This window comes from Mastigoproctus giganteus, chromosome 9 (genome assembly GCF_048544385.1).
Source record: "Mastigoproctus giganteus isolate SK-2022 chromosome 9, ASM4854438v1, whole genome shotgun sequence".
NCBI lineage: Eukaryota > Metazoa > Arthropoda > Arachnida > Uropygi > Thelyphonidae > Mastigoproctus > Mastigoproctus giganteus.
Genome location: NC_143583.1, coordinates 56587857 through 56659945, shown reverse-complemented (window position 1 = coordinate 56659945; position 72089 = coordinate 56587857). Strand labels below are relative to the sequence as shown.

At 40.7% G+C, this 72089-nt stretch overlaps 1 long non-coding RNA gene across 1 annotated transcript; it reads left to right on the top strand.

The window, feature by feature from the left end:
• The first annotated feature begins 18293 nt into the window (after positions 1 to 18293).
• On the top strand, positions 18294 to 66547 carry LOC150080261 (uncharacterized). Its single transcript, XR_016547400.1, has 3 exons — positions 18294 to 18389; positions 20454 to 20540; positions 66321 to 66547. It is a non-coding gene; the product is annotated as an uncharacterized LOC150080261 (long non-coding RNA).
• Positions 66548 to 72089: the final 5542 nt, after the last annotated feature.

Sequence of the window (72089 nt, the reverse complement as noted above, 5' to 3'; positions counted from 1 at the left end):
TTGGCAGGGTTGTTAATGACAGTAATGGCAGTGTGCTACTGCAACAGGATCTAGAAAATTTGGGCAGATGGGCTAAGAAGTGGCAACTGAAGTTAAACCATGACAAATGAAAAGTACTGCATATGGGTAGAAGTAACCCCAGAGAAAGTACCAACTGTGGTACGTTTTTCTACCACCTTAAGTGTGGTACTACACTTAAGGTGGTAGAAAATGAAAAAGATCTGGGAGTAATTGTGCAGTCACATATGAAGTTTTCTGAGCAATGCAAACAGGTTGCCAGGGCTGGTCATGGAGTTTTGTCAATGATATATAGGAATTTTGCTAGTAGGGAAAAGGAGGTGATTGTTCCTCTGTATAAGGCAATGGTCAGGCCACGCCTTGAGTAGTGCGTACAGGTCTAGAGGTCTCATTTTAGGAATGATGTAGATTTGCTTGAGCGTGTACAGAGAAGGGCAACAAAATTGGTGAGGGGAATGAACGGATCCTCTTACCAATAGAGGCTTAAGTTCTGCAAATTGCAGTGGCTGGAGACTAGGCACCTGCGCGGTGATCTGATTGAAGTGTATAAGGCCTTGAATGGGTAGAGCACACTGAATTGTGATGGGATTCTTCCACTTGTCCAGATTACGAACCTAAGGGGGCATAATTTCAAATTAGGGAAAGACAGATGTAGAATAGATGTGCGGAAATTTGCCTTTAGCCAGCGGGTGGTTAATTGCTGGAACAAACTTCCATCTGTCTTTGTGGAAGTTGATAGCTTAAATAAATTTAAGGAGGAACTGGACAAACATTTAGAGGGAATGTTTTTTTTTTTTTTTTTTGGCTGATGTTGCATAAGCCCGTACACTTGCTTTCTTACATCACATGCCACCAGCACTATTACTACTACTACTACTAGTCTGGCTTCTAAATACTGGAGTCTGGCTGGTACCTCAATATTGAAATCAATTTCATAGTTGGCTCATCAGTTCATATCGATCGCATACGACTATACGAGATATTCTCCACTCGTAGAGAACTTCGATCTTCTATCTAAAGGGTCACAGGACAGCGTCCACTCACTTGTACAAGCGTAATAAAATTATTTCTCCATATTTTCTCCGATTTTTTCAAACGTCATTCAAAGAAAATTCAATATTTTTTAAAAAAACTGAAAGCAAAAAAAAAAAAATGTTTCGAAAACAAATTGAAGGCAAAAACAAGTTATGGGCTTCCATGATGTCTACACAGGGTAGTTTCTCGATGAAGATGGGGCTTTCAAGACATCCAGGTGTATGCATTTTTACTATTTTATAAAGTGCCATAACAAATTTGCCATAGCTCTTTTTGGACTGGTGCGCCAAAAATGAAAACACATTCCCATTTTTGGGACCGAACCCTAAACTCAGCTTCTTTGTATTTCTGACCAATTATACTGTAGGTCATTACGCCCTCCCCGTCTAACAAAAACTTAAATTTATTTAAAATTATTAGAAATATCCAAATTATTATAGAATTATTAACATTCAAACCCAAAACTGCTGCATAAAATAGTTGAATGATGTTGAAGTGATTTCTTTACTTCGCTTGCATTTGGGTTAGTGTAAACATGTAAATATGTTATCATTCTGTAAATAGGCTGTTATTTGTTGATGGTTCTACTGGGGAAAGGTCATGCCAATTACTGCTCAATAGATAACTTTAGGTATTAGTAACAGTTTACGATTCTTTATTACATTCTTAATTTTATTATTTTTGATTCTTTAATATTATCTTTTATGATATTTATTTTTGATTCTTTAATATTATCTTTTATGATATTTATTTTTGGTTCTTGATCACACCTTATTGACTGCTAGACAGTGTGGCTACTCATTGGGCTGCCATTATGAAAAGTTTTCATTTCTTTCTGGCTGCTGAGCGAGTGAAGGTCACTTTTAGAAGTGTCTAGCTAGATAAGTTTTTTTTTTTTTTTTTTTATATCTGGTATATACCCGTTGGTCTCCGTGTCCCTATCACAGTTTTCTGTTTTTACTCTTAATTAAAATGGTATCTCCATAAATTACTATTCAACCGCTAATACCAGAATTAACAAAAACCCTCAAAAACTGCAATTTTTGCCTCATTAGCTACTATATAACTTATCAGATATTAAAACTGATTTTGTAATGAGACGGGTATGCATGAGCTATTTATTTTGTTTCGACATGTGTTCATTCAAAGTCCTCGTCCAGTTGGGAACGAATATCCTTATAAGATGAATTGTTTTATTATTATTATTATTATAGTTTCATTCTGTACATTGTTATATCGATATCTGGGTTGATCATTTCGTAGTAATTCTCATAATGGACGTATTCATTTCGATGCTCCATTTCATGCGTTGGTTTTCTTGTTCCTTCCTCGATGGGTGACTAGCGCAGTTGCTCAGGAAGTAGTTCCAGTTGGTCTGGCTGGGTGGTCTTTCCCTTCCCTTGTGGCAGCCATACGAGGAACAGCACCATTTCCTCCACTGGCTTTCGTCGCGAGACTGTCTCCGACTGTTCGAACTCACCCTTCTACCTGAGGGTGGACGCGAATGACTTTTCCTGGGCCACTCCATGCAGTATGTTCAATGTTTCTACTTCTCGTCTTCTTCAGTTATGGAAGTGGACCTGTTTAGCTTTGAAATCCAGTGGTTGGTGGTAGTTGTTGGGAGCGACACCAGATAGCGACACTCTATGCCTCAGTCATCACTTCGACCTTGAGTCCGATGAAGCAATTTTTGCAATTTTCTTTTCTCTTCGAAAGATTTTTTTTTTTTTTTTCGCTGAGGGATTCGAACAGGGGCCCATCACATTGGTTTATTACTATTATTTTTTATTTATTTTTTCCATATCACGACGGATACTGGTACTAAGTGCGTGGGGTGATTGCTATGTACGGTTACTGTTTTAGTCGAGGAACTTTCTGACTGTCTTACTGGTGTTTTGTTCAGGATCGCGGATTTTTGGAGTTCCTTCTTAGTGTTGTCTGGAAGGCCTATTGCTGCTAGGATCTTATGGAGGTTCTTTCGAACCATGCCGGTAGTTGACACGGCGATTAGGATGGTCATTACTTGTTCCATGTGCCACATTTCTTCAGCATCCTGTCTTATGTCTGTGTACTTTCTGATCTTTTCCTGGTAGATTTTCAGGAGATTGCTAGTTTTGGCACCTCTATGTCAATCATAGGTAGCCCTTTTTTGCTTGTGTGCTTATGGTTATGTTAAAATACATAAAAACAATATATTTTAAACATAAGATAGAAATTTTTTTCTTCTTTTTCTTTTTCTATTCTGACTTCAATTTTTCTGTTCTTTTCCTGCCACTATAAGGTCATCCATTATCTGTATGCTCTACATATAATTATAATTTTTTTTTTGCATACCTTATTCAGCACTTTTGTTGTTGCAAAATTCAAAATCACTAAATCCCACGCGTGAGCATACAGACCATGTCGGAAACAGAGGCCTGCATATCGCCTTCTTTCACATATTTCAATGGCTGACCTCTGACGAAGACCTTGAAATAATGAGTTACACTGCGATATATTATCGTATTTTATTTCATTTTATTTTGCCTCATTTCATATTCTTTCCTTTTCATTTTTTTATTTTATTTTACCTCATTTCACACTCACTTCTGTTAGTTCTTCATATTTTATTAATTTCTCGTATATACAATAGTACAGGCTTCTACTATACACTTTCAATAAATATATGTAGAGTGTGAAACTAGCTCGTAACATCTTATTGCCTAAAGTTTGAAATTTCGGAATTTTTATTAAAAAGAAGCATTAACTTTTTCTCAATAGGATCGACTATTCCTATCCTACTGAGAACACTCAAATGCTAATTTTATGAATATTTAAATGCAGATAAAACTTCTGATATGTCATCCGACAAATATTTTTTTGAACAACTAAAGCACTTTACTGCGATTCATTCTGCTGTTCTGATGACTGCATTTCTCTGCACAGTTTTAAACTGTTTCCGCTTGTATACGTCTCGCTCGCAAAGTTTCCTGCAATGGGACTGTGTTAGAAGACTTTTTGAACGATAGTGTATATGTATAAGCTAGCTTGTAACAGCTCACAAAATTTTTATTTTCCTCTTTTTATAGAGAATTCTGTAATGGTATTAGTAATCTTTAGCATCATAATTGTAATTAATATAAATATATTAATGTTTATATCTTTAACATTTCAGATTCTTATTTGAAAATAAGTTTTTTCTCTATCAGAATGAAGGCGATTATTATCTTCATGATTGCGATATTGGCATTGGGTTCCTTAGGTAAAACACCATAACTGGTTTAATATATGTATAATTTAACTGTTTTTTGTCAAATTTATTCCTTTATCATAATGGAACTAAAAATATAGATTTATTTTATTTCTCACGAAGTTTTTGTTTCAGCATAATTAACAAGAATATTTCGACGCTTTTTCCAGCCAAGAGAAAGGCTGTCATACATTTCTATGCCTTCGTTTCCTGAAATGCAAAACAGCCAGACTTCTGACAAAGCCCTTTGTTTACCACCACGAGGGAGGAGCAATGGCTGCCTCCATAGCTACATAATATAGGACACAAAATTTACAGTTGGGCACAATTTTAATCCAAAGAGAAGACTCTGAACCACTTTGAAGACAAAATATCAGAGCACAAAATATTGGTCAGTTGCATATAAATTCATGCAACTGACCAATACTTGGTCAGCGCCACCTCTCCTGTTGTCAAGGTAGTACATTTGTTCGTAGTATGAGTGTAAAGAATGCATTTGATGTTGAAAAAGGACGATGATCAAAAGCTTGCTAACAGAATTCGCGAACAACCTTCTCTGGCATCCACTGTAAACGTGTTTCACCATGGTTGTAGTGGATCCAGGTAAAATCTTCAGTGATTATTCTGCCTAAAAATCATTTTTTGATGTCAACTCTTAAAACCTACTTTGTTCACAAGGAAGACTTCAAGGAAGCCAAAATAAAGAAAAAAGCAAGTCATTCCCAATTGTTGTTTCAGAATGCTATTTTGCGCCCCATAACTAATAGACAAGGTTTCTGAAAATTTTCTAACTTAATTCGTTTGTCTTCAAGGAGGAGGAGAACAGATGCTATATCAACAATTGCATCAGTTATTGATGGCGATGGATATTCTGGTATAGATTAAGTTTTGTGCTGTTTTCCATTTTTTGAAATTCTTATGCCACCTATAGGCGCTTTGAAAAGTTTTAATATTTGTGTCGCCGTTTTCATGATCCATTATTACACATTGGCTTCTTTTCGTTCCTTAATTTTTTGAAGATACGAAGTGTTAGCCCGAGAGTTTTCACTTTCCCTGGAATTATAACCAATCCATACTAATACTCAGTAATCAATATTGTAATGGAGCAACATCAAGCCCGAGTTGTGTAACTTGTGGGTATCTATTCCCAGCTCAAAGAATAGAGAGAATATTCCCATTGTAGCTAGACAAAGTTTGTATCCCAGGGAACGTGAAAACCTCTCCCTCTAACTAAGTTACACGAATTTTCTCTCCATATCTAATAAGGCAAAGTCCCTCTAGTCTCTACAAGATCTAGAAATGAATTAATGAAATGAAAAGGAATGCAGGAGCCTAGCTTCTCACAATACATAGGAGTTTTTACGACCGGGGTAATACAACGGAAATCGTGGGAGGTTGGCAAGAAGGGGAGCCAGCGTGAGAAAAAGAGTAGGTGGGCATTTTATTAATATCTCCGACACTAGGACGCCAAGCAAAACACCCAGTGATGAGAGGATCCATTTGTGGGCGCGAGTCATCCCTGCGTTTGCTCTCAAAGACAATGGAGAGCACAAAGAATAAAAGGACCCAAAATGAGACCAAAGGGTTGTCTCCGTTGCCACCACCAAAGGCCCTGCTGGGTCTGGTCTACAATGTTCCTGTGCTCCCCGAAGATTCTTCACCAGCATCAACGGAGTTACCCGCAGTTCACCGCTGTCGGCAAAGTCGCCACCGGCTTCCCACCCGAGCTCCCTCAGTACGGCTGCACCACCCTTTCTAGCAAGAGAGATAGAATTGTGAGGACCAGAGAGGACCGATGCCAACGTCTCTACAGAAGGAAGCCTTGCATCAAGCCCCGGGACAAACACACCTAAATTGGTAAGAAAGAAACCATCCTTATGTATAAATGAACATGTGTGAAACAGCCAAATATACTTTAAACTCAGTGCTTCATTTTTCTCTTTATGTGCGGAATCTAGAATTAAGTGAATAACGTATATCATAATTTATATTCTAGTATTGTTTATAGGAAGTTAGAAGTAAAGGACAGAATTTGTTCAGAAAGATAAATTGTACAATCGCATTAAGTCGCGAGAACATTGAATGAAACTATGTCCTACTGTTAGCATATCGTTGCACTTAGAATTGATGCACACTTTACTCATTGTTTTATTATTGTGTGAAAGCAGATTGTGTACATGACTTTGTTGTTTATAATAAAGGTTGTTAAGTGTTATTTGCATGTCGCATTTTCTCTGTCAACATCTTAAACCACGCCAGGGTAAACAAACTAAGAAAATGGATTTTGCGGGATGGAAAGATGTTAAGCGATCTTTCCATTAAAAACACAACGCGATTATTTGGGCTCAGATTATTTGTCCTAACTAATTGTATAAAGCGAAGCAGGATAGACGTCACAAGCATACCACTGAAGAGAGAAAGGGGGGGTTAACAAAATGGTTAACAGAAGATATATAATTAGTATCAAACACGAGCACTTGCTCGAGTTTGATACTAATTATCAGAAAATATCATGGACCGGCTGAAACAAAAATACACCGATGAGCAAAAACATTATGACTACCTACCTAATATGATGTTGGTCCTCCACGTGCAACCAAAACAGCTCGTACCCAGTGAGGCACGAACGCTATAAGATTTCTAAATTTGTCTTGTGGTATCTGGTACCAACATGTAACTAGCAGATCTTTTAACTTCTGTAAGGTCTGTGGTTGAGACGCCGCAGATCGGATTTGCTGTTCCAAAACAAACCGCAGATGCTCCATGGCATTGATGTCTGGGTAATTTGGCTCGACGGCAATACCTGGAAGTCTTCCTCATTTTCCGCGAACCAGTCTCGAACAATCCGGGCGGTGTGGCATGGCGCATTATCCTGCTGAAAGACGGCTCCGCCAGAGGGTAAGACCGTTGCATGAAAGGGTGTACCTGATCAGCAATGATGTTTAGGTGGGTGGTAAACGTCAGAGTGCCCGGCACAAGGACCCAGGGCATCCCAGCAGAACATTGCCCAAAGCATAACACCGCCGCCACCGGCTTGTTTTCACCCCATGGTGCACGCGGGCGCCACACTTCCCCAGGTAAACAACGCACACGTAACCGGCCGTCCGCATGGTGCAACTGGAAACGTGATTCATCGGACCAGATGACTTCTTCCAATCACTCAAGGTCCAGTTCGATGCTCACGTGTCCATTGTAGGCGCTATCGCCGGTGAACTGTGGTTAGCATGGGCATTCGGAGCAGCTTGCAGTTACGCAGCCCCGTTTTCAACAGAGTTCGGTGTAGTGTGTGTTGTGACACATTACTCCCATCACCAGCATTCCAATTACCGGAATTTGCGCCACAGTCGCCCTTCTGTTGCCACGTACCATCCGGGAGAGCCCTCGCTCACCTCGAGCATCGATGACCTGTGGTCGTCCAACACCTCGCCGGCGGTTCGTGGGTTTTCCCTACTCTGATCACTTTCGGTAGGTACTAAGCACGGCTGACCGTGAGCGTCCCACCAGGACAGAGCATGGCCGTTTTGGATATGCTCTGAGCCAGTTGTCTGGCCATTACAATTTGGCCTTTGTCAAACTCGCTTAAGTCCGCTGCCTTTCCCATCTGAAGAATAAGAGTAACACTGATTAACGGAGCTCAGTATCAGGTGTATTTTATACCGTGCCCTGACCCCTGCGCACGCGACGTAGTTCACCTGCAGTTGCTTCGATTTGCATAACGACTCGCTGGTCATAACGTTTTGGCTCATCGGTGTATATATTAGAAATATCTGTTAAGTTTAATTTCATTTGTTTGTAATATTAGTCTGAATGTTTTTTGATCACCCCTTTCTATTTGAAGATGAGAGACATCTGATTTCCGACAATCTATGGATAAACTTCGGAATGAAAATTTTAACCATAAATGGAAAGAAAGAAAGAAAGAAATGAAAAAACTTCCAAAATGGAAAGTCAATGGGTTTATTTAGTTGATTGTTCAAAAATGATGGTATTTTTAGCATTATATTTGTGTGAGTTGAATTTCGAAACCACTTGGTACTGCTCTCCAGAAAAGAGTGATAGAAAGAATATTTCTAAGGCTTTTTTTCAAGCGGATGGGATAACGTTTGTCGAATAAAGGTATACTTTTATTACATTTTCTTACAGCTTCTTTGATTTCATTTAATAAAACTTATGAACAAACCATAAAGTGCATGGCGTTACAACCTGCATTCTATGGAGCGCATCATAATTATTGCTCACAGGAAGCATTCCATACACTGATCCTTCACGGACTTTAGGCAGCACAAAGTTAGATCTCATAGAAGATTTGTGTGCGCGTGTGTTAAGTGCCAATTAAACTTAGTAATTATGAGTATATTTCTCTCGATCGCTTGTTTTAAAGATGAATAACCCAAATTTTCTGGAGATGAAAACCCATGGTTTTTGACACATTTATCAAAAACAAAGCTTCAATTTGTTGAAACTTGTATTGGTAACTTGACCACTTTGTTCACAAGAATGAGAAAAAATTTTAACGATATATTTATGGCTTTACTAACATTACTTAAATAAATTTATGGAGAAAGCAAATTTAAAATGAATGTTTCTGCATTTGAATTTATTTGTCACTAATGCACCTTTCCTTTGATTTTTTGTCAATTGTTTCTTTTTTAGTTTCTCTTGCTGATGCCGCTCATGGTTGTCCCGTTCAAATATTGTGCAAGGTACATTGCCAGATGAAAAGCAAGACAGATGGAAAATGCGGCGGATTTCTTAAATTTAGCTGTACCTGTAAAGAACCACAAAAGAGCGATTTTTCTCAAAATGGTTTTTTGTTGAATTGGTTTTACGGGAAGAATTAACATTATATTTCTTAGAAATGTAAGAGAAAATATTACATTAAATGTCTTCTGAATAAAATACATACTAGCCATACGAGTTTTATTTCCCTACGGTGCACTTTCTTGTGTTAGAATGATCAATTATCAAAATTTCAGTCTTTCATAATCGTAAATTTCTCACAGAGAAATATTCTCCACTGGGTCACATTAAGTTTTACTTCAAATTACTCCATTGAGACACCATCTTTATTCCGAACGGACTTCAGTGTGCACCAATATTCTTGCAAAGTTTTATTAATTAAGGTTTTGGAATGATAATGGATTTGTGCGACATCGCTCAGGTAAACAAATGGTTCTGCTCAAAGCATTCAATGGATCCAGTTAAAACCATGAAAAACAGTCCCAAGTCCAGCTGAGAGAGAACTATGTGGAGGACTGTATCGACCAGCAAAACCGCATTGTCGGGATGATACAATCCTTCAGATAGTTATCTCTCAGCGCTGTCGCCCATGCACGACTGTCTCTCTCTCTCTCTCAGCAATGTCACCCATGCACGACTAATAACTCTCTCTCAGCACTGTCACTCATGCACGAATGTCAAACTAGTAATCAAGTACCATGACTCTTTACTCCAAAGCAGTTTTTAAATGTTTTTGTTTATACTTCGCCACGACCATCAGGTCAGTGGAGATTACAATAAATCATCAATAATAAATGTTAATCGTATTTAGCAGTCACGGAATTGAACCCCTGCTGCCCTCGCGCTTTTCCACTGGCCTACGGAGAACGGCGGGCCTTATTGGGACGTGATCAAAACGGCGTCTTGGAGTAAGGGCTACTAATCACTCCGATTAATTACCCCTTGAATTAATTTACTTTTAATTCGAGACGCCACGGATTAATTCCAGACGGCGTCTGGCATTAATCGTTCTGCACAACCATTTTAACCCATATCATGCGCCATCCTGCACATTGTACTAATGCAGCGTGGCCAAAAACGTCAGGACACGTATTGACCTTGGTCTGAAATGGGACGAAAACCTAAACTTCACACCCCATTTCGGACATGTAAAGAAGAAAACTTATGCAGCACTATGGACCTCCAGACAGGAACTAGTAGGTATCAGGAACCCTGACCTTGTAAAACAATATATTTTAAGATGCGTCATCCCCATCCCTCTCTACGCATCTCAGATTTGGTCTTCTGCCCCAGATGCTACCATCAAGGCTTTCCTGGGTTTAGAGTATTGGATGCAGAGATGGTTAAACAGGATCACTACGCAGCCATTTACAATCTCAAAAGTCATTTTATATGCCAACTTGGATGTCACGCCTTGGTCTCACATAATTGTCACCAAGAACATTCTCACGCTTGCAAAACTGCTGACCGGGAGACTCGACGCGCCGAAAACTGACTACCTGCTGACTCGGCCCCGCATGATGCAAAGGTGGGCGAATAGAACACCATCCCCTCCACTCAGTAGCGCGCTCACACAGCTGGAAGCCTTCAGCGATTTTTTTCCTTTTAACACCATTAAGATCTACAACGATCTTCAAGCAGACCCAGAAAATCTTTGCACAGAGAAGAAGTACAGGACGGAAATGTTTCAAAATGCATTACTCCACCTATAAATGTTGTGTGAAGCCAACAGAAGAAAACAAAACAGAATGCAGGAAATGAAGAATGAACTGGTCGGGACTGTTTATGCTCCTGTTATGTTTACATTATACGTCTTATCGTTCTGTGAACTCGCTGTAAATAGTGGTGTAGATGTGAACATTCTCTAATTCCTAATAAAATTACAAATTATGCTTGTGCTCCCTTTCTATCTGCCCACCATGTAAAATAAGGCAATGATATATATAATATAATTAATTAGACAATGTATATTTTGTATAATTTATTAAGACAACGATATGTATAAATTATAAATGGATAATTATGTATATAACTTATATTTGTATATATGAATGTGCACCCCCTTAATAGCAGTAAGCGGGTGTCTCTTAGGAGAAAAGAAAGATAATAATGATAATAATAAAAATATATGTTCCAATCATCTCACTGAGGAGCTGTGTATGCTGCGACAAAGTCTACCTGTGTTCCTAGCGGACGATTCCTAGCAGGGCTCTTCTCTCACATTCCGTCAGCTTCAAAGGTTTTCTTGGCCCTTATGTGGCGGTTTCAGCATCAATCCGCTTTCATTTGCAGATCATATCTCCAACCTTCGACGGGAATCTTCAATGCCGCTTAAATGTCACGTACAGACCGATTGCTTGTTTGGCCTATTATCTTTTCGTGTCGGAAGCCTGTTAACTTCATCGATAAAACTGTTTTGAATTTACAATCGTACTGCTGTCTCCTCGAAGGCTTAAGAGCATATTTTTAGTTGTGTCTGACTAGTGGGGCTGGACGTGACCAATTTATCAACGGAATGTATCTCGATATTAACAGTAAGTCAGTATAAATATCTATTATAAATATACTGTATCTCTGTGTTATATTTATATTATATATATATTTCTTTTATAAATGATCGAAAGCGTGATTTTTTATTAAACGTGCAAATTTTAACTAGATCCTAAATCACAGAAAGAAATGGGTGCTTGTCTGTTTAACAGAATTCAAAAATTTGGGAAGGTTCAAGCTAAAATTGTATTTGTATAATTAGGTCTAATGGTTATAACAATAGTACTGGATTTCATTTCAATTTAATTTTAAAATTCAAAGAAATCTGTCCCCTAAACTGAGTGGTCAAGGGCGAGGGTACAAAGGTACACGCGTGATGAATGATTGTGGTTCACTTCTACATGAAGAAGAACTCTTTGTTGTATACAGAAGGCACATTGTTGTACATAACACCCCTCACTACTAGAAACAGGGGTTTACATAAAAGGAATAACAGAAAATAATAAACAAAGATGAGAAGGATGAAAGAACAAAACTGCATTATGACGAAAGAAAGGTTTGAACACTGGAGTGATGGATATATGGCAGTGACGGATAGGTTTTCGGGAGTAGGTTCTAATATACTGTGACGTGGTCCTGAGAAGAAAGTCGATGGAGCACGTTCTGTCTAAATTTCTTATCGACTGTCAAATTGTAGAGGTCGCCGTACAAGGAGTGTATGTACGGCAGCATTTACACAGGTAAGACCCGATCGGATAACTTTAGCAGGTTTGGAGTGGCCTGAAGGATTGGATTGGCCCTAAGGCTTTTGACCGGGATCCTTTATCCCCAGTTAGCCCAAAAATCTGGTTCGGAAATAATGGCAACCATCATTTTGACGGCAAAGACGAGTCTTCTCTCGTGAATGATGGCAGGAAGACGTCTGATTCTGAGAGCTTTCACCATCTGGGTGGTCCATGGTGCAGGGGGGATGCCGAAATTTCCATATAGTCCATTTCAATAGCCAGAATTCCCCTGCGAAAATCCGCCTAAGGTTCCTCGTAGCAGTTGAAGTCCAGACTTCGGCGCCATAGAGTAAGACCGTGTATACACGTCTTAATGTATCTGGACCCAATATCCTGGTCATGGACGTGCATAAGTTATTGCTTAAGCATCCACCGGAGTCGACAGAACTTCATTTGCAGGTGGTCTATGTGCGGTAGAAACGAGAATTTTTGGTCAAAAATAACACCCAGATTGGTATGTTGTTGGACAGCAGAAATCGCGGATCCTCTTAAAATGGGTTGCACTATTGTTGGGTTCCATTTGAGCAAGAAAGTTAACTGTTTCAACTTCTCAAGATTGATGTGAAGACCGAAACCGGAGAGGAAGGCCTCAAAGTTCCGGATTTTCTGAAGGATTAAGGCATTGATGTAGCCCAGTGATGGCGAAACTTTTAGGCTCGGCGTGTCAAAAATTCGGAAAATGCCTAACTTGACTCTGTTGGCGTGTCACCTCCCCCCGGAACAAAAAAGAAACAATTCTTTGCATATTAATTTATTTAAAAAAAATACAGTCCAATCATATGTGGTGTTATGTATTATAAATTGAAATATCAAATAATTACAAAAATGAAATACGATAAAACAAACTGAGACACATGAAAAATAATAATAATGAAAAAACAGATTCATTATTAAAACAGATTCATTATTAAAAACAGTTTCATACATCACATTAATCAAACAGGAGGAAAACCGCAATTATGCAGAAATATAAGGTGAGAAAAAGTAAAAGAAAAAATTAGTGATTTACAATAGAGAAAACGATATGCACACTGGTAATTGGGCTTAAAACAGTGCACTAAAAATTATCCTACTTTTAATAGTAATTTTGAATTGAACTGAAAAAAAATATATATATGGAGCACATTGCGTTTGATTTGATTAACATCAATTAATGACTTTTTTGTTTTTGAATCTTAATGAATAAGTCTGAAATTGAAGGTAGGTACTACCTTCAATTTCAGACTTGTAGGACATCCATTGAAATCATCCTGCAGGCACGTAGCATACAAAGCATCATTGAACACTGAAGAGAGTACAGTTTTAACACGCTCAAGCCACATAGCAGGACCATACCAAAAATTGGTAGAAACACAGCTTTGTAATACAGCAAGATTGTCTTTCTTCCAAGTACCCCAGTCATATTTCGAGATGCTCACTATAGCCATAGTAAATTTCTTGCTCTCCAAAAGATCTGATAAGCCATGTATTTAAAACAAAGGGGCCAGGACAGATCATTGAGGGCATCCATGCAAGAGAGATCTAGTAACCATCTCATTTTTTTTTTTTGGATGATACTTGGATAAATCTGTCTCTGAAGTAATCCCGGATGACCAGACAAAGCTGCATCGAAACATCGCAGAACGCAAAGCTTCGAATACTCTTTCCCACCACAGAGAATCGAACGCATCCCTAAAATCAATGAAAATAGCTAAATGGTATTTCGAGTTTGAGTTCTTAAGATGTTTCTTTAGTTTTAATAAAGCGTCCTCACATTTTCCCTTTATATAATCCGAATTGGCGAGTTGAAAATGATTCCTGATCATGTAATAAATCTGCAATTTTATGATCAAGCATACGCTCATGTAACTTGCCTAAGTTTGGAAGAAGAGAAACAGGATGGAACGATTTTGGATATATAAGAGGCTTACCCAGCTTTTTGATGAACTTTACTAGGCCGTTTTCCCCCAAACGCGGAAAGACACCATATAACAGATTTTTGTTAAACAAATTTATCAGAACATTAGGGAACAGTTTACCAAACTTATTTATACCAGCGTTTTCGATTAAATCCACTCCAGGACACTTGAATAAACTGAGTTTTTTCAGTGCTGCTTGCAACTCAGATAATGAAAAAACGTTTCCAGGCTGGTTGAATATTCAAAGTTAATTTTTCGAACAGATGACTGAAAGTGAGTATTAGACGAAGAGTTGTCGACAGGAAATAAGCATCAGGAATACCATTAACAGTGTCAGTCCAAGTCAAAGTTTCCGAGTTATCACATATTACAGAGTTATAGACCTCATTTGTAACCAATTTATCTCTAGAGAATTTATATAGAAGACCGAACCCACGAGTCTGAATTTCCCTTTGTATCAACAAACGCTTGCCACGTTAGAACCTTTTGCTCTTTGTTTGCTTTATGATATTCCTGTTTCAGTGCACGATAATCCTTCTTTAGTCTGGTAAAAACAGTCTCCGGTCACGAGCGATAGCGTTGAAACAGTCTCCTGACACAATGTACTCTTTTTCTCAGGTCAGATAGGTGAGAGTTCCATCAGGATACAGAAAATGCCCGAATTTTATTCCTTTTAGTTGATGCAGCAGTAGCACGAAGATAAAAAGCGTACTCGTTTGGATTCATTTGATTCAGAGAGGCAAGGCTGTCCTCGTTGAAGTTTAATCGTAAAGAAACATTGAAGAGTGGCCATTTTATAAATTTGATCGAATATCTACGAGGATTCTGTGCTGGCAGATGAACAACATTTTGGTTTTTAGAGATGGTAAAGGAGATCGCTCTATGGTCGCTACACGTGCGACCTTCACGGACCGTCCAATCATCTTTGTATTAAACAATTCCTGATATCCATAAAGACAAGTCGATATTCGATTCACACAAAGAGAAGAAAATACTGGAATGGTATGGTTTGTTTAAGATATATAAGGGTTCATTTTATTGCTGCTCCAAACAGGGGATCTGGAGTTGGCATCTGTTGTTAAGATAATTGTTGCAGAGGACAATTTGTCGAGGGCTATATCCAGATAATTCAGAGCCAGTTGGATGTAGTCAGAAGGAGGACAATATGATATAAAATGTATGGCTGATAGAGGAGACACATACACTCAGCAGAGGGAGTTTATAACAATGATATCAAGATTCGGGTTGAAAATGATGATTTCTCTTTTTGGAGAGTCCACCGAGAGGAGATTACCCTTAACGTAGTAGGAAAACCCATAATTTTAGAATGCTGCCTCTCATGATGCTGTACAAAACAAGGTTCCTGTAAGCACAACAAAGAAAAAAAAAATAACAAAGAATTTTCACAAACTATTAATATTATCTCATCGGCTACTGATCGAGAAATGGCATCACCAGACATAGTTGACCGTTGACGTCAGAACAACTCACACGTGTGCGAGTCCTTCACCAGTGTTTTTTTTTTTTCCCTTGGCCCTGGGTGAGTGGGTTCCCCAAGTGACGGTTTCCAACCTTCGTTTCCTCCCTACCTCCCTCATCTGGCGGACACCTTCTTTCTTCCTTCCCACTTTAACTTGCTCCTCTTTAGCAATCCCCCACCTTTTCTCTCTTTCTTCCTTTTTTTTTTTTTTTTTTTTTTTGTCTCTATCAGGAAGTTCAGGCGACCCTGGTAGAGACTAGTCAGAAACAATGGACTGCCTGGCTACATCCCAGTGGTGGTGGCGGACAACGTAGGGTCTCACTAGGCACACTGCTGCCGAAAGCCAGAAGAACAACCGCCATAACAACACACTACGCACCCTTCGGGCATTTTCAGAGTTCTGTTTACTTCGCATGAGTACAAATGGCGTAGTTGTGGGAAACCACCGGTGGCTGGCACTCGTCCCTAAACATCATGCCACTATGTAATAATAGAAGCTCATTATCTGCCTAGATCACATTGCCCAATCGCCCTGCCCTCGTGTCTTCCTTCCACTATATTGCGTATACTATTACTATTGCTATCAAAGGGTATGACTGCCTCTAGGGGGTCATCAGTGATAATTTTTACATTTTCTGTGAGAAGATTCGTTAACAAACGCTGCAGCACCACAACGCGTTAAACGTATCGTTTAACGTTCATATTTGAGATAAATTCATAAAACTCCTGCACTGTATATTCCCTCAAAACTAGTGATGCATCTATGTGACAAGGTATACCAAACGGATTCAACACTAATAATGGCTACAGTCATTTATAAATTGCTTCACCTTTTATAGTAGCCTGTCTAAGGATCATTAGAACAATTAATTAGCTGGATATAAAATCCATAAGGGAAAGAAATTGAAAACAACTATAAAACGTGGGCAAAGGCTGAAGGTAATTTACATTCTAGCCAGTGCAGGACCAAGATATTTTCGCGCCCCGGGCAGAAAGATTTTTCAGCGCCCCCTTTACTAAGGATATATATATATATTTTTTTTTTTTTAATATTTTTTATTATTATTATTATTTTTTTCATGATTTGTAAAAAAATGGCGCTTCGGGCAAGGGCCCTGATAGCCCGTGCTTTAATCCGGCACTGACTCTAGCTTATTCTTCATTTCGTCAAATGATGAATTATTCTTAGTTCAATCTGTTGAGTTTATTGTACGATTATTTTTAGAAAAGTAGAAATATTTTTCAGTTTCCAAAGAACTATCAAAAGAATAATCAGTGCATTGGTTCTCATCGGTGCATGCTAAAAACTTCACGCGACAGAATTCCATTCTATTTTAGTGCATAGTGTTAGGGTCAGATGCGGCGAAGATGTGGGAAACCACCTGTGGTTTCCCACATCTTCGCCGTATGTACTCTGTGAAGAAATACAGAACACTGTAAATGTCAGAAAAGTGTTGTTTGTTGGGTTCTGTTGTGTTTCCTGGCATTTGTTCTACACTGGTGTGCAAAACTTAAGGACCAACACTATTTCTAAAGGTTACAACCACAAAATCTTTACCTAGGATACTCTTTACTGATGAGAGTAGATTCAGTATCAGCAGCGATTCTGGACGTCAGGTAATCTGCCGAGAGGTTGGCACTCGATATCAGCGAGCAAACATCACTGAAAGGGATCGATATGGCGGTCGAGGTGTTCTCGTCTGAGGAGGCGTTATCTTGGATGGACATACACAACTCCAGATACTGGAAGGTGGTACTGTAATCGGTGCACGCTACTGTACTGAGGTAATCCTTCCCCGTGTGCGTCTGTTCCGAGGTACCATTGGCCCCGAGTTCGTGTTTATGGATGATAACGCCACACCCCATCGCACTGCAGCTGCTTATATGCTTTTTGGAAAGTGAGGGTATTGCTCGTATGGATTGGCCTGCCCGTTCCTTCGACCGATCTAAATCCCATCGAACTCATATGGGACGCTCTGGGGAGACGCCTAGCGGCACGTTCATACCCACCAGAAAATGTTCACCAGCTGAAGATGGCGCTGACAGAGGAATGGACGATGTTACCGCAAGAACTTATCAGCAACATTGTTCTAAGTATGGACAGACGGTGAAAGCCTGCATCGACATTAGGGGTGGGCATATCTCCTACTGAGGAACACCTCTTCTCTTTGTTCCATCTTTGGCAGTGATGCATCTGTATCATGGCAGCCAGTGCTATGTTGCCATTTTTGAATAAAGTCCCTCTGTACCGTTTTCTTTCCGTAGTTGTGTCGGTGTTGTTTTCTTCATCATTTTTGTACCTCACGAGGTTCCTTTGGTATGCTTTTCCCATACCCAGGCCTCTCCTATGAGAAGCTATAGGTGAAAACCTTACTAGTCCTTAAATTTTGCACACCAGTGTATTTTAGTGTGCAACATTGAATTTCTTAGGAAGTACAAGCAGCAGAAATTTAGAGGTCAAATCATTTAATTATACGCACAGTTATTCACAGCTGCGAAATCCAAAACAATTTCAAAATATGTAGGAACTATTTGAAACAAGAAACACTCCGCGAATCTGAAAGTAAGAGATAAAGTCTCATCTGTATTTTACACTGAGTCACTCTGATAAAGCGAAACCATTATTTCCTTCCATAAATTCTGTTTATAAAATATGGGTATAAAATAGGAAGTGTGACAGTCCTCGAGAAGAAAAATCCATTCACTTTATTCAGGTAAGATTCTGACTATTTACATTTCTTCCTTGGTCAACTAGTAACTTTACTTTGAGATTTACATTTCGAATTGCCCTTATCCGATTAATATTATGCGCGTGTTTGCTGATAGTAACGGGCCAAGTTACTCGGAAACCTCGAAGAGGGATCCGGCTTCCCGGGTGATATGTCTTTGTCTGTAAGAGCACCTGTTCAGAGGTCAATTTGAATGTTACGCCGGATGAAACACCCAACACACTCAAAAAAGGGGAAACGTATTACAACAGTCCACTGTGAAAAGGCCTGTGTGAGAAATTTGCCAGCCGCATTTGAATTTCAATAAAATCAATATGCTACCTTGGACAGCTAGTTTATTAACTAACAGTATATATATTGTGTGTATAGCCCTTTCGTATATATTGTATAATCATCGTCTTCCCAAACCGGGCGATGAACGCCAGAATTCTAATCCCATCGATAACAAAACCAAACCAAACTGTTTATTAGGGTCACTCAGCATGTTAATTCAATTATCCATGCGTACTGTGTCTGTAAATTGCATGTGTTCTCTTGTCGATTTTCCTGTTCTGCTGGACGAAAAGCCCCAATTTCTGGAGGAAAAAACCTTGCTGTCTATGCCTGAGACCGACTAACTCAGCCACGGAGAGAAAAAAAACCCATAAATTCCCCTCGTCATCGACGGGATTCGAACACCCGGGCCCTTCTCTCCGGTGTGTGGAGGACGGTGACGATACCACTATGGTACACGCGCAGACTCCCATCGATTACAGTAATAATTAATTTTTAATGGAGTCTTTTCACAGTCACACAGTCTGTCTCAGCAAAGAGTTGCATTTCTTTCCAGGAAACGCCGGTTTTAAGTCAGGAAAAACAGGAAAAACGAGCGAAGAATACACGAGGTTGCAGGCAATATACACTGAGTGATCACCGAATTATGACCACCTACCTAATACTGTTACATAATTTTAATTTTATTAGCATCTGGAAAGAGTATTTTATTCTAAGATTAATATTTTAACATATGGAGGATTTTTTAAAATTCAGTTCATAATTTTGATGAAAATAGGAATTATTTTTCGGTTATCTTATTTCGTAAATACGAAATAAGAAATATGAAATTTCTTAAATACAAAATAGGGATAACAAAAACTCTTATAATACCATTTTTTATTTTTATTATATTTTTTAATAAAATTTTTAATTAAAACTATTTTAATAATTTAAATATTTTTTTACTGCTTTTCTTTATTCTCCTGAAATGTATACACTCATTCCTGGACATCAGGATTGCTACAGGATGCACGTTGCTGTAAATATGTATTTGTATGACTAACACCCGCCTACTTCATATTATGCAGTTAAACGAAGGTTAACAAAAATAGAGCAAGTGTTCTCGATTAAAATGTTACAAAGGAAAAAGTATCAGGTTAATGAGAAGTCGATTTTCTGCAAGAGACCTGAAACAGACCTTAGAGAATATCAACTCGGAACGGTATCCCAATTCTTTGATTCGTGTACGCCTCCATGGTCATGCAACCGTACACCTGACAGAAAGAATCCTCATCCTGCTTCATGATAATGCACACAGCCATGTCAATCTGATTTGGCCATTGGTTCAAAAGATGCAATAGGAGGAATTGCCACATCCCGTGTACAGTTCAGATTTGTCATGATGTTGCTATTGTTTTTGGTCCGCTAAAGACATCATTGCACTCTCGACACTGAAGTCAAAACACCTGTCGAAGAATGGTTTCGTAAGCAGCAAAAAAAAAAAAAAAAAAAAAGAAAAGAGGAGTATAGAGACTAGTGAAGCAACAGGACGTATGTCTAGATATTAAAGAGTGATATTTTAATGATTTTGTTTAAAAGACATGGTAATTATGCATCACGATGCCGACTGTGGTTTCTGCAATGCAGAGGACTGTTGGAATGAAAGGGTAGATTCCTTTTTCCTGTCTTAGTTGCTAATTTCACCAGTTTGGCACTAATATTTTTCAATAATGTTAACATTTCAACTTTTTACTTATTAGCAATAAAGAATTTGTTTATTTATTTTTTTTTCAGATTTTTTATAAGTGAGGAAACGTCGTTCAATCAGAATGAAGGCAGTCGCCATAATCATGATTGTTGTAATCGCACTGGCTTTCTTCGGTAAGGCCGAATTACCATTTTACTTATTGCATGATCTAATACAATTCAATTGTGGACTTTATTTGTAAAAACATCAGTAAATTTTTAAAACGATTAATAATGATTAATAATTAAAATGATTAATAATTCAATATAACAAATAAATGAAAATAAATAAAATAAAATGCTTCCATTTTCATAGAGGGTTTTTATAATGTCTTTTTCCACTTTTAAAAAATTAACTGGTTTATAAAATGGAATAACATACACCTAACATAAGTTATGTGTCCACTCAGGTGTCTCTTCTGATTTATCACTTGGTTGCACTTTTTTTTTTTTTTTTTTTTAATGTGAACCCCAAACACGAGAGGTATTAGAACCTATAGTACTTAGTACCGTGCTTGGGTTGGAGGTTGAGAAGACGAAAGAAGATATTTGTTGACATTGGACTTGAACTTCTGTAAACTGTAATTTTCAGGAAATACGTATGAAGGAAGGTTGTTCCAGGAAACGGCAGCTGAATGAATAAACGAGGAAGATGAAAAGTTGGTTCAGTGAGTTTGTTGTTGTTGGAGTGGGATTTATTGGCTCAAGGGCTGCTATGACCATATTGCGCCTATACCGTTACCAGTGAGTTTGAAGTTGGACAGTAAATGGATGTTGGCTGGTGGCGGCACGTATTCGGACTGTTTTGAAAGAGAGAGCGGGAATTATAGAAGCAATTTCAGAAGAACAGTGCCCATGGAAGTATCTGTAGAAGAGGCATGCAGCAGAAACAGTACGTCTATGAGAAAGAGAGTAGAGAGATTCTGTTAGAGATGAATCATTAATTAACCTAACTGCCCTCTTCTGAATGGAATCAAGAAGCCTGAGAGAGGTTTTGGGGGCGCCACCCCAGATGTGGGAACAATATTCTATGGCAGGGCGGATATGCGATTTATACAGAGTGAGCAGCTGTTTGGAAGAAAAGTAACGCCGAGAGCGAAAGAGAAAACCAAGTTCTTTAGATGCAGAGGAGCAATATTTCTAATGTGCTTGTGCCAAGAAAGATTAGAAGTCGGGGTAATCCCCAAAAGAGATATATCATTTTGCCTAGAAATCGGAGTGTCACTAAAGATAAGTATAGGAGCAGAAGAATCCTTTTTGCGAGATATAAGACAAGACTGAGTTTTAGAAGGGTTGAAATCAACTAAGGTGTCTTTGCCCCACTGGAGAATTACCTGAAGAACGGCATTTAAGGAATTGGTAGCAGAGTTTCGAGAAGTTGAAGCTGATTAAGCAGGACAAGGTTTCACAAAATGGAGAGTGGAATGCAATGTGTTATCATCAGCAAAACTATGGATAGGATTTCCAGTCAATGGAAGAAGGTCATTAATATACAAGAGGAAAAGAGTCGGGGAAAGAACTGAACTTTGGGGTACACCAGCATTAATGGAGAAGTTAGAAGACAGAGAGCCATCTACCATCACCCTTAGTGAGCGATCAGAGAGAAAACTGGATAACCAATTACTAAAAACAGTTGGCAAACCATAAGATGGAAGCTTGTTTAGATGACCATTATGCCAAACACGATCAAAAGGCTTTGAGATGTCAAGAGCAACTACTTGTGTTTCACCGAACCTTTCCATTGAATTAGTCCATAAATGGGTAACATAAGCCAGAATATCACCAGTGGATCGACACTGACGGAATCCATACTGGCGATCATTGATCAGACGGAAGGTTTCTATGTAGTTTAAGAGTTGGCGGTTTATTGATTTCTCCATTACTTTAGAAAGAGTAGAAGAAATTGCAATGGGACGATAATTGGATGGGAGGGATTTGTCACCCTTTTTTAGGAACTGGCTGGATATGAGCAAATTTCCAAGCAGAAGGAAAAACACCTTTGGAATAAGAAAGTGAAAAAAGGCGGCAAAGAATAGGAGTAAGTTCAGGAGCACAGGTTTTGAGAACAAGTGGAGAAATACCATCAGGACCTGGAGCTTTCTTAGCATCAAGATTCATCAAAATCCTTCTGATATCCATTTGACGGAAGACCACAGGAGGCATTGAATGGACCGTGTTGGGAATGGTGGGAGGTGTTTTACCAAGATCATTAATACACGAGCTGGAAGAAAAATGGAATGCTTGCAGGTCAGCTTTATCCTTGGCTGAAGTGACAACAGAACCATCTGGTTTGGACAGAGGTGGGAGCAGAGATGGGCAAAAGTTGCAGCCAATAGCTTTGGCAAGAGACCAGAATGCTCGGCTACCATTAGGGCAAGAAGCAAGTTTTCTATTCTTAGCCTGTTCAAACTCTAGTTTGGACTGATTAATAACTGCTTTACAATTTTTGCGAGCTTTGGTATAGGCAGAAAATGAAACTGAAGAATTAGACACAAGCCAATTACGATATGCAACATTCTTCTCTTAAACAGCCTTAGCACATTTATTGGAAAACCAAGGTTTAGATAAAGGACGAGATTTTAAAGTGGAGTGTGGGATAAAGGATTCCATTCCTGCAAGAATAATTTCACTGACACGATCTGAGCAAACGTTGACATCAGAAGTTTTGTAACAGTAATCCGACCAAGGAAAAGAAGAAAAGAAGTCTGGCAGATCATCCCATTTTGTTTTCCTGTAATGACAAACAACAACAGGTTGGGAATAGTCATGAGATAAAGGTTCCATTGGAGAAGAGACAATCACCAAGTCGTGATCTGAAGTGCCTAAAGGACCTTTCCCTTCGACCATGTACTTAGAAGAGTTGTTTGTGAGAAAAAGATCAAGCGTATTGGCTGTATGATTAGGATTGTCCGGTATTCTTGTAGGTAAATGAACAATCTGTGCTAGGTCATTAGTAATTAGCATTAGCATTTTAGCATTAGTAGAGGCATCTGATGCAAGAAAGCAAGCTTATGCAGCATCAGCCAAAAAAAAAAAAAAAAAAAAAAACCACTCCCACTTCACCCCTCTGTTCGTTCAAAATACCTGTCCAGCTGAGCCTTAAACTTATTTAGGCTATCAGCTTCAACGACAAGGGATGGAAGTCTGTTCCACCAACCAACCACTCGCTGGCTAAAGGCAAATTTCCGCACGTCTATCCTACATCTGTCTTTCCTCAATTTGAATTTATGCCCTCTCAGGTGATTATTCTGAGCGAGAGGAAGATTCCCATCAGCATTGAGCATGCTCAAACCATTCAATGCTTTATACACCTCTATCAGATCACCTCGCTGGTGCCTAGTCTCCAGACACTGCAATTTGCAAATCTTAAGCCTTTCTTCGTAAGAGCACCCCCTTGTTCCATTCACCAATCTTGTTGCCCTTCTCTGTACTCGTTCCAGCAGCTCTACATCCTTCTTGAAATGAGGCCTCCAGGCCTGTATACAGTACTCTAGGTGTGGCCTGACCATTGCCTTATACAAGGGAATAATCACCTCCTTATCCCTGCTAGAAAAATTCCTATATATCATTGACAATACACCATGAGCTACTCTTGCAGCCCGTCTGCACTGCTCAGAGAACTTCATATCTGCCTGCACAACCACCCCCAGGTCCCTTTCATTCTCTACCACTGTCAGTGCAATACCACAGAGTTGATACGTTGCTCTGGGGTTGCTGTTTCCTTTGTGTAGTACTTTACATTTGTCAATGTTAAACTTCATCTGCCACCTCTCAGCCCATCTGCTCAACCTTTCCAGATCCTGTTGCAGCAGCATAGTGTCAGTAGTGTCCTTGACAACCCTGCCTACCTTTGTATCGTCTGCAAACTTGGACATTAAGCTTGATATACCATCATCAATATCATTTATGAATACAGAAAACAATAATGGACCCAACACTGAGCCCTGAGGGACTCCACTAATAACATTAGTCCACGACGAGCAGTGTCCATTGATTACCACTCTCTGTCTTCTCCCCCTCAGCCACCCCTTTACCCACAGCAGCAATTTGCCTCCAATGTTACACTGCTCCAATTTGTGCAGTAGTCTTCCATGTGCAACAGTATCAAAAGCCTTTCTAAGATCCAAGTATATAATATCAAAGTTATTCCTGCATCCAGTTCCTTTGTGACTGCATCATAGTATCCAATCAAATTGGTCAGGCAAGACTTCCCCTTAACAAAACCATGCTGTGTCCGAGCTATAACTGAAGTCTTGTCTAAATGATCCTGCAGTGCTTCTTTAACTAGTGCCTCCATTAATTTTCCTGGAACAGAAGTTAAACTCACAGGTCTATAACTGCTTGTGTCAGCTTTTGATCCTCCTTTGTGAATTGGGGTCACATTTGCACATCTCCAGTGTATGAGTACCTCCCCTGAGTCCAAGGAAGCTCTCATATTTATGGCTAAGGGTTTGCTTACTTCCTTTGCTGCCTCCTTTAATATAACTGGATAGATCCCATCCACCCCGGGTGCCTTTCTTGTGTTATCTTCAACAATTTCTCTTCCACTTTACTCTCAGTTATTACAAGATTCTCTAGCTGACTGCTAGAGTTGAATACACCTTTGGCTTTCCCCTCGCTAAATAACTCCTCATGTGTGAATGTCGATGCAAAATATTCATTTAGTTTGTTAGCTACCTGAGCAGGATCATCAACAGTTGACCCATCGATATCAAGTGGACCAATCTGATTCATCCCCTTCCTTCTAGAGTTTACATAAGTAAAGAACTCTTTGCTGTTTCTCTTTGCATCCCTTGCCAAAGATTTCTCGTAATCTGCCTTCGCCTGCCTAACCTCCTTTGTAACTTGGTTACAGATCAACTTGTATCTATCATAGGCTTCTGTGTCATGTGTTAATTTGTATGTATCCCATGCATGTTTCTTCTCTGCCATATGCCTCATCAGTTCATCTGACATCCATTTAGGCCTAAACCTTGAACAATATTTCTTAGTTGGTATGTAAAGTCTAGTAGCTTCCAAGATATTGGAAAAGCCTCAGCATCTCGACCTGCTGGGTCGATGTGACTAGAAAACGGAAGCCAGCTGGAGTTGTGCACATTAAAATCACCAAGGACAATAACCTCACTGTTAGGAAAGTTGGACTGGAGAAAGTCAAGTTGCAAAGAGAGGAAGTCAAAGAGCTCCAAGTGATTAGTGGAGTTGGGAGAACGGTAGAGACAACAGATGAATTTGACACAATGAGGTAGAGAGATTTTAAGCCAGAGAAGATTAAAGAGAGGAGATTCCAAATTGCCAAGTCTCTGACAGGGAATATCAGAACGGACATATGCGCCAGTACCACCTTTGAGGCGAAAGGAATCATACAGCGAATAATTTGGGCATCTGAGATTATCAGTGGTTGAATCAACCGATAACTGAGATTCTGTCAGGAAAAGTACATGGAGTTTGGCAGACTGCAAGTGGAAATGGACATCATTGAGATTAGAATTGAGAGCACGTATATTTGTGAAATGAATTAGGAAGTGCTTGGGAGGTTTAGATCTTTTCGCAGATAAGCTTGCTCTATTAGTTTGATAATTCATGGTGTATTCAATAGTAAGAAAGTCGGTGGGACATGCTGTATGAAGTAATGAAATTTTGGGATGTGCCGTACACTGTGAATTACTGTGATTTAGAGTTTAAAGTTTATTTCCAGAATTCCAGAATGATTTTGTTATTTTTGTTTGTTGTTTCATTATATTATACACTGAGTGGTCACTGAATTATGACCACCTACCTAATACTTCGTAGGTCCTCCTTTGCCCTCAGTATACAGAAGCTATCCAACGTGGCATTGATTCAACAAGATGTCGGAGGCGTTTGGGAGGTATGCCCAACCAAGCTGTGTGTAATGCGCCCTGCAATGCAGGTATGGAGGTGATTGGTGTATTCAGACGCCTGAAATGGCTTTCCACAATGTCCCTCAAATGCTCTACGGGATTGATATAGGGAAGTATAGTCTAAAGTGTAAAGTGTGTTTGGGGTCAAACGGCACCAGGGGTTTCCCCCATCTCCGCGTAGTTTACATTGTCGTGTGATACAGTACACTGTAAAGGCCAGAGATTTAAAAGTGTATGGATATTGTAGATGAGTAGTGTTGTGTACCGTTGTTCTTCTGGCCATTTAGCCGCCAGGCCTCTGCTGAGGCCAGACGTTGCCCACACTTTGCCCCGTGGAGGCAGACCAGGTACACCAATATTTTAAATAAGTACTCTGGCAGGTCCTGCCACCTAGTTTCCTGAGATTTCAGTGGCTAGGACCTAAAAAAAAAAAAAAAAATAAAAAAAAAATAATAATAATAAATAAAAAAAATAATAATAATAATAAAAAAAAATAAATAAAATAAAATAAATAAAATAATAAAATAAATAAATAAAAAAAAAAAATTGAGAGGTTATCGCGTGGTGGTTGTGCTAGGATTGTGAGGCCGAAAATTGTGGGCGAATCAAATTTGGCTGTAATTAAGTTTGGATGTGTGGGGCTTTCGCTTGCGTGCAGGTAGAGTGGGAGGGAGACTGAAGGCTGGGGGGGCGACAGACAGAAGAATGGAGTCGATAGGGAGGGTGACTCCAAAATTTGGTGGGGCATGCCCATGCCCCACCAGAAGAGAAAGTGTGGGTGGCAAGGAGAGGTATGAGGTATGAGGTATTGAGGGTCTAGCGGCTCCTGGGATTTCTCCCATCTCCGCGAATGTTCTATGTATCGGTGACAGTACCCTGTCAAAGCCAGAGATTTAGAAGTGTGTGGGTCATGAGTAGTGTTATATGTTGTGCCCATTGTTTCTCCGGCTTATTGGCCGCCAGGCCCCTAATGGGACCAGACGTTGCCCATACCTCGCCACGTGGAGGCTAGCCGGGTGTTACCATTGAGTCAATTGTACTCTGGCGGGTCCTGCCACTTACTTTCCTGGGATTTTAGTGGCTAGGACCTAAAATAAAATTGGAACGACCGCGGTTGATTTTAAATCACTTACATTAAAGCACTAATATGGGGTTTGACGCTGAAAGCCTGTTTCTAAAGTGCCTAAAAGGTTGGGCGAAAATTTTTGGTGTATTTTAAATTTGGACGTGTAGGGCTATACGCTGTGCAAGAAAAAGTGCTGGGAGGGGAGAGTGAAGGCTGGGGGGTGAAATAGGAAGAAGAGGGTCGATAGGGTAGGTGACCCCCAATTTTTCAGTGAGGCATGCCCATGCCCCACCAGAGGGAAGAAATGGTGTGGCAGGGAAGAGAGGCGACAGCAAGCCGTCACCTCCCCCCCCCTGCCGGGAGTGGGAGTAAAAGAATTGCACTGCACAAGAGAGTGCAGAGCATAGAGCCAATATGGCTCCGTTGAGGCAGCAACTTGGAGTTTCTCTATCTTCGTTGGTCTTCTCTGTCATTGATAGCCATATTTTTCCTCAGCTAGGAACACTGGTCAGGTCCATTGTTGGTCTGTTAGCTATGGCTGTGGTTCTCTTCACCATGGAAAGATCCGCAGCTCCATGGGGTTATTCTTGCGATCGCTGGTTTTAGATGATTAGTAGTAAGCAGGTTCCTGGGCGAGGTTCTCCTTGAGTCATCTCCACGCGTGTTCTGTGTCTCCTTTTTTTTTTTTTTTTTTTTTTATCTTCTTCTGTAGATGGCTATCAGTGTTTTACGCCTACCAAATAGTTTTTGGGCATATTCCTTTAGCTCCCTGTATTCCTCAAGTGAGTCCAATAGATGTGATTCCAAGTTCTTGGGGAGGTAGTGTATTGCGGTGATCAGTCTGCACCTGAGGTCCTCATAATGGGTGCAATCATACATAATGTGCTCCCAGAACTCAAGCTCCCCACAGGCACATCTCGGATCCACCTCAATCCCCAGCGCTGCCAGCTTGGCTTTAAAGGCCCCGTGACCAGTCAATAAATAGGTGGTATATAAGCCAGGTTGAAACCAAGTTGGGTGACTGGGGTACATCCTGTCGATGTTCGGAATGAATTTCCTGGTGATATTTCCCTTATTTGAGTTGGCCCAACGCTCTGCCAAACTTGCATCAGGTGTTTTTGCAGCCTTGTCTTTTCATTTTTTTGTGGTGCATTAACGTCCACAGTATAGCCATGGTATGTACAAGGTATTCCTTTCTCTATGTGGTAGTTCATTCCCCTACGCATGATCTCTAAGTCAAGGGGAAGAGCTCCGGCCAAGACCTGCAGCGCGTGGGTACTGGTTGTCCTACAAGCACGTGTAACTGTCAGTAGGATTGTTCTTTGCGTTGCATCAAGGATGCGTCGGTTTACTACAGTTCCTGTTTTGGAAAACCATATTGCTGAGGCGTAAGTGATGATCGGTAGGAAGGTTGTTTTATAAAACAATGACAGGGTGCGTTGGTTTAACCCCCAGTCCCGCCTGACGATCCTAGCCACCAATCCAGAGGTGATTGGTGGCTAGGATCAGAGCCAAAATCTCTTGATTTTGGCTCTGATATAAGTTAGATGGTGTTTAAAGGTAAGATTACCATCCAGTATAACTCCTAAATATTTTAACTGGGTCACTAATTTTATTGTGGTAGGTCCCACCTTTATTTGTGGCGGTCTACGTATATCAAGCTTGCCTTTTAGCAGGACGGAGGACGTCTTTGTTGTTGATATCGTCAGGCAGTGGGTTCTGGTCCAGTTTTGCAATATCAGCATTGCCTGATTGGCCTTTTCCTCTAGCTGGGCCCGGCTATCTGCAGCAATGGTGAGGACCAAATCATCAGCAAAGGCCTGGGAGCGCACATCACCGAGGTGCAAAGCCAAGAACCCATCCAAAACCATATTCCACAGGAGCGGTCCCAGAACAGAACCCTGGGGACATCCCCTGTGGACATCACGATTCACTCTACCATAAGGTGCTTCCACGATGATGCGTCTCTCGGAGAGATATGACCTAATTATGGAGTATAAGTTGATCGGAACTTGTGCCAGCCTTAGTCTTGCCAGTACGCTCGGCCACCAAATGGTGTCTAACGCCCCAGCGAAGTCAACGGAGATGGCTAGAAGATATTTATTATTGCAGTTTGCTGCTAATTCCGATAGGCTACGCAAGGCTTCCACAGTAGACGAACCCTTCTTGAATCCGTATTGCGATGTCTCTGTGAGTTTCGCTGCCTGGTAATGCTGATGTATCCTTGTGCAGAGTAGTCTTTCAAGCAGTTTGCTTGCAACCGGCAGTAGGGCTATTGGCCGATAAGAGTTTGGCAGGTGGGGTGGTTTGTTCGAATTTTTGGCGATTAATTTTACCTTTGCTGTCTTCCAATTTTTGGGGAAGATGCCCTTAGCCAAGCAGCTGTTATATAGGTGTAAGAGGAGGTCTGGAACGATCTCCACGGTCTTCTTAATAATTTCGGGTTCTAAGTAGTCCAGGCCTGGACATTTATTATTTCTTATCAGGGTTGCCATTTGTTGTAGTTCATCCCGTGTGAAGGGTGGCTCCTGAGTGTCTGTTGAATAAACTTCATTATCTTGACAGATGATAAGTTGCTCTGGCAGTGTTGGCTCTATTGGTTTCGGGAAGATGGCATCCAATATATTGCTTATAGATTGTTGCCACGTGGTGGTATAATCACCTTGTGGTGTCTGGGTGGTTGAAATGACTTCCCCCCTGGGAAGTTTATTCGTCACTATCTTGTATACCACACCCCAGGGTTCAGTGTTCCCTGTTGTGCTAACAAAGGTCTCCCAGGCCTTGCGTTTGCTCTTGACGATCGCATTTGTGTAGCTGTTTCTGGCTTCTCTATATCTTTCCCTTAAAGCTTCAACCTCATGGGCCAGCCATGTGCGCCTTGCCCGTTGGAATTGTTTTCTTCTTTTAATTGTTTCTCGTCTGAGCTGTTGAATTTCCAGGGTCCACCACGGGACAGCCCCCCGGATCAGGCTTCTTCTTTTTATTGCTGCATTGCTGGCTTCTGTTATTATCTTGGTTACTTTAGTTTGGGTTTTATTGGGTTCCTCGAGCTGATTTGTCTCAGTTAGATAGCCGTTGCTGGTATTAGGATTTCCTTAAAACGTTCCCAATTTGCTTTGCGAATGGCATAGCGGCTTTGTATTTGCTTGGATATTGGGGCTCTGTCAAGTGACCTTGCTATCTGATAGGTAATCACTCTGTGATCGGACGTTGTCCACGAATCCCGAACAAGCCAATCCTTTATATAGACTGCGACGTTCCTAGTGGACAGCGTGACGTCGATCGTGGCCTCCCACAGTGTGTTACAGAACGTGGGCAGTTGGTGCGGTTGGGTGGCAAGGAGGGAAGGAGATAGAGGGACCATCACCTCCCCCCCGGCCAGGGAAAGGGGAGAAAAGTGGACCAGGCAAGGGCGCCAGGTCAGATCGCCAATAAGGCTAGTGTGCAGAGAGGCTCTGCAGTTTCTTCAGTCGGTGGAATGTCATTTTTGGGACATTGTCCCATCCGAGGTTTACAAAGTCCAGTTTATTTTGTAGCCATTCATTGGTTAAGATCCCATCCGAGGTTATTTAGTCCAGTCAGCTTGGATGTGCATTTGCGATTTCATTTTGTTTCTTCTGTTATGAAGTCGGATCCCTGGGGGTTTGATTTGTTCTGGTGGTCCTTAGTGGTGTCGAATTGTTTTTCTGATTATGGGCAGCTTTTATGGGTACTTGCATTCTCTTCATTGCAGTGGTTGCGGCTGGGGGAAGGTCCGTCTTCTGCTGGAAGTATGCTGGAAGTCAGAACTGTGTTCCTCAAACCATTCCTGCACAAGTGCCCGATGGCTCGGCGCATTGTCGTCTTGGAAGGCACCATCGCCATTCTGAAAAAAGTGTAACATAGCATGGTGTACACAGTCAGCAAGCAGTTGACGATAGCAGAGACCACTGATACAGTGTTCCACATGCACCAGGAGTTCAAGTTCCAGCCAGTGAAACACGTCTCGCACAATACAATAGTGCAGGCCGCAGGCCGCCTCCACCGGCCTGCACTTTTGAAACCATGTATGATGGATCAAGAACCTCATGTTGTTGACAACAAATCCGTACACGACCATCCACGGTGTGGAGTAAATAACGTGATTCATCCGAACAGCACACCTTCTTCCAGTTTTCTAAGGTCCAACTTGCATGCTATTTGCACCAGGCGAGTCTTTCACGCCGATGAACCTTGCTTAGGAGAGAATGCCGTAGGGGTCGTCTGCTAGTATATACGTCCCAGCGTGCGACGCATAGTCATGCCATATATTATTCCGGGTTGGCTCATGTTGTATTGGGTAGTGAACTCTTCAACAGTGTTGCGCGTGTTCGCCTGTACGAGTCGTCGGACCCGGCGCTCCCCTATAACATCACCATTTTGCTGACCTTTGCAGTTTTTGCGTCGGGATCGGGTCGTTGTTTGAACATTTTGACGTCAGTCCTGGTACACTTTAACAACGGCGGCTCTGGGAACCCCACCAGTTCAGCCGTTTGGGAAATCGAGACACCGGCTCGTCAAGCACGCACAATCTGTCCTTTATCAAAGTCCGATAAATCCTTCCTTTTACCCATCACGCTCGGAATTTTACTACCTACTGAACAACTGGCACCTTATCTATGCTACGTAGGTCGACTAACTGTGCACTCTCCTATCTCACGTGGTCAAGGGGTCGTATTCAGTTTTCATAGTAGTGGTTATAATTCAGTGATCACTCAGTGTATGTGAGATATGTTGTAATTCTTTTCTGTTTCAATAAATTAACAATAATTATTTTTAAGTTTTATTTTATTTTTTAATCGAAATATTTTGGGACGTCAAATTGGATTCCTCTTAGGGTCACAGAGGCTCTGCTTACAACTTTCGGATTAGTATTGTTTAATGCAAAATTATGCGAGAATACAATGAAGAAAGAAACCTCTGAAGGTCCTACATAGGAGAATATATCAAGATTTATTAAACACAAATTTATAATTCTCACAATATTAATCGAGGTGGACCTTACCTCCATTTATCATCACTATGGTGTCTTTAAAAAAAAAATTGGTTCTTCATTAAAATTAATATTAAACAGGGATACAAATATATCCGACACTTTTAAACCAACAAAAAGAAAAATAAATAATGATAACAAAATAAGCAAATAATAACTTGCCATTCCATGAGGAAAACTTTCAACTTTATTTTTATTAATTTACAAAATGAGGGATTCACCCGAAAGGCTTCTCCCTTCATGATTCTAGATCTTATGTTTATTTTACTTGGCCTTCGAATCGAGGCTAAGACTTCAGTATGGGCTTCCTTGCGAGCCGACGATTTCAGTATGGGCTTCCTTGCGAGCCGACGATTTCAGTATGGGCTTCTTTGCGAGCCGACGCTTTGAGTAGGGCCTTCGATTCGAGGCCAAGACTTCAGTAAGGGCTTCCTTGCGAGACGACGATTTGAGTAGGGCCTTCGATTCGGGGCGAAGATTTCAGAGGGCCTTCGATGCGAGGACAAGACTTCAGTATGGGCTTCCTTGCGAGCCGACGATTTCAGCATGGCTTCTTTGCAAGCCGACGATTTGAGTAGGGTCTTCGATTCGAGGCGAAGATTTCAATATGGACTTCTTTGCGAGCCTACGATTTGAGTAGGGCCTTCGATTCGAAGCGAAGATTTCAGTAGGGCCTTCGATGTGAGGCCAAGACTTCAGTATGGACTTCTTTGCGAGCCTACGATTTGAGTAGGGCCTTCGATGCGAGGCCAAGACTTCAGTAAGGGCTTCTTTGCGAGCCTACGATTTGAGTAGGGCCTTCGATGCGAGGCCAAGACTTCAGTAAGGGCTTCTTTGCGAGCCTACGATTTGAGTAGAGCCTTCGATGCGAGGCCAAGACTTCAGTAAGGGCTTCCTTGCGAGCCGACGATTTGAGTAGAGCCTTCGATTCGAGGCCAAGACTTCAGTAAGGGCTTCCTTGCGAGCCGACGATTTCAGCATGGCTTCTTTGCAAGCCGACAATTTGAGTAGGGCCTTCGATTCGAGGCGAAGATTTCAGTAGGGTCTTCGATTCGAGGCGAAGATTTCAGTAGGGCCTTCGTTTCGAGGCCAAGAATTCAGTAAGGGCTTCCTTGCGACCGACGATTTGAGTAAGGCTTTTGATTCGAGGCCAAGACTTCAGTATGGACTTCTTTGCGAGCCTACGATTTGGGTAGAGCCTTCGATTCGAGGCCAAGAATTCAGTAAGGGCTTCCTTGCGAGTCGACGATTTGAGTAGAGCCTTCGATTCGAGGCCAAGACTTCAGTAAGGGCTTCCTTGCGAGCCGACGATTTCAGCATGGCTTCTTTGCAAGCCGACAATTTGAGTAGGGTCTTCGATTCGAGGCGAAGATTTCAGTAGGGCCTTCGATGCGAGGCCAAGACTTCAGTATGGACTTCTTTGCGAGCCTACGATTTGAGTAGGGCCTTCGATGCGAGGCCAAGACTTCAGTATGGGTTTCTTTGCGAGACGACGATTTGAGTAGGGTCTTCCATTCGAGGCCAAGATTTCAGTAGGGCCTTCGATTCGAGGCGAAGATTTCAGTAGGGCCTTCGATGTGAGGCCAAGACTTCAGTATGGACTTCTTTGCGAGCCTACGATTTGAGTAGGGCCTTCGATGCGAGGCCAAGACTTCAGTATGGCTTCCTTGCGAGCCGACGATTTTAGTAGGGCCTTCGATTCGCGGCCAAGATTTCCGAGCCGACGATTTCAGTATGGGCCTTCGATGATAGCTGCGTGTTTCAGTAGGGACCTTCGGGGAGCAGGTGGAGCAGTTATGTTCTATGTGAGGAGTGCCGTAGATATTATAAAGCAGACGATCTTTTATATCTTATGCTTCTGTCAGCGTTGTCAATCCAGTTGGTTCCAACAGATCGTTCACCATTTGGTTTTTTGAAGTTTGTCGCAAGCACCTCGCAATCATATTTGATATTCTCTTCGAATAATACACTTTCTTTAATCAGATCTTTTTGTGCCTTGTAACTGGTCAAAGTGCAGTAGAGTTGCGGTTGAACGGAAGTTAATAGATGCGATTTAGAAAACCATACATATGTTGAAGAGCTCCTTCGTCTGTTTAAGAATTGAGACGTGACTATATACAGGGCCAACGTGTCAGGATGTCCAAAATAACAAATGCGAGCCACAGTAGGTGTACTCATTGATAAAAACAATTTAGGTGTGTGCACTCGCTGTCCAAACGATGAAACAAAACCTAACTAATAACTATAAATTACATAAGTAATAACATAAACTTGTACTAGTTATTCTGTCTTTTCTGGAATTTAGATTGGAGAATATATACAAGTTTCTCCAACTTCGAATTTGATAAGAAACTTGGCGAGCCCGCAGTAAAAGATGCTCCTTCGTATAAAAAGAATTTAAGTGTGTGCGGGCTGGCAACCAGAAATGGAATAGTGAGCAGTTTAGGTTCTCCACCTTCTGATCCTGATGGAATAAACTAACCTTTCCCAGAGTGAAGCGGATTGTTTGTTCTTGAGGCCATCCCTTGTGACGATGCATTGTCGATAGTTTGCCACTTTCGGCATTCTTTTTCCAGTAAAGTATAAATGCGTATCCGCCATCTTTGCTTTTAGTTCCCTTCTCTTTTGTCTTTCCTTCTCCAACAGTTGAAATATTTCCAACTCCCGTTCTTCATAACTGAAATATAAATTGCGCATTATTAAATTCTTCTTCAAAGACAGGATAAGAGTATGTTGGTGAACTTTCCAAAGATAAAAAGTAAAGGATTTTTAGAAATGTATATAGTTTAAAATAATTAACACATTGGCAGTAGCTTAGAAGTTGTAATGAGCATCCTTCACCCCGGGGGGTGGGTCGGTCGTATCCCGTTATTGAATATTTACGCAACATATCTTTATATTAATTATAATAAACGCTGCTGATAAATGTTAATGATAATTATAATAAATATTAATAATCAAATTAAATTAAAATATGTCACGAATTAAAATATTTTCGTTTAATTATTAATAATTACTATTTTTCTTATGTGTTAAGTAATCATTTTATTAATATATATAAACATAATATAAATAAGTAGAACAAATATATTGTTCTACTTATTTATATTATGAAACAACACAAAGAAACAAAAGAAACAACCAAATCCAGATTTGAATACTTACTCGAAGAAGCGCACAGAGGCGAGTCCTTCTGCAAAACTTACAGATCTTATGGGAGGAAGAGCAAGAGGTATACCTGGATTATTCTCTATTTGCTGCGCATCTTGTTGCATATTCAGAGGAACCTCATTAGCTATTTCAGGTACTACGGGATTGATTTCAACTATTTCATCATTAGCTTGGTTTTCAGCATCTGGTTGGGGATCTGAAGCATCTATATTAGGATTTGCATTAATTGCATCACCTACTTCTAGATCCGGATCAATTTCGGAAACTGCCATTTCATCATTAGGAATTTCTTTACCATCTACAGATTTGGCCTCATTTTCTTTCATATTCTTTACAGTTTTAGCCTCGCTGGCACTTTCAGTAGCTATTAATTGAGTCTCATTTCCTTCCAAAATTTGCTCAGAGGTAAAACCATCGTCTATTTTATTGACAACTGGTAAAGCAATGTCCTCAATGGCCTTTTCCTGTGCTTCTCCTGAAAAGTTTCTCTGATCACAATTGTCTCTGTCGTCTTCAATATTTCCGTTGTTTTCAGGAGAAAGATGAATGAAGGGATCACATTCTGAAGGGAGAGGTAAATTTGCTTTTTCCTCTTCTCGAAATGAAAACACTGAATCCGTATTAGATTCCCTCTTTAAACAGGGACATAATGCTGTAAGAAACAGTAGTAGAAATATCGTTAGAGAACGAGTTTCATTGGCATTAGTTATATAACAGACTGCAAATATTACGAAAAGCCGAAGTAGTGAAACATTTTAAAATATAACGATAAAACTAATCTCGTTTGAACTCACGGAAACCGGATTAGTTAAATGGAATGGAACGATTACTGTGTTCTTAACATTTACCAATCCTGGATTCGACACACAATTTCTATTGACAATATTTCCCTCTTAGGAGCTTCTTTATAGGTGCCATCTCACTGCTAAATTTTAACTGCTCTGGAATTGTCTTGCGGATGTTATTCACTTTCAACTGTATATTATTAGAACTTTGAGTATCTTCTGCTTATTTAACTAAACTGCTTGGTGGAAACGTAGTGAAAAACTGCGATTGTTATGGGAATTGAACAAAGGAATTACAATAATGAACGAAGATTGGTAAATTGAGAACTCATCCTCAAATGAATGTGTTCTTCGTAACAATGCGAGTTACAATATCAGAACGGAACAACAATCCTTTGTCGTTATCTAAAGTGAAAACAGAGAATTGACGAAATACAAATATTTCATAACCTCAGAAAAGATGATTGTTTTTTTTCTTTTACCACTACGTAGAGCATGTCATTTTTGAGAAGAGTGTGTGCTCAAGAAAAGGTTTTCATTGTGTACGGTAAACGCGAATGTACTCATCAATAAAAAATTTAATAACAATAAATTATTAATTACGGGCGCGATTGTTTCCGTGGTTACGATTTTGGAAGAGTAATGTGATGTATCCGAGCTTGGATCAGGCTACGGATAAAAACAAATAATTAAATTAAAGTTAATCTTATTACTATTAAAATTAAATTAATTACGCATACCTACTACAAGATCGAAGTGATGGCTAAGGCAGAAGCCTTAGCCGCCACTTCGATCGATAATTAATCGATTCCACCTTAGCAGCTGGATGATGATAACAAAGAGGAATCTGAGACTGTATCTTGTTTGTTGCAGAATCAAGTCATTCCCATTTTGGTATCAGGGACAGGGGTCAACAACAACGTATATTCTATAATGTTTTCTGAGCTAAAGCTCATCAACATAAGTGTAAAGTGTGTTTGGTGTCAAGTGGCACCAGGGGTTTCCCCCATCTCAGCGTTGCTTGCATTGTGATGGGTGTGCCAGTTTACTGGAAATGCCAGAGATTCAAAAGCGTATGGATATTGTACATGTATAGTGTCGTGTAACATAGTAAACTTCTTTTTCTTAACACTTTCTTGGACCACCTAGCCCCCTCCACCAGCTAACACAGTTAGCCATTGTGATAGGGGTTTCCGCCCTACTGCGTGGAGGTGGGTCCGCTACTATCTAACCTTTACACATTTCGACATATATAAATATAAAATGACTATTTACACATTAAAAATCAAGCCATAAAGCCAATAAAACCATAATAAAATTTGTACATCACACTTTGCTTTATAAATACATTTAAAACTCTATATCATCATTAAATACTATCAACTATACACTTCTAATTCTGAAGGCTTCAGCAACAAATTCTATAAACGCCTTATAATACACCAAGTCCCGAAAAATCTCGTGCGTGTCAATGGTTCCACCCATCTTACATCTTAGCACATTTCTTGGTCCATCATATAATGGACATCTCAAAACCAGGTGATCACTATCCTCAGGAGCTCCACATGCACATAACTCATTTTCACTCAACCCAAACTGCCTCAAGCGAACGCTGAGGCCATGGCCTGTTACCACCATTGTTTGCAGCAAACCCAACATTGGCCACAACTCCTGCGTACCACGTGTGGCAACACCTGGAAGAAACTTATACGTAACTCGCCCCGCCTCGGAATGTGTCCAGCGAGACTGCCAGATCTGGGCTATTTCTTCGTTAAGTCTTTGCTCTTCCCTTTTAACATCCACTCTGCTATACTCATGCGTCACATCTGGACATGATTTTAATCCAAAGAGCTCGACTGACTGGTTATTTTTTGTCCTGTACAATAGATAACGTTTAGCCACCATCAGATCTATAGGAACTTTCCCTGATAACACCTGCAGGGCATCGCTCGACACTGTTCTACATGCCCTAGATAGGGCTAAGATTGCCAATCTCTGGGCTGCGTTTAAGTGCCTCCGCACAAAACAATGTGACACAGCTCCACCCCATGCACCACAGCCATAGGTTTATATTGGCTCGAACACGCAATGGTATAAAAGCCTGACAGCTTTACCTCTCAGTCCCCACTCGTGTCGAACCACTCTTCCTATTCTTCAGTACATTTTTTTAAACCTTTTCCCTAATGTATGTGGCATGTGGCACAAAGCTGAGTCTTTAATCGAGCACAACTCCTAAATATTTCACTGTGTCTGGTACCTCAGGGTACTATCCCTCAACCTCACAACAGGATTTCTATTAGCACCAGTCTTCCCTTTAACAGCATTAATACCGTCTTGCTTGTTGAGATACTCAACTTTTGGCTGTCCGCCCACACACTTAACTTCTCTACTGCTCTTTCTGCTTTATTTTCCAGCTCCAGTCTGGAATCTCCTTGCACCATTATGAGCACATCATCTGCGTATGCTAAAATACCTGTGTCTTCTCAATCATCATTAAGGATCTCATCAAGAACTATATTCCACACCACAGGGCCAAAAATTGAACCCTGCGGTGCTCCTCGTAGCACCTCTCTTTCAACAGAAGCATATCTGTTCCTGACTAGAACCTTTCTGCCGGTAAAATAGCTCTGCATCAGTTTGTAGAGGTTCTGCGGACAGCCCATCCTTCTCAATCTTGCCAATATACTCTCCCACCAGAGAGAGTCGAAGCCCCCCTAAAGTCCACAAACACACCTAGTACATATTTGCTCGTACTCTGTCGTGCTCTTTCTATGGACTCTGAGATGGCATCTTCTGTAGACATCCCTTTTTTAAAGCCATACTGTCTCGGCGAGGCAAGTCCCAAGGCCGTATACCTGCTCTGGATTCGATATACAATCAGCCTCTCTAATATCTTACATAATACCGATAGCAGTGCAATAGGCCTATACGACCTTGGATTCGTCACATCTTTATGTTTTATCAGGATCCACAAGAGAGCAGTTTTACAGCAATCTGGGAATACTCCCTCATATAAACATGAGTTATAGACTGCCAACAAGACCTGACTATGGTGTTTAAAAAACACCTTTACTGCTTCTGCAAAGATTTCATCTGTACCTGGTGCTCTTTTGTTCTTGGCCTCCTTGACAGCCATTCCCAAACTCTTCCATAGTGAACGCTCCTTCGGCATCATGACCATCATATATACTATTTTCTTCCCGAACTTGAACCTGGTAAGCGGTATCACTGAGCTTGTCATCTAAGGGGAACAAGGAATCCAATATTGCGCTTATTGACTGTTCCCATGTTTTTGTCATCGCGTCAGCAACGCATACGGAGAACGTAACCGTTTCTATCTTCAATCGTTCCATGACTATTTTGTAGGGAAGACCCCAGGGGTCTCGTTGTCCTTCAACTTTCACAGTCTTCCCAAGACTTCTTTTTACTCTCCCTGATTTTCCCTACATATCTATTCTTAATAGCCTTATAAAACCTTTCATAGAACGGCTCGTCCCCATATCCATATCTTTTAGCCCTGCTCCACTTATGTCTGGATGCATTTACCTGTCGCCTCAAACGACTTAGCTCCTCACTCCACCAGGGTACCAATCGGCCACATTTCCTTTTCCTGGTCATTGACCCACACGAGGCTCCTCTCAAGACATTTGTTAATGCATAAGCCTTAATTCTAGCATCACCATTTAAAAGCGCTTCTTTCCCTTCCTGTAATCGTTCGTGGATACAAGTTTGAAATCGTCGCCCGTTCACCGACCCTCGTACTAACCTGCTGGGTGCTTCCATAATCAATCTCTGGGATTTCACCACTACATTGAATGTTATTGCTCGGTGATCGCTTGTCGTCCACCCTTCCCTTACACACCACTCCTTAACTGTATCTATGGCAGAAGAACTACATATGGTAATATATATGTTTGACTCTCCACTTACAGTGGAGAAGGTGCTTGTGTTGCGTGGACGATTTGCAACTTCCAGGCCATTACTCATCAAACATTCTTCAAATTGAGCTGCTTTTGGATCAGTTTCAGAGCTGTACCACAATTTGGAATTTGCATTGGAATCCACACCCAGCAAAACAGGTCTTCCTCCAAGCTCGTTGGCGACTGTATCTACATATCGTAGGTACAATTCCAAGGTCTCGCTGAACTGGCAATACATACTTCCTATGTATAACCGCCCAATAGGGCCGATTACTTCAACACACACTCTGTGCGTGGACAAACTTTGTATCTTTGTTATTACAAGATCAGGGTTGCACACTATTACTGCTGCCTTACAATTCTCATGTTGCGCTATCCGGTAATTAATAGGGTAGCCTTTCACTACTCCATCAACAGTATAGGGCTCCTGCACAAGGAGAAGATCATAATTCTCCTCTCGTGTCCTTTGGGCAAGTTGCAACGCCCTTGATACGAGCGCCGACCATTAATCTGCAAAACTTTTATTTTTGCAAAAATAGGATTTATGAACTTACTGTCCATTAATCCGCTTTTTCTTTAGATTTTCAATATACTTTTTATATTCGGGGCAATCTCTGCTCCTAATAGAATGGTCAGCACTCATATTCTTTCTTTACAATTTGCGCACCTTGGCGAGTCATGCTTTTTGGGCCAGTCCTTAAAGAGATGATCATCTCACGCACAATGCCCACAAGTTACCTTTGCTTTACAGCTCCTGGAGGTATGGCCGAACGCCAGACATCTGAAACACTTAGTCAAAAACGCAATGTCCTTAGGCGCCTCCGTAGCCAGGTGGGAAGGAGCAGCAGTGCGTAGCACACGCTTCTTGATTAGACCGGGGTTCGAGCCCGTCACCACCAAATATAGAGGATACGGAAAGGTCAGGGAATGACCACCGCATATCCCGGAGCAATATGGCCTTAGTTGCTAATGCTCCTAAAAACCAAATAAACAAGCAATGTCCTTAACCCTATGAGAGCTCCAGTGTATAAAAACTCTGCCTCTTCCCACTAAAAACTTCCGGATATCCTCTGAGACCTCTAATATCCAATTCTTGGCATCACGATCATAAACTTTGGCTACAGATCTTACCACTATGTCCTTCATGAAATTTTCCTTACTTATTCCCATCTCTTGTACGTTCTTGGAGTAAATTTGTTTCAAAAACTCTTTCTCTTCAATTTCTCCTTCCACATCATACACAATAACCCGACTTCCTTGCTTTCGAGGAACTTCCACTCTCATTCTTCCTGCCTTCACTTTTTCACAAGCCATCACCCTCGTGAGATCTTCTTTCGAATCAAATTCCAGGACTACCCCCTTGTCCCTAATTGTCCTAAAGCTTCTAACTTTCGTGGCCTTAAGTTCAGGCCTTACTGTTTTTAGGACTTCATTTTTTACATCTTCGCTGGTCTTTAAGTTTTCACTGTCCGCCTTTATAAAGATAACATGACGGTCTTTCTCCCTTGGTGGTACACTAATTTCATTCCTTTTCACAACCGCAGCGAAAGTTTCTTTTACCTGGCCCATTATATCTTTTTCCTTCAATCTTGCTTTAAGGACTTTATTAGCTTCATGAACTCTAAGCGCTTTTCAATCGAATTGAACTTTGGCTTTCATGGCCGCTCGATTCACTTTATTCGAATCCTTAAAAAGGAATTCATGTAGCTGTTTCCTCGCTTTCTTGATCTCATCAAAGGTCACACTTCCTTCACTTTCCAATTCGTCATCACTTTCTACTCTGGAACGCATGAAACCTAGCCGCTGAGAAGTATCCATAGCCACTTGCACCTCTAGATCACTAGATTCCTCCATAGAGGTCTCGGGTTCTTCCTCGTCTTCCAACCTTTGCATTCGAACTGCTAATGACTGCAAGCTTGGGGGGGGGGAAGAATGCCCCTCATGCCCATCGCCCACCACACCTCCAGAGCTACCTGGCTGCTCACCTTCCGGATGCGCAGCCATGAGAACTCACGTTTATTACCACTAAAACCAATAAAATTATAACAAATCTCAACAATAGTATACAGCAAAATACAGACAGCAACTTATCAATTAGAAACAACAAAGTTCGTCGCAATTCACACAACAAGTTCACTGACTTGAAAAGTCAAGTTCACGGAAATACTTTGATTCCCTTTTCTGTACACATATCCACAACAGTTTTACTACCCTCCGGTAGTAGGGTTCTACTGGGCGCCCACCCCGCACTACGTGGATATGAGAACCCAAGCAATTACCCGCACAAGTCACAGACAAACAAACAAAAAACGAAAGTTGATAGTAGTTCTATCACTTATAAACACTTTATATTCGCTTGTTATAACACAATGCACTCGGGCATTCTAATTGCTCGCGGGGCGGTCGGCTCGAAAAGTGGGAAATAGAGTCCTGCGAAAGACATTGGAGCGAAGGCGATGTTCCTCTCATGGCCACCGGAATAGAAGGGCAACACCATCCAGCCGAAGCAAATCGAAGTGCTTTGTGCACAACTGAATCAATGACCACCCTGGAGGGAAGAAAAACCGACGCATTCATTCATCGGAATAAATGCATTCACCATGCGAGCATACTGCGAAGTAACCAAGCTGAAGTCTGATATGACAATATGTACTAAAGAATAAAACAAAGCAGTTGTTCAAAACTGCCAGCTGAAGGTCGATAAAGACATCCAAATCATTGTAGAGGGAGACACCTACAAATACTTGGGGATCATGCAGGTTCAACAGTTAGAAGAAAAGAAAATCAAGGTCCGTCTGATCTGGGCACAGGCCTACGTTAGTAGGACTATGGTCGTCCTCCTACCCCGGAGTTGGAAGTCTGCCCTCACGCGACGAATTGCTAAACGCCGTTTTCACGACGTGGCCGAAGTAGTTGGTCACAGACATCGGCAGTGATCAACGAACATAGCATACTTTTTCCTGGAAACTTCAGATTTTCTTCCAAAAAAAAACAAAAAAAACAACAGTAAATCAATCAGAGAAAACATGAATTAGTAGACATAATATACACGGCGCAATACGGCCTAAGTAGTTGCTGACGTGCCTGAAACCTCACAACGACCAACCAACAGAGAAATACACATCAAAACAAATGATCAGAAGCCGAAAAGAGAAGAAAAGAAGGAACACAAAATAGTGAAAAGTTAATCTTTAATTGTGTTTACTTCACTAGAAACTAAAGAAAATATATCTCCATTGCCTCCAGAGTGATATAAGGCACATGTTGACCATATCACCTTGCACCAGCAACAAGGTGGCATGGTCAACCATAGGAATGCGATATTATCACTAGAGCGCGTCCACTCACAGATCCCACCAGTTCGCCAGAATAACACATCAGAAGTCACCCAAGAAACTCCAGTTGATCAAAGAAAGTACTCTGAGTGGACAGAAATAATTGGAAACCTACGTAGTAGCAACGAGTAGGCCCACCTATCATCAGGAGGAAGGCAGTTACTCAGCGTTCATTAAGTCCACTAGTTCACGGAAGCGTACCACAGGTATTTCCATCCATGCTTGTTGCACCGCTGTCCATAATTCCGTTGCACTCCTGGATGGAGAATCCAAAGCTCGAAGGACCTTTCCACAGCATCCGAAAGATGCTCCACAAAGCTCATGTCCAGTTAACGGGGAGGCCATTCCAGGGTGGCAAAATCTACAGAATGATCTTCGAAGATGTTCTAGTCACCAAGGCTCTGTGGGTAGGCGCTTTGTCGTGCTTGCAGAGTTCATTGCCCTGTGGGTGCACGAGGACCATGAAGGCGTACAGTTGACTTGCAAGGATGAATATCCAACCTTAACCTTTCAGAGATGCTTCTAGACGTAACAGTTATCCCAACTTGTGCCAGTTGAATACACCCCAGACCACTCCCGACCGTCCACTTTCCTGAACAGTTCTTTCTTCACATGATGGGTGCATAGCGTTGTGGAGTTTCCGCAAGACACGCAACCTCCTCTCCGCGAGAAATAACTGGAAATAAGACTCGTCGGTCGATGAGACCCGTCTCCAATCATCCAAAGTCCACTATTGATGTTCTTTCGTCCCGTTGAGGAGGAGAGTTGTGTGTCGTGGTGTTAGCAATAGGACTCTGTTGGGTCCCATAACCCATTGCTGCTAATGATCGACGGATGGTCTTAGTGGAGACGCTTCTGGCACCCCCCTCGTTGAGGTCAGCGGTGATGTGTGCCACTGTCGCTCCTCGGTTGGCTGAAATGCAAGACAAACGTCGACCGCCACCTTCATCCACAACCTTTCTCTACCCGCAGCGGTGTCCATGATGAGATGATAATTTGAAAAGGGTGTATTCTCTGTACACACATGGTATTCTGGCGATTCGAGATAGTGCAATTTCTGGATCACCTCCGCGATAAAGTGATCCATGCGTCGGACATCCACTATCAACCGTCTTTCAAAGTCGGTTAACTAACGACGTTTATCCATAGCGTATAGCATGTGGTGTGTTTAGCGTCTAACGCAATGGTTTTCAATATGGGTGGCGCGGCACCTTATGATGTAGTAACAACATTCCATGGGTGCCACGTAATTTGGGTTTAAGTTACTTAAACTTATTTATTCGTTTTTAATTTATATAATTGTTTCATTATAAAAAGGTAGTATGAATCAGAGCTGTAATACTCAATACGTTCTACGTTGATATTATTTTACAAATATTATAAAAAGGTGTACAGTTCATGTGTGTTTCGCACCTGTGTATAAAGAAAAAATATTATATATATATATATATATATATATATATATATATATATATATATATATATATATATATGCTGCCACTTTATTAGGTACACCTAGATAGTAGCGTGTTGAGCCTCCTTTAGCCTTCAAAACAGCCTGAATTCGTCTAGGCATGGATTGAACAAGATGCTGAAAACGTTGTGCAGGAAAGGAGTACCATGCAGACATGAGTGTGGCACGCAGTTCCTTGAGATTCGACGGAAGTGTAGGCCTCGGGCGAACAGTCCTTTCCAGCTCATCCCAAAGATGTTTAATAAGATTGAGATCCCGGAACTGAGCGGGCTACTGCAGCAAAGAAAAGTCATTGTCATGTTCCTGGAACCATTCCATAGTGATTCGGGCTCTGTGCACCGGCGCATTATCCTGTTAGAAGTACCCTTTTTACTCAGGATAAAGTGTCAACATAAACGGATGCACTTGGTCAGCAACGATGTTTAGCTACGATGTGGCATTCAGACGTGAATCCATATGGGTATCAGTGGACCCAACTTGTGCCAAGAAAACATTCCCCACACCTAACACTGCCCCCACCACCTTGCACAGTAGTCGTCAGACATGACGGGTCCATGGATTCAGGTTTTTCGCAAAATTCTGAGCCTTCCATCAACGTGATGCACCAGGAACTTCGACTCGTCAGACCAAGCAACTGTTTTCCAATCCTCGATAGTCCAGTGCTGGTGTTGCTGTGCCCGCAGGAGGCGTGCTCACTTGTTCTTCAATTGAGGTGAGTGAGGGTGAGATGCAACTGTCCCTTCCTCTTTCGGCGACATTTCTTCTTCTTTCTCTCCTAATGTCATTTTCCTTACCTTTTGTTGCTTTCTTAAGTCTAATACGGACGGTATATGAATGGATAATATCAGTGTCGCCCCGAGCTACGGACGAACTGGGACGCTGACAGTATAGGGGCGCATGATTTTGAGGGGTGTCGAAGGGTTCAGAGAGTGCATATGCTTCGTGGAAGGGGGCGGGGGAACGAAAGATTTAGAGGAAGATGTTGTGGCTGTTTCTCTGTCCCTTTCTTCCTCCATAGTGCAGTAAACTGTCGAAAATGCATCAAGCACGTGGCATGCATTTGATAAAAATATGATCTTTGGTGTTAATAAAAAAAAATATATTCTCAAATTTTTCTTTTATATTTTTAAATAGCTTTGATGTAACTTGTTGTTATGTTCATACTAAAAGTGAAGAATAGCGAGGGTGTACTTATAAATAGCAGAGAAGGAATAATTGAAATAGCAGATCACTACAATAGAGAATTATACAAAGAGCAAGGGATCCATGCCAGCAGTGGGAAAGATGGATAAGAAATTAGTAACGTATACGACATATCCTATTAGGTAGAACATGCGTTGAAGAATATGAAGAATGAGAAAGCCCCGGGGAAGATGAAGTTACTGTAGAGTTGTTAAAATTGGGAGGAAGAGACATAACACAAAAACTGGCAAGGCTCTTCACAAAGTGCATTAGAAAAGGTGTGATGCCTAAGAAGTGGAATAATGCATTCATAGTTTTGCTGCATAAGAAAGGAGACAAATCAGAAATTGAAAATTATAGACCAATTAGCTTTTTTCCCCCACATTTACAAGTTGTTCACAAGGGTCATTACTAACAGATTAGAAAGAATACTTGATGAGAACCAACCGAAAGAGCAAGCTGGCTTTAGGACAGGATTCTCAACTATGGATCACCTTCATGTAATATCACAGCTAATGGAGAAAGCAAATGAATATAAAACACCATTATGCCTGGCATTTGTGGATTATGAAAAGGCATTTGACTCCATACAGCAAAAGGCAATGTTTCGGGCACTGGAAAGACAAGGCATATATACCCCATATATTATGATTTTGAAGAAAATATATGAGAACACTACCTCCTTTATTAGACTAGACAAAGACAGTAGCAAATTTAAAATCGAGAAAATAGTTCGACAATGAGACACAGTATCTCCGAATTTGTTTACTGCTGCCCTTGAGGAAGCTTTCAGAAGATTAGACTGGGCGCAGAAAGGAGTCAATGTGAATGGAGAGTACATAAACCATTTACGATTTGCAGATGACATTGTGGTCATAAGCCACGATCCCAAAGAATTAGAGGAAAATCTTAAACAGTTATGCACAGTTAGTAGGGATTTTGGACAAAAATGAACAGGACTAAAACAAAAGTAATGATGAAAGGTATGCCACAGAAAGAGATGTAATGATTGAAGGAGCTGTAATTGAAAAGGTGGAGTCATATACTTATCTGGGACAAGTTATTAGCTGTAATAATGATAAATGGCTGGAAGTCAAGAGAAGAATAAATTTTGGATGGATAGCATTCAGGAAATATAGTCACATACTGAAGAGCAATATACCAGTTTGTCTGAAACGTAAAATAATGAATCAATGTATACTCCCCACCATGACTTATGGAAGTGAAACTTGGGCACTCACCAAAAGAATGGAAGAGAAGCTGAGCACTACACATCGAAGAATGAAACGAATTATATTGGAAATCAGACTGTTAGATAAGAAGAGAAACAAATGGATTAGGCAGCAAACTCAAGTAAAGGACATTCTTATCAAAAGTAAAGAACTAAAATGGTCATGGGCCTGATACATAGCTCGAAGACATGATGACAGATGGAATAAGAAAATAACAGACTAGTTCCCAAGAGGAGCTAAAAGAAAACCTAGAAGATAACAACGGAGATGGACAGGTGAAATTCACGAGTTCGTGGGTAGTAAATGGAAGGCCATTGCACAAAACAGAAGGAACTGGAAAGTTGCTGGAGAGGCCTTCATGCCGCAGTGGATTGAAAATGGCTGATCATGATGATGACGTTGTAATGTAATGTAAAATCAATTAAATATGTGAAATGTCAGTCTGTCTCGAAATCCTTTCACTTCTAGATGAGATACCGATATGAAATTTGGTATAAATATAGATGGATATATTTATATATATATATATATATATATATATATATATATATATATATATATATATATATATATATTTATATCTATATCAAATATCGAAAATTAATAAATATCCAAGTAAAGTAAACTAAACTAATTAAATCAAGAGCTGATTAATGCCATCTATAAATATCTAGATAAAACATTACATCAGTCTTATATATCTTTGTATTTTTGTGAAAGGGATACATTGAGAGTCTCTTTCATTATCCTTTACTAGGTTTGGTCGTGTGGACCAGTTATGGCTATTATAGGGTTAAGTAGCTACCAGCTTATCTAATACGAAATATATTTATTCTATATCTGGCCTTTTTTTTTTTAATAATTGCACTTAATCTACACAAAAATATTTATATCTATATATATATATCTTTTGGCTACAATCCTACGTGCATTCCAATTCTTTCACATGAGCTGCTGAAATTTAATTATACAAACTATTATTATTATATAAATTAAAAGCAAGCGTAACTGCAACCTGCTGCTCATACTTTGACAAATGTCCTTATAAAAAATTGATTCTTTTCTAAAATTTTTATTTTAATATTTTAAATGACAATTAAAACATTTAAAAAATTCTGGCTGTCTTTTTTTCTGTTTATATTTGTCTTTTTAACTTTTCTCCAGAAAAAATAAAGATATTAACCGAATAAAACACCTTAAACGTGTTTCTATCTAGAAGGGACGCTGCAATGTCCCCCGCCTGGCGAGCCAATATACCTGAGGCCGGCCCTCGATAACACTGTCTTATCCTATACCATTTTTCAAACAGTGGCGTCTGGGTGGTGGTATCCACCGGGAATAAGTAATAGTAGTCTTCTCCACTGGTCAAGCTTTATTTATTCGAGGTAGTTCAATATCATGGCAACTCGTTGTGTACGTTTCCACAATATCAGATATATTTAAGACGATTTCGATTTGTTAGCTGCTTTGTGAGATGGCTACCAATTAAACTGATGCTATCGCACCAAATATATTTATTGATATAAGAAAGCAAGCTGTTCTGCAGCTGCCAAAAATTATAATAAAAATAATAATCTATTATTATCTCTCACCAAAAAAGGGTCTTTTGAACATCCAATTTGAACTTTACTAAATTATCTGCCTCAACCGCTTGTGGCATGCATTTCATTTCATTGGCCTTCAATAAGCTGCCCAAATGTAAACTTCACGAGATCCGCCTTCTATAACTTTCCGAAAATTTTGTATTTAGGCTTCGTGGTTCTCACTCCTCTACCAGTGATCATATACCTTCCTTTTCCTTTTTACTGATTCCATTCAGGGCCTTCAGTAACGCTATAAGATATCTGGTCGTCAAGCTTTGTGGTTCAATTTTTAAGTCGTTGTCACCTTTTAAATTGTTCTTCCCTGGACCATTGGGATCTTTACTAATCTGGTTTTCCTTCTCTGAACCATTTCTTTTGGCTACAGACACAAACACAGTGCAACCTTAACACAATCTTTTGCAAAGGGATTTTTTGCTAAAGATTATGTTAAGTTGCTTTCCCTATTTGCGAAGGTCCTAATGTCGTCGACAGGATACCACATACACTGCATAGAATATTTCACGTCTGTTTGAATCATAATTCCCCAAATCTCTTTTATTCTTGCCCATTTTAATTGTCCCTCCCTTAGTTTGCTTTAACTGCTGGATTTCTGTTCCCTGGGTGTTTTCACTTATAATTTTTCTGATGATTTCTCATCTAAGTCATTTTAAGCAAAATGGGCTTGTTCTTGTCGTTAGCCACTCATCCTTCTTTCGTTTACATCGTCAGAAAACTTTGGAAACTTTCCTTGCTCTCTCTCGTATCAAAGTCATTCAAAAACAGAAGTAGGTCCAGCACTCTTCGCTCAGGGACTAGCCACAGAATTCCACTCTGAGATAGTTCCATTTTCGACTACTCGCTCTCTGTCCTTTTCGCGCATTTGCAGAAATCCTTAAGTGATATTGTAAATCGTGATATTATAATTTATGAAAACGGTTGTTTTAGTACTGTAATGGGTGAGACAGTCTTAAACATGTCAGTATTACTCCAAGTATAAATGATCAATCCTTACTTGGTCGTGCTCTCTCTCACGAGCAGTCAGGGCAATGAACATTACTGAAAATAACCTCCCAAAACTTAATACTAGTAACGAAATATGATGTAAAAAAAGCAGGTTTATATATCAATAGGGGAAGGAACCCTACTCCATTTGCGCACCCTTTCTAATTGTCCAATTCTTTAAATGTATTCAGACTACAATTTAAACAACACCAGATAACGTTTGTTACACTGATTGATGGAACAAAGTTTTTCACATCTATCCTGCAACCACCCTTTTCGCCCCCTTTTCGATAATCACACTTTCTATTGAAAACATTTACCTCTCAAGAGCTTCTTAATAGGCGCCATCGTACTGCAATTCTTTAGGTTTTGCGGATATTATTCACTTTCAAATCTATATTCTCGAACTTTATGTATCTTCTGTTTATAGAACTAAACTGCCTGGTGGAAACGCTGGGAAAAACTGCGATTGTTAGTGGAATTGAACAAAGGAATTGCAATAATGAACGAAGATTGGTAAATTGAGAACTCATCCTCAAATGAATGTGTTTTTTGTAACAATGCGAGTTACAATGTCAGAAGGGAAAAATCCATTGTCGTTATCTAAAATGAAAAGAGAGAATTGATGAAATACAAATATTTCATAAACACAGAATAGATGATATTTGTTTTCTTTTACCACTTCTGAGGGCATGCCATATTTGTGGACAAGTGTGTGCTCACGGAAAGGTTTTCATTTTGTTCGGAAAATGTGAATGCACTCATCAATAACAAATTTAATTAAAATAAATAAATAAATAATTAATTAGGGGCGCGATTGGACCAGTGGTTACGATATTGGAAGAGTAATGTGATGTACCCGAGCTTGGATCAGGCTGCAGATAAAAACAAATAATTAAATTAAAATTAATTTTGTTGTTATTACAATTAAATTAATTTAAATACCTATCACAAGATCGAAGTGATGGCTAAGGCAGACGGTGAAGCCATCTAGTTTAGTTTTCAACCAATGGATGCCATAAGTAAACGATTTCACCTTCAAAGCTGGATGATGATAACAAAAAGGAATCTGAGATTCACTGTATCTCGTTTATTGCAGAATGAAGTCATTCCCATTTTGGTATCAGGCACAGGGGTCTGCTCGATAAGACAGACATAGAGTCCTGCGAAAGACAGTGGATCGAAGGCGATGTTCCTTTCATGTCCACACCATCCAGCCGAACCAAATGGACGTGTTTTGTGCACAACTGAATCAGTGACCACCCAGGAGGGAAGAAAAACCGACGCATTCATTCATCGGAATAAATACAATCACCATGCGAGCATACTGCGAAGTAACCAAGCTGAAGTCTGATATGACAATATGTACGAAAGAATAAAACAAAGCAGTTGTTCGAAACTGCCAGCTGAAGGTCGATAAAGACATCCAAATCATTGTAGAGGGAGACACCTACAAATACTTGGGGATAATGCAAGTGCAACAGTTAGAAGAAAAGAAAATCAAGGTCCGTCTGATCTGGTCACAGGTCTACGTTAGTAGGACATTGGTCGTCCTCCTACCCCGGAGTTGGAAGTCTGCCCTCACGCGACGAATTGCTAAACGCCGTTTTCACGACGTGGCCGAAGTAGTTGGTCACAGACATCGGCAGTGATCAACGAACATAGCATACTTTTTCCTGGAAACATGAGATTTTCTTCCAAAAGAAAAAAAAAAAACAACAGTAAATCAATCAGAGAAAACATGAATTATTAGACATAATATACACGGCGCAATACGGCCTAAGTAGTCGCTGACATGCCTGAAACCTCACAACGACCAACCAACCGAGAAATACACATCAAAACAAATGATCAGAAGCCTAAAAGCGAAGGAAAGAAGGAACACAAAATAGTGAAAAGTTAATCTTTAATTGTGTTTACTTCACTAGAAACTAAAGAAAATATATCTCCATTGCCTCCAGAGTGATATAAGGCACATGTTGACCATACCACCTTGCACCAGCTACAATCAGAATCTCTTAGGAATGCGAGATTATCACTAGAGCGCGTCCACTCACAGATACCACCAGTTCGCCAGAATAACACATCAGAAGCCACCCAAGAAACTCCAGTTGATCAACGAAAGTACTCTGAGTGGACAGAAATCATTGGAAACCTACGTAGTAGCAACGAGTAGGCCCACCTATCATTAGGAGGAAGGCAGTTACTCAGCGTTCATTGAGTCCACTAGTTCATGGAAGCGTTCCACAGATATTTCCATCCATGCTTGCTGCACCGCTGTCCATAATTCCGTTGCACTCCTGGATGGAGAATCCAAAGCTCGAAGGACCTTTCCACAGCATCCGAAAGATGCTCCACAAAGCTCATGTCCAGTTAACGGGGAGGTCATTCCAGGGTGGAAAAATCTACAGAATGATCTTCGAAGATATTCTAGTCACCAAGGCTCTGTGGGTAGGCGCTTTGTCGTGCTTGCAGAGTTCATTGCCCTGTGGGTGCACGAGGACCGTGAAGGGGTACAGATAATCTGCAAGGATGAATATCCAACCTTGACTTTTCAGAGATGCTTCGAGACGTAACAGTTGTCTCAACGTGTGCCAGTTGAATACACGCCAGACCACTCTCGACCGTCCACTTTCCTGAACAGTTCTTTCTTCACATGATGGATGCACAGCCTCGTGGGGTTTCCGCCAGACACGCACCCTCCTCTCCGCTTGAAATAAGTGGAAATAAGATTCGTTGTTTGAGGAGACCCGTCTCCAATCATCCAAAGTCCACTATTGATGTTCTTTCGCCCCGTTGAGGAGGAGAGTCGTGTGTCGTGATGTTAGCAATAGGACTCTGTTGGGTCCTCTAACCCATTGCTGCTAATGATCGACGGATGGTCTTGGTGGACACGCTTCTGGAATCCCCCCTCATTGAGGTCAGCGGCGATGTGTGCCACGGTCGCTCCTCGGTTGGCTGAAATGCAAGATAGACGTCGAAGGCCACCTTCAATCACAACCTTTCTCTACCCGCAGCGGTGTCCATGATAATTCGAAAAGGGCGTATTCCCTATACACACTTGGTATTCTGGCGATTCGAGATAGTGCAATTTCTGGATCACCTCCGCGATAAAGTGATCCATGCGTCGGACATCCTCTATCAACTGTCTTGCAAAGTCGGTTAACTCACGACGTTTATCCATAGCGTATAGCATATGGTGTATTTAGGGTCTAATGCAGTGGTTTTCAATAGGGGCGGCGCGGCACCTTATGGTGCCTCAACAAGATTCCATGGGTGCCACGTAATTTGGGCTTAAGTTACTTAAACTTATTTATTTGTTTTTAATTTATATATTTATTTCATTATAAAAAAGGTGTACAGTTGATGCGTGTTTAGCACCTGTGTATAAAGAAAAAATATTATATATATATATATATATGCTGCCATTTTATTAGGTACACCTAGTTAGTAGCGTGCTGAGCCTCCTGTAGCCTTCAAAATAGCCTGAATTCTTCTAGGCATGGATTGCACAAGATGCTGAAATCGTTGTCCAGGATGGAGTAACATGCAGACATGAGTGTGTCACGCAGTTCCTTGAGATTCGATGGAGGTGTAGGCCTCGGGCGAACAGCCCTTTCTATCTCATCCCAAAGATGTTTAATAGGATTGAGATCCCGGAACTGAGCGTGCCACTGCAGCAAAGAAAAGCCATTGTCATATTCCTGGAACCATTCCATAGTGATTCGGGCTCTGTGCACCGGCGCATTATCCTTGTGGAGGTACCCTTTTTACTAAGGATAAAGTGTCAACATGAACGGATGCAGTTGGTCAGCAACGATGTTTAGCTACGATGTGGCATTCAGACGTGAATCCATATGGGTATCAGTGGACACAACTTGTGCCAAGAAAACATTCCCCACAGCTAACACTGCCCGCCCCAGCACCTTGCACGGTAGTCGTCAGACATGACGGGTCCATGGATTCAGGTTTTTTCACAAAATTCTGAGCCTTCCATCAACGTGATGCACCAGGAACTTCGACTCGTCAGAACAAGCAACTGTTTTCCAATCCTCGATAGTCCAGTGCTGTTGTTGCTGTGCCCACTGGAGGCCTGCTCTCTTGTTCTGCATTGATAACAAAGGTACGCGATGTGGCCGTCGGCTGTTGTTGCCCATTCGCGACAAAGTGCGACTAGTCGTCCGTTGCGATATTTTTTTTTGCGCACCAAGGTTGTATTCTGACGTGATATGCAACATTGTCGCCCGTCTGTTTGCTTGCACAATTCTAGCCACCCTCCTCTAACCTCTCTAATGAACAAGTGATTTTCTTCCACAGGAGTGCCGTTGAGAGGCACTCCTGTGAAAGATACACCCTTGAAACTGTGGTGCGTGAGAAGTTCAGAAGAACTGCTGTTTCAGAGATGCTTTGTCCAGCATGTCTTGCACCTACTATCATGCCATGTTCGAAGTCCGTTAGATCACTCCTTTTCCCCTTCTTGCAACGGTTTTTACGCTTAACTGATACTAGAAAGGTTGTTCTGCTGCATTTATACCCACAACTGTGGTCATGTGACTTGCAGCGTTGTGGGACAAACCATTTGTGTGCACAGCAGGGGTGTACCTAATAAAGGACACCACAGTGTAGTTATATTATTGAAATAACTATCAAATAACATATTTTTTAAATATTCGATATACAGAGTGTCTCAAAAATACACGCCATAACTTCAGAAATGAGATCCTCATATGTAGACAATAAAATATTTTATATCAACATAGTTCCGGAAATGCTTGGTTCCCGAGTTATTAACCGGAATGTCTTATCTCACGCAGGTGATTTCCTTTATCACAAGATATTGACAGAATCTGGTAGTTTTCCATTCCGACCAGGTACTCAAATCAGGAGCAAGCGGATATGCAATTTATGTACGGTTTGGCGGACGGCAGTGCACTGGAGGCTCGTCATTTGTACCACGAAAGGTTCCCAGAATGAAGATTTTTAGACAAGAAAACGTTTGAAGGTATCCATCGCCGCCTTTGTGAATATGGGACCTTTACACCTCGTGCTGCCCACAGAGGACGACCAAGATCTAAGACTCCTGAAGTAGAAAAGGAGATTTTGGATGTTGTGCGTGCCACTCCTGGAATCAGCACACGCAGATACAATGCAACTGGCTGTTCAACGTTCGACTATTTGCAGAGTGTTGCGAGAACACCAACTGTATCCTTTCCATCTGCAACGGGTACAAGCCTTGTCACCACCAGCAGATTACCTTGCGCGAGTCGTGTTCTGCCAGTGGTATTCAGGCAGAAGGTGGACATTTTGAACAATTACTATAAAGTGATGTGAACAGTTAAGTATCATAGAGAGACCTTCAAAACTTGGAAACCAAGCATTTCCGGAACTATGTTGATATAAACTATTTTTATTGTCTACATATGAGGAACTCATTCCTGAAGTTATGCCGTGTATTTTTGAGACACCCTGTATATATTTACAGAGCGAGCATGGTATATAAGAGGCAGAAATTTGAGTAGAGGTGCCACAAAAGAAAAAAATGACTCAGAGGTGCCGTTATTAAAAAAAACTGTCGAAAACCACTGGTCTAAAAAGGCACCAATGGGTTCCCCCCATCTCCGCGTTGCATTGTACGTGTAAGGTAATTCTCTGTCAAGGCCAGAAGGTTAAAGTGTGTGGGTTGGTAGTTGTGTAGTTTTATATTCTTTTGTTCATCTGGCTATTTAGCCGTTGTGCCCCAGACGCGGCCCACCGTTGCTCGCACTAAGCCCCGTGAATTCAGACCAGGTGCCCAGTAGCTTTATATTTTACTCTTCCAGGCCCTTCCAGCTAGTTTCCTGAGATTTCAGTGACTGGCCTTTAAAGAAAAGATAACGGGGAGGGGAGAAGAAATAGGGTTAGACGAGTTAATTAAAAATTGTGTTAAATAAATTTTTGAGTTTGGGGTATAATTGATCTGGGTTGGTTTGCACGCTAGTCATGAAAAGTTTTAAGAGAGAGCAGGTAAGAGCCTGAAGGCTGGGGGAAACGGACAGAAATGTGGGGTCAATAGAGAAGGCTACCCCAAGGTGACAGTGGCCCAGTGCCATGCCTCCCCAGAGGGAAGGAGGGAGCAGCGGGAGAGGAGCTAAGAGCCCGTCACCTGCCCCCACCAGGGGGAAAGGGGAAGAAAGGATCATGCAAGGGGGCATGATTCGGAGAGCCAAGATCAACTTGAAGAGCAAAGCTGTGATGAGTCTCCTTTTAGGAGTTCCCTTCTAATAAATGTCACTCATGGGAACGTTGTCCCATCTTCCACTTTGTCCTAGTTATGGTCTCAGTCTGTATTCTCACTTCGGGCGCATGTGCCGTCCAATTGTCACTTACAAAGTGAAGGGTTCGTTCAGTGAGTCAGATCCGCTTTTGGTTGTCACTCTTGGGACTGATGTCTTGTCCTTTGCGGTGAGAATGATGTAGTGATTGGTTGGTTTACACTTTGTCCTTACGTCCTACATCTGCCAGGGTGTGCGTTTTACTTGCTTCAGGTTGTCCAGGGAGTGAAGTTATATCTAAGGCGGATACAGCAGGTTAGGGTCGGTAGGTGGCGGTGGACAGGTGGCATCACTTTGCTCATTAGAGAGAGGAACGCAATAGGACAATAGGAGTCCTCTGGGTGTAGCGGCTTGGATGGATTTTTTTAATATGAGCTTAATGCTGGCCACCTTACAGTTCATTGGGAAGCAGCAACAGTGGAGTCACAAGTTATATACTGATACGTTGTTGCATATGCACCACGGGTTTAAGTTCCTGCACATGAAACATCCCCCACACCATATAACCGCCTTCACCGGCCTGCCCTTTTGATATAATACATGTTGGATGAAGAGCCTCGTGTTGTTGATGCCAAATCCGTACACGACCATCCACGGTGTGGAACAAATAACGTGATTCATCTTTCCAGCATACCTTCTTCCAGTCATCTAATGTCCAACCGGCATGCTCTTTGCACCAGCCGAGTCTTTTACGCCGACAAATCTTGGTTAGGAGACGATGCCGTTGGGGTCATCCGCTGGTATAGTCTATATCTGCGAGCGTGCAACGCATTGTCATGCCAGATATTGTTCCCGGTTGGCCCATGTTCTATTGGGTAGTCAACTGTTCAACAGTAAAGCGCCTGTTCGCGTCGTCGGACCCGGTGCTTACCTCTAATATCATCCTTTCGCTGAACTTTGCAGTTTTGCCATCTGGTCGTTGTTTGACCATTTTTAGGCCAGTCCTAGTAGACTTTAACTAACGCGGCTCTCGAACAAACCACCAGGTTAGCCGTTTGGGAAATCGAGGCATCTGCTCATCGAGCACCGGCAATCTGTCCTTTATCAAAGTCTGATAAATCCTTCTTTTTACTATCACGCTCGAAATTTTACTACCTATTGAACCACGGACACCTTATCTATGCTACGTAAGAGGACTAACTGAGCACTCTCGTACCTCACATGGTCAACGGGTCGCATTCAGTTTTCATTGAGGTGGACATAATTCAGTGATCACTCAGTGTAGATTCAGAAGCACGTTTGGAGTGTACTCTGCCGCCTTCTCGACAATTTCTGGCTCTATCTTAGTTTGCTCATGTCTATCCCCAGTGTTGTTCTGTTTCGGATTTTGTTGGCTGCAGTTTGGAGTTCTAGAAGAGGGAATGGTTCCTCTGTCCGGTCCGATTCATAGGTGTCGTTAGCATTGCATAGAAGGTATGTTCTAGGGTGTCTTGGCCATCTAACGTTTGGAAGGTGGCGTTAAGGATACTGTTTATTGCTTTTTCCGCTACCTACTCATTGCAGTGGAGGCATTCCTGGCTTCCTGGTACTATTCCTGATGATTCTCAACCTCTTGGAGGGGAAAAATGTCTTCTTCTGGAGGACAGTACATGAAGATTACGTAAGTCTCCCAGGGTGAGATAATATGCGCGCAGGTGGCCCATGTGGAATACTGATGAGATATCTTCATAACCGTCAGTTTGGGGTTGCACACAACGACGGCTGTTCAGGGCGTCTCACTTTCCACTTGGACGATCTTGTAGTTCAGTGGGTATCCACGGTTGGTATCGGCATGGCTCCTGGAGGAGCAGTATATCATAGTTGTCCTCCTCCACCCTTTGCCGTGTCTTGGCAGCTACAGCTTTAGTTCGTTGAGAATTTAGTTGCAGAAATTTGATATACGCGGTATTGTGTTTTTTAGGCAATGTCCCCATATTCCATTTTTTTATTGTTGGGCAGGCACGTTTTTCCTTTAGATATAAGCGGCACTTATTATCTCGAAGTGAGTGGGAGTGAGGAAGTTGGTGACACTTGCAGTTAGCACAAGCCCGCTAACTGCAAGTTAGCGGGCTTGTGCTAACTGCAAGTGTGCTAACTTTTTGTACACCCTTGTTTGTATGATCATGGCTTGCCAAGCCTCAGGTGCCAGTTCGATGACCAAGTTTGTTGAACTTCCATATTTACTCTTGGTTTGATATTTTGGTGTGATCAGTTTCAACCTGTCTCCGTCGAGAGCACTGGCTGTAAAGTTCTATAGATCTCCTCGCAGATGGTAAATGGGAGTCAATTCTTTGTCGACAAAAAAAAAACAACAATAGAGGAGGCCCTTTTTCCTGGGCAGGTCAGCAGTGAAACCAAGCGCGTAGGGATCTCAGTGTTGTTTAATAATTAAGATGACGTCTTTGGTTTCTGTTTCGATATTGACTCCATCGTTAAGCGTTTTGCGTATTGATTTTATTCTTGCGTTCCTGAAGTCTCCAGTAAGGGAATCTATGACTGTCTTCTTTACCTCTTCACTGGTTTTGTGTGCTTTAGGGTTTGTTGGCTTGAGCACCACTAGATGTGGTTTTGGTAAAAGTGTTTTCCTATGTGTAGTGGTGATTTGGGCATTGGTAGTGTTATGAGTATTCCTCAGAGCTAGTGAGAAAGATGGGACAGGCTGTGGCATTTCAATGCCGCCATCGGCCTGGAGGGTTTCCAATGTCGCAACAGCCTTTTGGTGTTGGACATGCGTATCCATCAGTATGGTCTCTAGCTTTGTCGACTGGAGGATAATTTCTGCGTGAGGCATTGTTGAAATCCTACTGCAGTTGTCTCTCAGTATGGTCTTCAATTTAGCTCTAATAATCATGCTTTGTTCTGGCTCTGTGCTCTTTGCGATGGTGGGATCAAGAACAGGTGTCTTATCGCTTGTTTTGGATCTTCCATCGCTCGGTGTTGCTCACGTGTTTCGTTAGTCTGATGGTGCTGTGGGTTTCTCTGTCCGATTTAGAGACTACTAGTTTCTTATTTTTCCCTCTTGGTGATATGTCCTGGTTGCTGGTCTTCAGAGTCCTCCATCTTCATATCGAGATAGCGTTCCTCCCCGGTACAAGTCGGGATGTCTTTCGTATGGCTTTCAGTGCCATTTGTGATCTCAGAAATGTCATAGTTGCTTTCCATTATGACAGATCCGGATAAACGGGAATATTCGGACCAGCGGGATGACAACTGTTGGGTGAGTAGCAAACTTCAAGAGATGACGAAAGATAACGATCACAAGTTCGTGGATAATTATAACGCCGAGTTATAATTAGTTGAAATTTTATAATTAGTTGAGGAGGGAAACAGTCAACAGTGGAAATAGCCCTAGAGGGGTTGGGCTACTTTCTGAGGGGTTTCTAAATGTGCTGAGAACGTTAGCGAGGTCGATTTGACGAGAAAACTGACAAGGGAAAAGTTGAAACACTACCATGATCACTCAGGGGGAATCCAGCCCCAGTGAAAATACAGAATTCAGATGTGGTGACCCGAAAAGGGGTGAGGCCGCGTTCTCTGATGTTAAGACAATGGCGCGGTCGAAGACTTCTGAGGACTTCCTTGAGGACATATCTTTGGTAGAGCGTCCATTGTCCTTAGCACTGAATAAAATAACGCGCAGAATTCTGCTTTTGTACCCAGAATAAACAAAAATAAATCACACCAAGGTGATCCAACTTGTTAGTGAGACACTAAGGGCGCAGTGAACCGAGAAAGTTTGGGATAGTGTGGCTTGACAATAGATTAGCATGTGGCGCTTGCCCTAAAATACTTTATAGTCTATACTACTACTGCACGCCATCAAGCACCTCTCATATTTCGAAGTTATACTTTATAACTGGTTGTCACTATTGCAACACTAGGGTATCTGCCCGCCCACCGATGAGAAGCCAATAAGCTTCGAAATGGTGCTATCGGGAAAAGAGACTTGATAGTGCGCTCGTTAAAACGAATGGGTAGCAACGGTCTTCACTATTCGGAAAGCGTTGCTTGTTCGGGGGATTTATGAGTGGTTTACTGGAGGGAGTGAGGGTGAGAAGCAACTGTCCCTTCCTCTTTTGGCGCAATTTCTTCTTCTTTCTCTCCTACTGTCATTTTCCTTACCTTTTTTGCTTTCCTAAGTCTAATACGGACAGTACATGAATGGATAATACCAGTTTCGACCCGAGCTACGGGCGAACTGAGACGCTGACGGTTTAGGGAAGCATGATTTTTGGGGGGTTCGAAGGTTTAAGAGAGTGCATAAGCTTCGTGGAAGGGGGCGGGGGAACGAAAGATTTAGAGAAAGACGTTGTGGCTGTTTTCTGTCCCTTTCTTCCTCCATACTGCAGTAAACAGTCGAAAATGCGTCAAGCACGTGGCATTCATTTGGCACTCGATAAAATATGATATTTGCTATTAATAACAAAAAAATTATTCTCAAATTTTTCTTTTATATTTTTAAATAGCTTTGATGTAACTTGTTGTTATGTTGATATTAAAATAAACAATAGCCAGGGAGTACTTATAAATAGCAGAGAAGGAATAACTGAAATAGCAGAAGAAATAGCAAGCGAATGCTGCCAGCAGTGGGGAACATGGATCGGAAATTAGTAACATATACGACATATCCTATTAGGTAGAACATGCGTTGAAGAAAATGAACAATGAGAAAACCCCGGGGAAGATGAAATTACTGTAGAGTTCTTAATATTGGGAGGAAGAGACATAACCCAAAAACTGGCAAGGCTCTTCACAAAGTGCATTAGAAAAGGTGTGCCGTCTAAGCAGTGGAATAATGCAATCATAGATTTGCTGCATAAGAAAGGAGATAAATCAGAAATTGGAAATTATAGACCAATTAGCTTTTTTTCCCCACATTTACAAGTTGTTCACAAGGGTCATTAATAACAGATTAGAAAGAATGTCTGATGAGAATCAACCGAAAGAGCAAGCTGTCTTTAGGACAGGATTCTCAACTATGGATCACCTTCACGTAATATCACAGCTAATGGAGAAAGCAAATGAATATAAAACACCATTATGCCTGGCATTTGTGGATTATGAAAAGGCATTTGACTCTATACAGCATAAGGCAATGTTTCGGGCACTGGGAGTACAAGGCATAGATACTCCATATATTATGATTTTGAAGAAAATATATGAGAACACTACCTCCTTTATTAGACTAGACAAAGACAGTAGGAAACTTAAAATTGAGAAAGGAATTCGACAAGGAGACACAATATCTCCGAAGCTGTTTACTGCTGCTCTTGAGGAAACTTTCAGAGGATTAGACTGGTCGCAGAAAGGAGTCAATGTGAACAGAGAGTACCTAAACCATTTACGATTTGCAGATGACATTGTGGTCATAAGCCACGATCTCAAAGAATTGGAGGAAAATCTTAATCAGTTATGCAGAGTTAGTAAAGATTTCGGACTAAAGATGAATATGGCTAAAACAAAAGTAATGAATATGCCACAGAAAGGGACATAATGATTGAAGGAGCAGTAATTGAAATGGTGGAGTCATATACTTATCTGGGACAAGTCATTAGCTGTAATAATGATAAATGGATGGAAGTAAAGAGAAGAATAAATTTTGGATTGACAGCATTCAGGAAATATAGTCACATACTGAAGAGCAATATCCCAGTTTGCCTTAAAACGCAAAATAATAAACCAATGTATACTCCCCACCATGACTTATGGAAGTGAAACTTGGGCATTCACGAAAAGAATGGAAGAGAAGCTGAGAACTACACAGCGAAGAATGGAACGAATTTTATTAGGAATCAGACTGTTAGATAAGAACAGAAACACGTGGATTAGGCAGCAAACTCAAGTAAAGGACATTCTTATCAAAAGTAAAGAACTAAAATGGTCATAGGCAGGACATATAGCTCGAAGACATGATGACAGATGGAATAAGAATATAACAGACTGGTTCCCAAGAGGAGCTAAAAGAAAACCTAGAAGACAACAACGGAGATGGACAGGTGAAATTCACGAGTCCGTGGGTAGTAAATGGATGGCCATTGGACAAAACAGAAGGAACTGGAAAGTTGCTGGAGTGGACTTCATGCTGCAGTGGATTGAAAATGGCTGATCATGATGATGATGTTGTAATGTAATGTAAAATCAATTAAATATGTGAAATGTCAGTCTGTCTCGAAATCCTTTCACTTCCAGATGGGATATCGATTTGAAATTGAGAATAAATATTCATGATTGGCTACAATCCTACGTGCATTCTAATTCTTTCACATGAGCTGCTGAAATTTAATTATACAAACCATTATTTTTATATAAATTAAAAGCAAGCGTAACTGCAACCCGCTACTCATACTTTGAAAAATATCCTTATAAAAAATTGATTCCTTTGTAAAATTTTTATTTTAATATTTTAAATGACAATTAAAACATTTAAAAAATTGTGGCTGTCTTTTTTTCTGTTTATTTTTGTCTTTTTAACTTTTCTCCAGAAAAAATAAAGATATTAACTGAATAAAACACCTTAAACGTGTTTCTATCTAGAAGGGACGCAGCAATGCCCCCGCCTGGGAAGCCAATATACCTGAGGCCGGCCCTCGATAACACTGTCTTATCCTATACCATTTTTCAAACAGCGGCGTCTGGGTGGTGGTATCCACCGCGAATAAGTAACAGTAGTCTTCTCCACTGGCCAAGCTTTATTTATTCGAGGTAGTTCGATATCATGGCAACTCGTTGTGAATGTTTCCACAATATCAGATATATTTAAGACGATGTCGATTTAAATGCTTTGTTAGATGGCTACCAATTAAACTGATGCTATCGCACTGATATATTTATTGATATAAGAAAGCAAGCTGTTCTGCAGCTGCCAAAAATTATAATAAAAATAATAATCTATTATTATCTCTCACCAAAAAAGGGTCTTTTGAACATCCAATTTGAACTTTACTAGATTATCTGCCTCAACCGCTTGTGGCATGCATTTCATTTCAATGGCCTTCAATAAGCTGCCCAAATGTAAACTTCACGAGATCCGCCTTCTATAGGTTCCCGAAAATTTTGTATTTAGGCTTCGTGGTTCTCACTCCTCTACCAGTGATCCTATACCTTCCTTTTTCATTTTACTGATTCAATTCAGGGCCTTCAGTAACTCTGTAAGATATCTGGTCGTCAAGCTTTGTAGTTCAATTTTTAAGTCGTTGTCACCTTTTAAATTGTTCTTCCTTGAACCGTTGGGATCTTTACTAATCTGGTTTTCCTTCTCTGAACCATTTCTTTTGCAAAGGGATTCTTTGCTATAGATTATGTTAAGGTTGCTTTCTCTATTTGCGAAGGTCCTAATATCGTCGACAGGTACCACATGCCTTCGTAACTATCTATATACACTGCATAGAATATTTCATGTCTGTCTGAATGATAATTCCCCAAATCTCTTTTATTCTTGGCCATTTTAATTGTCCTGCCTTTAGTTTGCTTTAACTCCTGGATTTCTGTTCTCTAGGTGCAAAACCTTACGTGTAGAAGCATCGGGTTTCACTTATCATTTTTCTGATGATTTCTCATCTAAGTCCTTTTCAAGCAAAATGGGCTTGTTCTTGTCGTTACCCACTCATCCTTCTTTCCTTTACATCGTCAGAAAACTTTGGAAACTTTCCTTGCTCTCTCTCTCTCTTATCAAAGTCATTCAAAAACAGGAGTGGGTCCAGCACTCTTCGCTGAGGGACTAGCCACAGAATTCCACTCTGAGATAGTTCCATTTTCGACTACTCTCTCTCTGTCCTTTTCGCGCATTTGCAGAAATCCTTAAGTGATATTGTAAGTAATGAAAATGGTTGTTTTAGTAATGTAATGGGTGAGACAGTCTTAAACATGTCAGTATTACTCCAGGTATAAATGATCAATACTTACATGGTCGTGCTCTCTCTCTCTCTCACGACCAGTCAGTGGAATGAACATTACTGAAAATAACCTTCCAAAACTTAATACTAGTAACGAAATATGATGTAAAAAAGCAGGCTTATACATCACTAGGGGAAGGAACCCTACTCCATTTGCCCACCCTTTCTAATTGGCTAATTCTTTAAATGTATTCAGACTACAATTTAAACAACACCAGATAAAGTTTGTTACACCGATTGATGGAACAAATGTTTTCACATTTATCCTGCAACAACCCTTTTCGTCCCCTTTTCGTTAATCACAATTTCTATTGAAAATATTTACCTCTTAGCAGCTTTTTTATAGGTGCCATCGCAGTGCTAAACGTTAAGTGCTGTGGAATTGTCTTGCGGATATTATTCACTTTCAAATCTATATTCATTAAACTTAGTATCTTCTGTTTATAGAACTAAACTGCCTGGTGGAAACGTTGTGAAAAACTGCGATTGTTAGGGGAATTTAACAAAGGAATTGCAATAATGAACGAAGATTGGTAAATTGAGAACTCCTCCTCAAATTAATGTTCTTCGTAACAATACGAGTTACAGTGTAGAAAAATAAAGAGAAATAATTAAATTAAAGTCCATGTTATTATTATCTTTCGATACATTAAAATAATTTTCTTCCTTTGTGATATTTATTCAGCCAATGGGAATGGGTTCCCCAAGTGATGGTTTCCAACCTTCGTTTCCTCCCTACCTCCCTCATCTTTTGGAGGACACCTTCTTCCTTCCTTCCCACTTTAACTTGCTCCTTTTTAGCAATCGCCCACCCTTTCTCTCTTTCTTTCTTCCTATTTTTTTTTTTTTTTTTGTTTCTATCAGGAAGTTCAGGCGACCCTGGTAGAGACTAGTCAGAAACAATGGACTGCCTGGCTACATCCCAGTGGTGGTGGCGGACAACGTAGGGTCTCACTAGGCGCACTGCTGCCGAAAGCCAGAAGAACAACCGCCATAACAACACACTACGCACCCTTCGGGCATTTTCAGAGTTCTGTTTACTTCATGAGTACAAATGGCGTAGTTGTGGGAAATCACCGGTGGCTGGCACTCGTCCCTAAACATCATGCCATTATGTAATAACAGAAGCTCATACCCTGACGCCTGGAAGAATGCAGACATTAGATTGATATTCAAGAACCCTGAGAAGTCACCCCACCTGCCTAGATTACATTGCCCAATCGCCCTGCTCTCGTGTCTTCCTTCCACTATATTGCGTATACTATTACTATTGCTATTAAAGGGTATGACTGCCTCTAGGGGGGCTCATCAGTGATAATGTTTACATTTTCTGTGAGAAGATTCGTTAACAAACGGTGCAGCACCACAACGCGTTAAACGTATCGTTTAACGTTCATATTTGAGATAAATTCATAAAACTCCTGCACTGTATATTCCCTCAAAACTAGTGATGCATCTATGTGACAAGGTATACCAAACGGATTCAACACTAATAATGGCTACAGTCATTTATAAATTGCTTCTCCTTTTATAGTCTATTGAAGTTTAAATGTAGCTTAGTGATGGGATATCTACAACCGGCAGGTATGTGCATATTCCTCCCACGTGTTATTGACAGCTTGGATTCACCGCACATTTCGTGATTTGAGCTTCTTCTCAACGCAGGTTCAAGATGCGGTGGATCATCATCCTGCAATAAAATGACTTATTTTTTGCAAGATGGAACTCCATCATACTTTCTTCTGTTATTGGTTTTTAAGCACATTAACGACTTAGACCTTATTGTGCCATTGTGTATTATATCTATAGAAATGTGCGTTCGTGAGCCCATTTGCATGTTGTGCAGGCTGAAAAACTGGAAATAACTCACTAGGAAAAAAAACCTCCCTCCTTTTGAGATCAGCTAACTGTAGCCCGGAAACCACAACATTGCTCTATTAGTAAATCAGTTGCTTTGGGTTACATATGATCATATGATCGGATAATCATGTGATTTCTTGGCATTTTGTTAATGCTAATACTAAAATGAATTGTTTAATTTCATATATATTGTTCTATTTCTTTTTTATAAAATCTTTTTCTTTTTTTTTTAGCCTTATTTGCGGATGCTGCTTCCCTTTGCCAATTTCCTGGGTGTGATGTAAATGCTGTCTTCATCGAGGGTCCTCCGCTCTGTGAACGCGACGGCACTTGCCGACAGTAGAAATGAATATGCGATGTGTCAGATATATATATATGACGCATAATATTTTTTTGGAAATACCACAGAAAATGTTGCATTATATTTAGATCTATGGACTGAATAAAATATATTTTTCAACACGATTAGTCTAATTGAAAGTACACGTTTCCAGTGGCGTCTCGTGACTCTGATGCATGGAGGTGCTGCTTCTTCAAGTTCCATTAAAATGCCTTGGTTATAAGACATGTAGTCATAGAGAGTAATAATAATAATAAGCAAGTTAAGTATACTACAAAACATTAACTGTTCACTTACCATTAACAGACTTCGGAAATCTTGAAATTTTATTTAAAAATAAAATCCATTCTTCGGTTTTTATTTGTTGAAAATAGATTAATAACTTTTACATTTAAGTTTGGTGTACTATTCAAATCGGCACTGCTGGCTCCGCAGTTCCTTTGACTCGTTTTTTCACCGTTGAAAATTGGGTATTGGCAACCTGCCAACTGAACCACTGAGAGCAAAATGTGGAACTGTCTAGCTCACAGTTCCGTCTCTGGTTAAACTACTTCAAAATTAAACGATTTTGTGTTTTTATTCGTTTACTATTGAAATGATTATTAGAAATTGTTGTTTTCCCATGAACCTAAGGCCTTAGGCAATGGTTGGGCCTGGATATCCCAGGCTATGTCTAATACTTATATTAGATAAAGAAATTATTTATTTATTGATTTATTTAATTTTTTTATTATTATTGGGAATAGAGGATGAGTATACTATATGCGGGACCTGTTAATAAAAATATTCATTGCGTTACATTGTTCTTCACAAAACTTCATATAACTCCCTTGACTCTATACGTAGATTTGAAAAATTGGGGCTGCTGCAGTTCTGCAGTGCCTACCGACAAGCCGCCCCTGGACGTTACTAATTAGCATGATATTTCTTAGAAATATCATGCTAATTAGTAACGTCTTAGCATGAAATATCTTAGTCAGAAATATCATTAGTAACGTCTTAGCATGAAACGTCTTAGTCAGAAATATCATGATAATTAGTAACGTCAATATTAGCATGATATTTCTTAGAAATATCATGCTAATATTGTTTGTTGATTCAGGTTCAGAAGCAACCATCTGAAAGAGGAAAAAAGGTTACTCTCGTCACTGAAAGCATCTACAGGTTAGTTTAAGCGCTTCTCCAACCACATTATCCACCTCTCCTTGCTATGACCCGGCAATATTTGTTGCAGCGTGAGTCACTAGGACAACCAAAGCCGGCATCAGCAAGGGAGACTGAAAAGGGAAAAAATAATAAATAAAAAAAGGAAAGATGCAATTGGTTAGCATCAAACAATTAACAAAAAACAGATGCTTTTTATAAATTCATTTAAATAATGTTAAAAATGCTGCCATTGTTTCATTACAGTTTGGTCCAATCTTGTGAACAGAGGGTTATGACATCAATACAGTTCCAACAAATGTAACATTTGTTTTGAATAAATGTGCATTCTTTTTCAAGTGACACATTTACTGCACATAACTTCTCTGAAGCCAATTCGTTGTTATTTAATTTGGGGTGAGAACATCATCTATTGCAGACTTAAAAGGAATTTTTTTCTTACACATCTTAAAATTCGATTGGTGATAAAAAAAAAACAGAAACAGAGAAACAGAGCTAAATTAAATAGCACTTAAAGAACAATCTTATTACCAATAACTAGAGTATGCTGTACAGTTAGTATCCCTGTCCTGCAAGTTTTGGCCGGTACCCTACCACTGCATTGCCAATGACATCAAGGCAGCGAAACGACAAATTGCCACACGACTACATCAAATATGACAAACTAAATGGGAGCAAGAGATCAAAGCTACTATTACCAAAACGTTTTTTCCACAGGTCGCTATGGTTAGCCAAAACCACCTAAGTAGTATGCTTCAGGACTTTATACCACATTTCTATTGAGAGGTCATGGATCTCTTAAAGCTAAATTGCACTCTTTGGGACTTCGATGATCCCCACTGTACCTGTGGCGAAAGTGAAGATTGGGCACACGTTCTATGTGACTGTGTAATCTATGAAAATCAACGTAGACAGTTAATCATAGAAATTGTACCCCTTACTAGGGGTCAAGAACACCAATTCATCCCAGAGGAGGCCTTTTACAAGGTTCACCAAATATGCTCAAAACATTTTTGAAATCTGCCGAAACTTGCAGAGACAGGCTCTTCAACTAGTCCCTGTACTAATTAAATAGACCAAATATATAACCACCCCATGCCCACTGAATGACAAAATCTCTACATGACTGAACATACTTGAAATTACCGGACTTTAGTAGATTTGACACCCTGCCTCTGGGGACTCCTTTGGCTCATTGCCAGGGGACCATAGAGGCAGGTAAATAACCAAATGTGACTGATGGGAATAAAGGCAGGCTGGTACTGCCCTCATCACAGCATACGTCCAACCAAATAAATCGAATTCCCAATCTTGACAACACTCACGGAAAGGACTTTAAAGAGACTGGTATACACATGCAGCCAGGGTTACCTGTCAGCTGGACAAAAACTAGTAAAGTTGCATGTTTCTGAAGTATTAACAATATGAATGAGAACTGCAGTGAAAGGGGGAGTGAATGTAAAGGTAAGAGTATGAGAGGAAATGTTGGGAAGGGTGAGTGAATGATAACTCATGCCTCTGGGATCAATCTGTGAGAAAGGGTGAGTGCTGAAAGAATAAATGCGGAAATTAAGTAAAATTAGCGAATATGGAGTCTGAGTGAAATGGGCTCTGTGAATGTAATGGTGAAAAAGTGTGTGCCTGGATGAGTGAATGAATGCCAGAAATAGTGTTGAATGTATAAATGTAGAAGGCAGAATGTAAAAGTATGACCGGAAGTTTGTTTTAAAAAATTAGTATTAGTATAATTGTTATATAAATGTGTGTGTGTGTTCAATTAGATATGTAGATAAATATTCTCCTAAATTTGATTATTTGTAAGTCATTTAAATTGTGTGGGCTTTCTTTAAATTATTTGCTTGTTTAAATTCTTGTTTTGTCTTTAAAGTGGTTAAACAAGCATTAAATTATTTTAAAAGCAACAATTCGACAAGCGGGTTTGATAGCTTGGTGTCAGTTTTGCTTGTTTAATAAGTCACCCCCCCTGGTGTGAATGAGAATGATTGATGAATGGGGAACAATAAAAAAGTATAAAAAAGTTATAAAATATAAAAACTGTAAAATGTTGCCTTGAAATGTAGGGAAAAAAACTATAAAATGTAAAAAAAAAAAAAAAATGGTGTGTGAGCGAATGATATAAATTGAATGTTCTATTCCAGCCTCTCCACAAGGTGGACGGATGCCATGGAAACTTTATGGACCCCAAGGTCATCCATGCTGTTGGCTGTTCCTAGACGGCATGTTGTGGAATGCTGTTCCAAGGGTGACATAACCACCAGCACAGCTCAGCTGCTGCTATTAGGCCTTCCTGGCCACCCTCCCTTGCGTGGTCTTTTGCCTGCACCCCCCGGGCGGGAGGGGAGGTTACCCCCGGTCTCCTCCCCCTCGCCACCCCTTTTTCCCCTCTGGTGGGGAAAGAGGGGTGGCGAGGTCCACCCCTGCTCCACTGATTTGTGGTTCAGCTTCTCTATGGACCCAATATCTCTGTCTTTATCCCCCAGCCTTCAGTCTCCCTCCTCTAACGATAAGTTAGAGGAGGGAGACTGAAGAGGGGTTATCGAAGACGGTGGTTATCGAATCATCGTTAAATTGCTTGAGCTCTACACCCGAAAACTTAATAACATTAAATCGCATAATTAGTACTCCTTTTGGCTGACCCCTATCTATAGCGTTTTTAGGTTGCAGGACCTGGCAGAGTAAATAACTATAATACTGGTGTACCTAGTCTTCCACGGGCGGGGCAGAGTGTGGGCAACGTTGAGTCCCATTAGAGGTACAGCGGCGAAATGACCAAATGACCAGAGGAACAACGATACACGACACTACACATATGCAAAATCCATACACTTTAAACCTCTGGCATTGACAGTGTTCTCTTTCACATCCACAATGTATACTACACAGAGATGGGGGGAAACCCCTGGTGCCGTTTGACACTAAACACACTGTACACTCTACAAAGCGGCGGTTCACTGAAGTGAGCGTTGTAAGGCATATGGAGCATGAATACGTGCAATGCAACCACCGAAATAACCTCCATTGATTGCCAAGGAGAGATCTAAGCTATTTCGACAGCGGAAGAAATACAGCGTGCGATGAAGTTGAACAAAGAAGCAGGAGAAGGTCCATCCACATCTTCACAGCCTTACATCTCTCCAGAAATGTTACAAGTGCATTTGGAAGAGGGAGTAATGGAAGTTGATACTGCAAATGAAAACGATGAAGTGTCCTCGAAGCCCAGTCTTAAACGAAAAGCAAAGAAGCTAAAGCAGACTGCCAGAAGAATTCCATTAAATCGTTCAACGCGTAGCGGGCGTAATACACACCAGGAGCAGCAACAGGGTTTTAAGAAACAAGAAGCATCTGCGCACAGTTTAAATGTACGTTCCTGGATAATGATTTCGGTTCAGTCTGTTCCGTATGTGATCGGCTTTGGTTCAAGAACGATATGAAGATTGTAGCAGCTCGAGATCACGCTCCTCTTCAAACAGCATTTCCAAATGAGGATGTAAGAATAACTCTTTATTATTATATACAGAAGGCACATTGTTGTATACAACTCCCTTAACGGCTATAAGCCAGCGGTTTACATAAAAGAAATTACACAACATAATAAACAAAGATGAAAAAAAAAAAAAAAAAAAATCCAGCATTATAACTCCAGAAAGGTTTGAACACTGGAGTGTTGGATCCGTGGCAGTGATTGATGGACAGGTCCTTCGAAGCAGGTTATAATGCCTGTGGCGTACTCCTGGGAATTAAGTCGACCGAGTACGTTCTGCCTATATTTCCTATCAACTGCGAACTTGTAGAGTCGCCGTCCAAGGAGTGTATATCCTGCAGCATTTGCACGGGTAAGCACCGATCAGATAACTTAACCGGTTTGGAATGGCCAAAAGGATTGGATTGGCACAAAGGCTTGGGACTGAGATATTCTATCCGCATTTAGCCCAGAATCTGGTACTGAAATAATGCCGACCATCATTTTGATGGCAAAGACGAATCTTCTCTCGTGAATGATAGCAGGAAGACGTCTGATGTTGAGAACTGCCGCCATCTGGTCCTTGGTGCAGGGAAAAGCCGAAATTTCCATATGGCCCACTTCAATAGCCAGGATTCCCCCGCGAAAATCCGTCTAAGATGGATTGTAGTAGTTGAAGTCCAGACTTCGGCGCCATAGAGTATGACCGGATAAACACGTCTTAATATACAGGATGATTCACTACCAGTGCGACAAACTTGCGAGAGGTGTAGGGGGCACAAAGACGAATCGAAATCATATAGCATTGCAGGGTCCGAAATGCCTTCGTCATGCGGTAGAGGACGTTGAACGGGCGGTAGCGTGAACAGCGATCCCGGTGGAAGTCAGCATTTTATTATTATTATTATCCGTTTATTTCCATAAGGAAACCACCCCGGGACGGCAAAGTGCCAGGAGGGTAAAGAAAGATAAAAAAAAAAGAAAACTTTTAAAATAAAGAAAAGCGAACCGGTTCCC